Source organism: Bacillus rossius, chromosome 7, assembly GCF_032445375.1.
Source record: "Bacillus rossius redtenbacheri isolate Brsri chromosome 7, Brsri_v3, whole genome shotgun sequence".
Lineage (NCBI taxonomy): Eukaryota > Metazoa > Arthropoda > Insecta > Phasmatodea > Bacillidae > Bacillus > Bacillus rossius.
Genome location: NC_086335.1, coordinates 18,396,786 through 18,468,874, shown reverse-complemented (window position 1 = coordinate 18,468,874; position 72,089 = coordinate 18,396,786). Strand labels below are relative to the sequence as shown.

The 72,089-nt window shown below is 38.8% G+C and overlaps 1 long non-coding RNA gene across 1 annotated transcript; it reads left to right on the top strand.

Moving 5' to 3' along the window:
• The first annotated feature begins 22,313 nt into the window (after positions 1-22,313).
• Positions 22,314-31,501, top strand: LOC134534421 (uncharacterized). The gene is made up of 3 exons (XR_010075491.1): positions 22,314-22,465; positions 26,723-26,881; positions 31,398-31,501. It is a non-coding gene; the product is annotated as an uncharacterized LOC134534421 (long non-coding RNA).
• Positions 31,502-72,089: the final 40,588 nt, after the last annotated feature.

The window sequence follows — 72,089 nt, the reverse complement described above, 5'->3', positions numbered from 1 at the left end:
TTATGTAACAATCCACTTCCTCGTTGCTGCGAACCAATATGTGGAAACAGTTGCTTAATGATATCAAATTTCGCATGTGACGTGCTTTTATAGAGATTTGTTGCAGGATCATTCTTTTTAAAATAAGCATTTGTAAGCTCTAGTAGATTACCATATTGTTTAAGGGCCGATTCCGAGTACGTATGCGGCTCTCTGCGAAATAAAAGTTCAAATAAACCAGGAGCAGGTTGTATTAGTTCATCTTTAACGCGAATCATATTGTTATCGTGAAAAAATACTTCCGTGTCCCCTAAAAACCAGCGGTTATGTCGTTTAGATACACCATAGGTTCCATCACCAGAGCGAAGGTTGTAGCTCTGCAAATAAGACTACACTCCACCTAAAGAATCATCATATGGAACACCGTGATGTTTTAAAGGAATAGCGTTCGAGTCATCACTGTCGCTTGATTCTAAATATTGTTTCACAGTAGCTTCTTCCGCAGAATCCTGCTTCACAGTATCGATAGACTGTGCGAGCGATGTAGTAGGTCCAAGTTTATCCAAACGCGAATTAACAGACTTGAATATTTCTTCATTAATTGCATCCCTCTCCAAACGAGCTCGTTTGGCAAGTAGATACTTTGCATGAACATTTTCTATGTCGCGCTCCAACTTACTAGCCTCAAGAGACATGACTGCAGAGTTAGCGATAGCATATCACCCTTTTATATACAACTAGCATCAATACGTGAGTGATCTAGGCATGTCTAGAGCTTGATGGTTTTGGAGGTGCTGGTTTTGGAGGTGCTGGTTTTGGAGGTGCTGGTTTTGGAGGTGTTGGTTTTGGAGATGCTGGTTTTGAAGATGCTGTTTTTGCAGGTGCTGGTTTTGGAGGTGAAGGTTTCTTAGACAACACACCGCGAGAATATTCATCAGGAGTAATCGTCAAAACACCAACAGTGCGATTCATTTGTGAAAGCTGTTGTACAATTCCAGCATTAATTTTCAATACCATCTCAACCATGTTAGCATTTAGTGCATCATTTAGTTCCTCTATAAATGTTTGTGCGAATAAATCTAACCTGCTCTCCAACGAGGTGCACATATCACCCAACTTTGTCGACACAGCTGAAAGACTTTCATTTAATTGAGCAATTAAATGCTGTTCTTTAGCCTCCATATTGCGCAAGAACTCCATAATCCCCACTTGCACATCTCTTGTTACAGTAAGTGATCTGTTGATATCTGTAACTTGTCGTGTCATACCATCAGTCATCGAATGCAAAGCATGTGTAAAAGCCCCGCTTACTGCGTCAACATACTTCTTATTAGCAGCATCACCATCTTGTTTAGGATCACCAACTCTCTTCAAATGTTTCCAGCTTAAGTCGCAGTCCCCTTCACGAGTAAACGTCATGCATGAGTCGTGCGATCGTTTAAGTCCACCACCACCGAACTTTGACATCATGATTCATGAACCTATCACAATAAACTGATCAAAACCACATCTGTAACGCCCTTTATGTAGAGGAAAATCTTTAGCTATCACAATGAAACCATGCTCATTAGGACTGTTCCAACAGTGACCGCAAAGAGTTTTAAATCTCTCAAAGCTCATATCTGTACCGACATGGTCGGAAAACACATGTTTTAGATTAAGATCGTCCATTTTAAACAAAATTATTAGATTACAATTATCTCGCACTAATTGCTTTCGGGTTTGGGTATAAGTTTGTACCAAGTAGAAACAGTCGATCTTGTGGTGTCGCCCCATAGAATAATACTTTTGAACAATGCTTTGTTTATCACAAGCAACATCATCGAAGATTAGCACAGAGTTGGGGAGGGCTTGACTGGGGTCTAAAACATCAGCATTTTCTCGAAATTTAAAAAATTTCACTCCCCCGACATTTTCCAACACATGGGCTAAACGTTGATATTTTGGTTGTTCTAGGGACTTGCTATATAAATACACATTCTCAAAACGTATCCCATTGGGGTGTTCGAGAAGTGAAAGAATAAGACAAGTTTTGCCAGAATTCGAAGGACCTGACACTATACACCGTATGGTATTTGGTAACAGAGATCCATGACGTTCTTCAGTTTTACTAAACACATCATCATCAATTAGTGAAATTGGTAAAGCGAGCTGTTGTTGAACAACCTCCATTCTTAATACTAAACCTAAACACTATAAAACAGTCATCCTTATAGTGAAACCACTCAGTGTCTTGATATGTCTTGTATGAGACGGAAGAGAGGTTCAGGCTTAGTTAATTCTGTTATAAATAAGCTACCATTCGAGGCACATCTTCCGGGCTACAATTTCTGTGGACCTGGCACGAGACTAGCCGAGAGACTAGCAAGAGGTGATCGTGGTGTGAATGCACTAGACGAGGCGTGTCGTCTTCACGATATTGCGTATGCGGATAGTAATAACTTGGCTGAAAGACATAAAGCGGATAAAATATTAGCTGACACGGCCGAGAAGATTAGAAAGTCTCCCGAAACTAAATTTGGACAGAGAGTATCCGCGTGGACCGTTAACAAGATTATGAGAGTGAAACGTAAGCTTGGTGCAGGTTTAAGATTTTCATCATCAAAGAAGAGAAACCGTAAATCTGTCAGGAAAGCCCTGGGGAAGAAGGGTGGTCTATTACCATTTATATTTCCAGCACTCGCTGCATTAGGCAGCTTAATTGGTGGAGCTGCGGGTGTTGCTAAAACTGTTTCCGATGTCCGGAGTCAGGCACGTATGCAAGCGATAGCACGTGCAGCAAAAAACGGTTCAGGACTTTATCTACGCCCCTATCCACAGTCGGGTGGTGGGGGAAAGCGAAGAGGAAGAAGAAGAAAGAAAAATCGCGGGAGCAGGAAGCGATAATCAAAAACTTACCAAAGCGAGCTCTTACAAACCTCGAGTTAATGAAGGCGATAAAAGAATTGAAAATACCATACTTTAGACAAATATACATGCGCGATTCGCTACCTAAGAAACCATTGCGTAATGAAAGTGCTATTTTGAATCTAGACTCATCCAAAGGACCGGGAACGCATTGGACTGCTTATGTCAAGACCGGTCCTAACGTTGAATATTACGATAGCTTCGGAGACTTGCCTCCACCAGTGGAACTGATACGATATTTAAACAAGTGCAACATAACCTATAATTATGACAGGCAACAAAAGTTGCATTCATGGAATTGCGGTCACTTATGCTTAAGATTTTTAGTATCAATATATAAGAAGCATTAGTGTTATCATAAGCCACATATGCGACAGAGTGTTTATAGAGAGACCACACACAACGCGAGACGCAGTGTAAACTAGACAAAATGTCAATAACATTAATTTTAACTGGGAAGAGCTCGATTATGAGAACCTACTACTTCCCTCCCTTGCAATTGGATGGAGAGTGGACAATGGCATTGATCGATCTGACAACATATAACTCGATACCGAACATTGATGAAAATAATCAAGTTTTTCGATACATCGCAAACAATGAACATCATGAAATGAAATTACCAACAGGTGCATATGAAATAAGTGACATGGAAGCTTACATAAAACAGAACCTACCTGCAGATTCAACATTTCTATTACGAGGCAACCCCAACACCTTACAGTGCATAATGTTCAGCAACAATATACATGTGGATTTTAGTGGAAAAAATACATTAGGTGAAATGCTTGGATTTTCTTCTCAAGTATACAAAGCAGGTGAGCTGCATGAATCGACAAATCCTGTAAATATATTCCCCGTGAATGTTATACGAATTACAAGCAATGCTGTGGGACACACATACTTGAATGGTAAATTAAACAATACTATTCATGAATTTTCCCCCATAGTACCTCCGGGATATAAGATAAATGAACGACCTACCACGCTCATTTATGTCCCAGTTACCGTTCAATCGATATCGGAGCTCGACATTCAAATAGTCGATCAGGAAGGACGCTTAGTTAACCTAAGAAAGGAAGAAATAACTCTAAGACTGCATTTGAAAAAACAATGGGAGTGAAATATTTTTCTAAGCATAAATGGAGCGGTTCAGGTGTGTCCTTATCCAGTAGACGACGAGACATCAAGCGGCTAACATCTGTTAACGTGAGATTCCTTAAAAAACTTGGATTTAGAGTTTATCCTCATGGAGAACACCGTTCTTGAAGTAGAGCAAGCACCACAATTTGAGGATTCTATTTCAAAAACTGAACTGCATATTTACAAACCATACTTAAATGGACCCTATGCCCCCAACTCTGAAATCCGTATAGTGATTCAAAATCATGATGCATACACAAACATCTCAAAATCCTTTTTGCGTATACGTGGAAAACTCGTAAAGGCAGACGGACGGAAACCGGACCATGCAAAGATTATAAACAATGGTGTATTACATATGATCAATCGGATAGGATTTGAACTGAACGGCGTTCTTATAGACCAGACCAGATCACTAGGAGTGGTATCTACAGTGAAGAATTATCTTTCACGAACTCGTGATGAATACGCCATCAGCAAAATGGAGGGATGGTGTCTCGAGGAAAACTATAGCTTGCCTCTAACAGCCGATGGTGTTTTCGAAATCTGTGTTCCGCTAAGCCATCTCCTCGGCTTTGCTGAGGATTATCACCGTATACTTCTAAACTCCAAACAAGAGTTAATTATAGTTTTAGAAAATACGTACATTAACTCGATCGTAGATGCGAGTGCGCAGCCTCAAGCAGTTAATTTAACCATAAACTCTATCGATTGGGCCGTACCACACATCCAAGTGTCTCCAGCGGAACGCACGCGACTGCTTAAGCTTGTGGAGAAAGGCAGAAATATAGATATAGCATTTAGATCTTGGTCTGTTGAAACATATCCCAGCATGCCACAAGCACAAAATGTCAGCTGGTCAGTAAAGACAAGCTTCTCGATGGAAAAACCACGATACATAATAGTCGGCTTTCAATCGGCTAAACATAATGTAATGGCTGCCGATAAATCGAGGTTTGACCACTGCAACATAAAGAATATAAAACTATTCTTGAATTCAGAAAGTTATCCGTACACGGATTTGGACATAAACTTCGACAATGGATTTTACTTAATCGCATATGATATGTATTCAAATTTTCAAGAGTCTTACTATGGAAAGCAGAATGCACCTTTGCTTGACCCTCATCAGTTTAAGGAACTGGCTACGTTATTCATGTTTGATGTAAGCCGACAAGCTGAGAAAATACCTTCGAATATCATAGATTGCAAGTTGGAGATCACAAGCTCAGACAACCTACCGATCTTAACACAAGCATTTGCAATAATATTGCACGACAGACTTGTCTCCTATAATCCACGAGACAAAGCTGTTAAAATACTGAGTTAAGCATAGTAGAGGCTCAGTCGTGTCTCAGCCACCATGAAGTATGTTAATCTGCAAGGATTTTTTCTCTCAGTATGGCTTTATTACCAAGGAACTTAGCATTGCTGACTCTGAGGGGAACATAATTACGCGAACATTCAAACCGCCGTTTGAGTGGAGAGACATTAGTCGTAAATACCGGAGAAGTAATGCGTGGCTCACTAAAAATTTTCATAGTTTAAAATGGGAACACGGATTGTTTCCCTACAACAGTCTTTCCACCATCTTGACAACTCACTTGAGTGGAACTGTAATAGTTGCTGGAAGCGAACAGAAAAGATGGTTGGGTAAACACTGTCTCAAACACATGCACATAGTGGATGCACAAGAGGAATATGGCTGCCCGGCTTTCAAAAAATTAGACATAATGTATGCTCAAAATCGTGACAGCATAAGACCTGTATCGTCTCGCCGTAACGTCGCATTGCTTAGGGCTTGGATGCTAGAACACAGCGATCCTGGAATGTTGGATGACGCGCTCGAAATGGAATCAACAACAAGCGAAGCAACGGTAAACATGTCTGGACTGGAGGCGCTATAAATTGAGGTCATCGTCCCGGGGTACGACAGTCAGCGTACAGTTCGCGGTCGTGCGGGCGTAGACTCACTATATATTCAAGAAAAATGACATTCGATCCATCGGCACGCTACGCAGACGTGTCACCCGGCTTTCGTCGTGTGGCATACCTTACCGGAGATGGAGAGTTCCACCTCATAGTCTGCAACTTCAATCATCACTGGAGCACCGATTGCGATCTGGAGGCTCCGGACTTTATTGAGACGCCCTGCAATCAGGTAGATTGTGTTGTGCACTACTTGAGACCCGACAGTAAATTTCCTACTACCTTAGAAGAACTTAAGGCAGCAGCCGCTACTGAAACTATAACCTCAGAACCAGATTATTCTGCAGTAAGGTGTGATTTGAGACGCAGCACGAACCCAGAGACAGTTGTGCATTGGGAGGAGCAGTGTGACGGTTATGTTCACAACACAACTTATGAAAACAGTGTTTGCTACGAGACATGTAGTTTCCTTCAGTGTAAACTTTATCGATTCACCCCATTCGCTTAAGTTTGAGAGCTAAGACAATACCTATGTCAGTCATGTTATCACCGCGATTCCATGATATAACTCAAAGCCAAGAAGATGCCGTAATAGATGAATTGTGGGCACCGAGCATCTTAACATGGGATGAAGCGACAAGATATTTTAATTATCCTCCTGATCCGCGATCTAAAGAAATGAAGCCTTCGACTTTGTTTGACAATACCGAAAATAGATATCTTTACAAACGTGCAAGTCTGAACTGTGTTGAATTTCATGTAGAGTTCTATGAATTTGATATTGGATTGAGTAGTCTTCGATACGTTTATTTCGAACTTTGTCGCGAAAATACTCATTTCCGACTGAGGTGGCACGCTGATAGACCATACAAGTCCGTGACTCTCTTGACTGTTTTCGACTGTCAGCATAAAGACTGTGTAATAAATCTTAGTCATCCAATGGCAAAGTTTCCCTGTACTATTGATGAGCTCAAGACATCCCGTGACAGAGACTATGAAAGTACTTTCTCCGAATGGTGTACCGGAATTAAACACTATCGCCATAATCCCGCTACATGCATGTGGAACCCACCTCACGACACGCCTTTCAGTAATCATTTGTGTTCCTTGTCGAGAGGTCGTTTATTACGAGAAAACAAATTCTCGGTGTCGACGCATCTAAGCAAGCAACTATGGGGATATAGATAATGGACTGTTCTACGAGATGCTCTACTCTATGGAATTTCGTAATAAATTTATTCATTCAGATGGGCAATATATTTTTTAATAGGATCGCCGCTTCCTGGGTCGACAGTCGAGCTGAAACTGTGTCGGTGTGAGGATCTGTGCCAAGCAAGATGTCTAACTTTCATTCAAGCAAGAAATACGTGAGTGTAAATCCTGGTCTAGGCAGTGTTGATTACAGCGAGTGGAGTCAAGACAATTTAAAACACATATCGGAAAGCTGTGACGGCATGTTTCACTCGAAACAAATACTCGACCCAGGACCTCAAGACATACCATTTGAATTAATTAACTGCTCGGGTTATGGACAATGTATTGTTAACATGCTTCGACACGATACAGTGCTGCCTGCCACGAGTGAAGACGTCTACGCACACGCATTCAACCAGACAGCTACCCAATCGGTTCAGGTTATCCCTGAATGCATTCAAATCAGCCCTGATTCGCCAACATCCATCATACCTGTAGCTGAGCCAATCACCGAGGCGACACCGAAGTCCACCAGACGACAGCGAAAGCCTGCTGCCTCTCGCAAGAGTCGAACCAGAGATCTCAGTCATTTAGGACCGGTGAGTCAAGATGTCGGAGTTCAAACAGTCTAGTGCTTCCATACAAAGAACTGACGAGATGGCCCGGGTAGCAGTGCGCTCATTACTTCTAGAATTATTAAGCAAAGTATAATTGAATTTTTGTCACTTTGTGTATGTAAATGTTTCAGCTGAATACGTAAATATAATATTCTTTGTGTGTAAGGAAATGTTCAAGTTAGCATTCAAATCTTTTTTTTATCGTCACTTTAATACTCTTTGTATGTAAATGTTCAGGTTTGTATGCAAACATTATGTGTGATTTTCTTGTAATATTTCAGTTTTGCATAAAGTTTTAAAATAAATTGTTAAAAGCATAATGCATATTTTATTACCGAAACTGTTTGCAACTTAAGTAAAGAACGTATAGGTTACTGTATTTTTTATTAATACTCTTTTCAATTATATAATTTTCTGGTTTAGTATAATTTAAAAAAAAATGTATTCAAATTATCCATCAGTCTCTGCGCCCGCACGTTCACGAAATGTATGTTGACTACAATAAAACTAATGTGTAACCTCTGATTTATTGTTATGATTTAAGTATTCCTCTGATTTAAAATAAAAGCTAGCATTGAAACGTCCTGCCTTCCTGGGCTGACCAGCGGGTTGACGTGCGAGAGCCCGTGTATGAAGCTCTCTATTTTCAGAGAAAGGAATTAGTTTTTCCAGACAACTGTCGTCGCACCTAAGAGGTGTCTATATGCTGTCACAGGCTTGGTTGACAGTTTCTGCAATCGTTGTAATGCATTACAACGATTGCAGAAAAATGTTTTCAGTAAGCTATAATAAAAAAACATTAATTAAATTTTAATTCTGAAAAAAGTGAATGGTAGAAAATCTACTTTCTAAAACAAAAAACATATAGTTTAACTAGTTTTCCATGATCACCATATTATTAAATGATTTTACCAAATATAATCTACTCAACTTTCTTAAATTAATAATTTTCAGTTTATAACTGTCATCTAAAGCCGACACACAGAGTAGGCGATTCCGCGAGAATTCAGGTCATCGCCCGACGCAGATTTATATATATATACACCTGCCACAGAGGTCGGAAACCTCATTTGATCGCAGCCAGCCCTCGTCAGCCCTCGATACCTCCTCCGCAGAGAGACGTTCTTCTCCAGATAAGGTATGTGTTCTGTCAGTTCTGACTGACAACACGAGATGGAGTACATTCGTTTCGTTAAAACACGTTCGCGCACTGTGTTTACAGTTCTTATTTAACAATATGTCCACTATTTTAAATAAATAAACACGTTAAAACGGTCGAATTAAGCAATAACTAAATCCATGTATTTATATTACTTAAATTGTGTATTATCACGGAAAAATTACTAAACTCTATTTTTTTTGTTGCGATTATATTACTTTGAATATTATTCCTGTTTTCGCTTATTTATTAATGATTGAGAATCAACTTGTTTTCATAATTATTTTTACAACGGGATGCGTGTATTTAATATTTCTTTAATACATCTTTCATTCTGTTACTGAACGCTATGCGCGATTTATAAAAACAACAACCATTCAGAGCTCGTTCTTTGCTTGCAAACAGTTAAATAAATTCTGTCAAACTTTAAACAATATTAAGCGTGATATGAAGTTGATATACATTTGTTTTCAATACAGTATGTTCCATGTAAATAATAATTCTCTACATTCTCAGAATATACCGACATATAATTAATTTCTTGCACATTGTTTACATGTCTTAAACATTTTATATTTCTACATTATTTACAACTTGAAATACTTCACAAATAAATATTACAAGAAGTTTTCTCATGACATACAATTATTTCATATTTACACTTATTTTTTCAATACAAATTTTTACACATATTATGGAAAATAATAAGTGCTGATACAGCTGTTGGTTTCAGTATATTAGAGCAAGCATCTTTTATTTATTTTTCAGTTTCTAACTTGTTGAGCGTATCCTTCTTTATTTTTTTTAAATTCCTTTTATAATAATGTCTTCTCCATACTCTAATAAGCGTGCTAGATTTGAGGAAAGCGAGCCTTCGATGTCTGAGCTCGATGAATCATCTATTGATTCATTGATTTCATCTTCATCATCATTTGAGTCAGTGATTTTATCGTCGGCTGATGATTCATCCAACCTAGAGATCGAAGACACGCCACCTCCCTCTTTGCCTAGCCTGAAGCCCGTCGCTTTAGATTCCGCATTCCAGGGTCGACTTGTTGATTCCAGAATCGCGAATGATATTCCCCAGCCCGACCCCAACATTAATAGATTTCTCTCCAGGTGCAGGGAACCCTTTCTGGACGTAGTGGGTGGCGTTCTCCGCCCATTCAAAATTTATCTTACATTGGCCGCGGTATTTATTAAGGAGGATCCTGTGCAGGGGCCCATCAGTGAAAGCTTCCACTTCGCCTCCAAAAGTATCCCTGTTTTGTTAAGTGAGGACCTAGCAGAAATTTTCAGTTTCACATTAGTTTCTGTGCTTATGGAGCATGTAAGTGAGTTTGCTTTGCGCGGGTCTGGATGGATGTTGAGTCATGTAAAACATCTCGACATGCATGTCTCTGCATACCGACCATTTACGGTGGGGGCCGCGCATACAAAGTTGCCTGCATTTTTGTCTAACCGCAAAGCTTGTGTAAACATCGAGACTGACCGTGAGATGTGCTTTCTGTATGCCGTTATGGCAGGTGTGACGCCGGCGGCTGGGATGGTTACTCGTACTGGATCGTATCCTAATCCTCTCGAGGTTTTTGATACGACCGGTATGACGTTCCCCATGACACTGAATCAGGTTAAGATCTTTGAGAGTCTCAATAATATTTCCGTGAACATTTATTCTTGCGTGAGTGATCAGGGAACGATTATTGACGAGGATTTTAACAAACCCACTGATGCAAGTATCCAGCCGATTTGCATTACCTCTATGCGATGTGATCGCCATGTGAATATTTTGGCTATTCGTGCGTCTGGTGCTCCCGCTCATCTCCATTTCGTGACTATTAAGAATTTGTCCCGCTTGCTTTCTTCTCAACTCTCGCGTGATCAACATACAAAGTGGGTTTGCGACCGCTGTCTTCAGTATTTCCATACTGCGGACAAGTTGAACTCCCACACTGATTTGTGCAGCCAACACACGGCCGTTCGGTCAGTATTCCCGACTGAGGAGACCAAATGGCTCGAGTTCACAAATGTATCCAAGAAGGAACGTATGGGCTTTGTCGCTTATTGCGATACAGAGACCTACTTGAAACCGATGTCCACCTGTTTACCGGAGACCGATGCCTCCAGCACCACGACGGTGAACGAGCACGTGCCTTATGCATGTAGCATTTTATTAGTTTGTTCGTACGATGCTTCGCTTACCAGATATGCGCACTTTGAAGGGGAGAATTGTGTTGCCGACATGGTCTCTACCTTGATTGATATGACTAAGTGGGTGTGCGCGATTTATGCTAAAACCGTTCCCATGAAAGCCCAGACTCCTGCTGTTGCTGCGCGGTTGGCGAGTCAGACACATTGCCATATATGTAATAAGACACTAGGTGACAAGTCAGTGTTGGACCATGACCACCTGACCGGTGAGATTCGTGGCTATGCGCATTCTAAGTGTAATATTGCATTTAGACTGCAGAAGAACCAACTGGTGGCTATTTTCCACAATCTTCAGAATTATGATGCCCACTTTTTGATGAGACCATTAGTCTCACGTCATATTGCACAACCTGACGGTTCCTCCATTTTGGAGAACCCCGGGGAGGTCAGGGTTATAGGCACGTCTCTTGAAAGTTACAAGAGCATAACAAAGTACATACCGATTACCGGTAATGATGCGAGAGGAGGTACTCGAACAGTGCGTTTAAGATTCATTGACTCCCTTAACTTCCTAACTTCATCTCTGGATACTCTGGCAGGTAATCTCTCGCCTGCTCAGCTGAGCCTCACTCGTGTCCAGTTTCCAGAAGACACACAGTTTGATCTAGCTCGTAGGAAAGGGGTGTTCCCATACGATTTCGTCACTAGTATGGCAGAACTGCAGACGACCTCACTACCCCCTAGGGAAGCATTTCATAATGCTCTTAGTGGGACTGACGTGAGTGACGGGGACTATGCTCACGCTAGATCTGCGTGGAATGTTTTCCGCTGTAAGACTTTGAACGATTACGCGTTGCAGTATTTGAAGGTGGATACGTGTTTGTTGGCTGACGTGTTCGAGAATTTCCGTTCAGTTTGTTGCCAGTCCTATGGCTTAGATCCGGCGCACTACATTACGGCCCCATCACTTGCGTGGGACGGTTTGTTGAGCAAGTCTGAGGTGTGTCTGGAATTAGTCACCGATCCAGATATCTATCTTTTCTTGGAGAATGCTGTTCGGGGGGGATCACCAACGTTAGTCGGCGCTATGCGAAGGCTAACAATGTTTACATGAGCGATTATGACTCCAGCCTGCCATCTTCCTACATCTGTTATTTCGATGTAAATTCTCTCTATGGTCATACGATGCTTGGTAAGCTTCCGGTGGGCAACTTCCAGTGGGTGCAGGAACTCGAATATGCAAACTGGAACTTTAGCACCATGGACACCGATGGTGACTGCTCATGTTTTATAGAGGTGGATCTATCCTTTCCGCGTGAATGTCATGACCGGCTATCAGACCTGCCGCTTGCACCCGTGAATGGCGTACCGGTGAACGGCAATATGTCAAAGCTCTTATTGACACTTGAACCGCGAAAGAACTATGTTTTACATGCAAAAACACTGCAGCACTACCTTACGTATGGGGCCGTTCTTGACAATGTTCATCGTGTTTTGCGCTTTGAACAAAAATCCTGGATGGCGTCGTACGTAAGGTATAATCTGAATTGCCGTGCTCAGGCAGCGAACCCCTTTGAGAAATCCTTCTATAAATTAATGAATAATTCCGTTTTTGGCAAATCTTTGCAGTCGCCGCGTAGGGAGCGTGACATACGTGTGGTTTCGCGGTACGATACCATATATGGTGCGGCAGAGTTGATAGGTCGTCCGTCATTTAAGGCAAGGCGGATCGTCGATGAGAATCTGGTCATCATTGAGTTAGCCAAAGGTTCGGTAACCTTCAACAAACCCCTTTACACTGGTGTGGCCATCTTAGATTTATCCAAATTGCATCTCTATGATTTCCACTATAACTATATGCAGGTTAAGTTTCCCTTTCCATCTCTGCACCTGCTTTACTCAGATACCGATTCTCTTCTGTACCACATCGAGTGTCGCGATGTGTATTCTTCGATTCTCCCCGATTTGGCTTCTCGATTCGACACTTCGAATTATGCTCCAGATAATGTTCAAAGGTTTCCATCAGTCAACCACGGCATGACTGGTGTCATGAAGGATGAAGCCGCTGGACGCATCATTACTGAGTATGTTGGTCTTCGCCCCAAACTTTATGCATACAAGATGGACGATGGTGCTTTTACGCTTAAAGCCAAGGGTGTGAAGGCTAGTGTACTCAGCTCGCTACTTTTTGAGCAATATCTGGATTGCTTGCAAACAAATTCACAGGTTTGGGGGACTCAATATCATTTTCGTTCACGAAATCACATTGTTTGTACTGAACGCGTGACTAAGGTGGCGTTGTCATCAGGTGACGACAAGCGGAGCATTTCCGATGATGGAATTAGCACGCTTCCATGGGGACATTACCGTCTAGATCCCTGAACCTGAGTTCCCCCACATAATAAGAGATTCTAACTTTTTTTTTTATTTTATAATTTTCCAGTTTATTTTTTTTTGTACTATCCTCATACCTTGGTACGCTCAATAAGCATTGCTGCTCCGAGTCGAGTTGTAGGAAAACAACAGCGCTCCAAACTCCTCCTCCGCTCGGAGTGGGCAACTGGGTAGATGGCAAGCAACTGCGATTCATTGCCTCCCCCTTCACCCATAAAACATTAAGAATGTTGGACAGAACTCATGCACTACTGTACTGCGCATGTGGAGATAAAACCATCGGTATGTTTAACATGTAGAGATTGCACTCATCTTATTTACACGGTTCAGATAGTGAATCTGATAGTTTTCTTTAAATGCTAGTCTGTTTAATAATTTAAAGTAAATTTCAGTCTATCCTGATTTTAAATGCTAATGTGGTTAAACTTTGTTGCATGTCATCTTTCCGTCAAGACCAGGTCAACTATAGTCTTCATTCTGTCTCTGACAATTCCATAATGAACATGGCTGCTTTTGAGGAAACGCGCGATTGCATTGAATATGCGCTTCATGCTTGCATCGGCATGAATATAGATGCGATAGTACACCATCTAGAGGTCTCCGCGATCAATTTGTTCGCTGCATTTCCAGAGGAATACGAGTTTCTAACATACCTTTACAACGGTATTATAGCATGCTTTGAAGCTGTACTGGAGGCTCAAGAGCAAGTGGAGCCAGATGATGGAGTGGACAGCGGCTTGGGAGAGAGTGACGGTGAAGCATAATGCTTGCGCCCTTGTTAAACATGGAAAATAGGCCTCTCGGGGAAACTCGCCATGTATAAAAAAAAGGAGTTAACGCATCTAATGCTGTACCTCCTGAGACATAGTCTCTAAGGTGATGTGGAAAGCAGCATACCACTATAAATTCAAACACAAGTTTTTTTTTTTTCAGCTTACACTCCAGAGAATCTTCCGCCACGTCGAGATGAAGAGAATGAGACTACACATCATAGTTATAAATTCACTATCACTAAATAATAATAATGAGCTTACACTATTATTAAATGCATTACAGGAAAGCTAACACTAAAGTATGCCTATAAGAAAAAATTTCTTATGCCTGCTTCTGATGCATATAAAGGAACACATATCATGATCATTCAATATGGTGCACTCTGTGCATGTAAGGGAACAATCTTTTCGGTGCACTCTGTGCATGTATTGGTACGAGTCCTTGGGTGTATCATGTGCTTCCAAGATGGTGGGGCTGTTGAATCCAAGATGGCGGAGAATTGTTTAAAGGTTGTAATGTTTTTTTAAATTTAAATATCGCGCCCTCTGGTAGCAACACTTGTTACTAAAAATATCGATTAGCATTCGACATATCGAATGGTGCTGCGCCCTGGCAGCTGAAATATGAAATAAAAGTAAATATATCGATTAGCATTCGACCTATCGAATGGTGCTGTGCCCTGGCATCTGAAATATGAAATAAAGATGGCGACGGTGGCACACTCTGGTAGCCAACTTGAGAATCAAGATGGCGGCGCCTCTGGCAACTAATTTTTGAATTTGCCGCGCGATACTAGCGACATCTACCAGCCAACTTGAGAACCAAGATGGCGGCGCCTCTGACAACTAATTTTTGAATTTGGCGCGCGATACTAGCGACATCTACCAGCCAACTTGAGAACCAAGATGGCGGCGCCTCTGGCAACTAATTTTTGAATTTGGCGCCATCTGGTAGTCTGTGCTGGAATTAAAGATGGCGGCTGTATAATGATTTTTAATTTCAAATGTGGCGCCTTAGGTATGCATTAAGGAAGGCAAAAATACCCTCCCCCTTTTATCATAAACTTGACATCAGTACATAGCATATATAGATTATTTATTCCACCATATTCCAATTGGTCTCGTGGTCTAGTGGTTAAGGCGTCCGCCTCGTAACCACGACATCCTGGACGTTTTCACGTCCCATGGATCGAATCCCAGCCTCGGCACTGAAAATATTTTAGTTAAAATAAAATAATACCTGCTGCTACCTGGTGGCGACCAACAGAACTATATGACGTCACACAAGATGGCGGCCTCCAGCAGCCGAAACAAGATGGCGACCAGGAAAAATCAAGATGGCGGCCTCCAGCAGACGAAACAAGATGGCGGCCAGGAAAAATCAAGATGGCAGCCTCCAGCAGACGACACAGAATCATGACGTCACAATTCGAAGTTGGTGGAAATTTCTAGAAATACAAAATGGCGGATTTGCGAATTTGCGATTTGCGATTTGCGGATTTGCGGATTTGTGGATTTGCGGATTTGCGATTTGCGGATTTGCGGATTTGCGGATTTGCGGATTAGCGGATTAGCCACTGGATTAGCGGATTAGCCACTGTATTAGGGCATAAAAAACTGGATTTGCACATAAAAAACCATAAAAAATGCGTAAAAAATGGGATAATCCCCGGATTACCCCGCTCCCCCCTCGCCTATGTTCCAGAGTCGGCACGCTCTCCCTACTGATGTCATTAATGGGACACGATCGACAAAATACAATCCTATCAGTAGGGGAACTCGGGCAAATATGAGCAGTCGGGTAATATGAGCAACTTTATCCTCTTTGGCCACGACCGCAAGAGATTTTTTTTTACTATCAATGACTTGTGGTAACACTGCTTTGTAGTATGCTTTGGCTTTGTAAGTAACATGCAAGGCTCCAGCTATTCTTCAAATGAGTTTTATTGTCATTCAAAGGTATGTATGTTTTGTTACTTGATTATTTTTGGCTTATGTAGTTAAATGAAGTGTAAAGAAATGTTAAAAATATTTCTTACTCTTAAACACAACAAAATTCTACGGTATGTCCGTGAAACCATGGTATTTTCTCTCTCTTTTCATGTATGTGATTTGTAGTTTAATTTGTCGGTTGTCTGCTGAGGTCTGATAAAATAATAAGCAGTCAAAAATGTAATATGAGCAGGCCTAATCAGGGTAATATGGTCAGCTGTTTTTCACTATGGGTAATATGGCCAAGGTAATGAAATCATGGTAAATACTAAATACCAAAGTATTGATGTGTCAATTATAACTTTCTAACAGTAAAACTATCCTTTAATACTTTATGTAGTAATTTCTAGTCATAAAAAGAAACAATGACGACTTATAAAATACGTTAAAATATTGTCTTGTTCTGTGACAATAATGAGTTAACATTGAAATGTAGAGATAGCGCAGCGATGGTCAGTTATTAGTGGAGAGACAAGAAAGAAACCGTTAGCCAGCTTCATCCATTCGACGCCATGTCGGGGCCAGTCTAGGAAAATTTTGAGAAGAAACATTTTTTTCTTGAAAAATTGTGTTTTTTCAAGGAAGACACCTATGCAGATGAACTTAAAAATTAAAACTTATGTTTTACTACATTGCTGCATTGTATAGAATGTTCCTTAAACATGAATGTAGGCCTACACCTGGAATCGTTTAGAACACGACACCATCAAAGTGTTACTGCAAATTTACATAGTAGCCTATAAATCACAACATTGTTGAAAATAAATGTGCCTTAAATTAATTAACCCTAATTTATTTTTTGCTTTCAGATGGCTTATGACCTCAAAATAAATAGTGCTGCCCGCCAGAAGTGGTCTGCAGAATCTATGGAAAAAGCTGTTAATGCTGTTAGAACCGGAAATATATCTGAGAATCGTGCTGCTGCTGTTTACGATGTTCCACGCCAAACATTACGCAGGTATTTGAATTCCGTTACTGATGAAACTTGCGGACTTCAACCAAGAAAACTGGGTCGCAAGCCTGAATTAGGGGAGCGAGTTGAAGAAGTCCTTACTGAGCATGTAAAATACCTGTCTGAACATGGGTTTTCCCTTAACCGAATGCAGTTACGTGCACTAGCTTTTAATTTAGCAGAAAAATTTAAACTACAGCATAGGTTTAATAAGGAAACAGGTATGGCAGGTTGGGACTGACTGTGGAGCTTTCTCAAGCGTCATCCAGATCTCTCAATACGGAAAGAAGAAAATCTTTCAATTATTCGTGCTTTATCCATGACAAAATCGGAACTTGGAATATTCTTTGACCTTATCGAGGAAAAGATGCAAGAGTTTAACTTGATACATAGAGCTGCCAGAGTATTCAACATTGATGAGAGTGGGTTCCAACTTAACACTAGACCAACTACTGTTGTAGCACCCAAAGGATGTAGAGTCGTTCACGCGATTTCTCCAAAAGAGAAAGGTGAAACTACAACCTTGGTAGCCTGCTTCAATGCAGCAGGTAACTACCTTCCTCCCTGATCATCATGAAAGGAAAGCATACAGTGGTTGGTTTGAAGGAAAATTTGCCTCCTGGAAGCGAAGTTTTTCTAAATGAAAAGTCTGCATACATTAATGCACCAATTCTCTTTGTTGTAATTAAGAAGTTCGTAGATTATTTCCGCATAAACAAGGAGAATCCAGCCATTTTGATTGTGGATGGGCATGATTTGCATTGTTCTAACCCTGAACTGTTTTAATTTGCTGTGGAAAATGGTCTTTGTATGCTTTGCTTGCCACCACACACCACTAATTGGCTTCAACCTGCAGATAAAGGACTCTTCTCGCCACTGAAACGAGCTTATTACGATGCTTGCAGTCGTTTCGTCAGGCAGCATAGCAGAGCTTTCACCAAGGTTGAATTCGGAGACTTGGTAAAGGAAGCTTGTGAGAGAGTTGCAACAGTCGGTCTGGCAGCCAATTCGTTTCGTGCAACAGGTATGTGGCCTGTGAATCGAAATGTTATTCCTGATCATGCTTTCATTTCGGAAGTGATTCCAGGCACAGATCAAGAAACCAGAACATGTCAAACCATACAACAAGACATACCTACAGCGGGCAGTTCTGCAACATCACAACCACATACAAATACAGCTTCCCAGTTTCTCTCTACCTCCAAGCAGATAACGCCAACAAAGTGCAACCAAGACGCCCAAGAACCTGAAACTCCTAGAAGAACTGTTAAAGCACTTTTACCTCTTCCATCTCTTACTCGAACGAGGTCTTATAGAGGCAGGAAACGGGGTAGAGCAAGAGAACTCACATCAGCTCACGCGATTTCCAAAGTTAAATTGCGAAAATGAGGTCAGGGAAGTCTAAAACTTCTGTTTCTAGTGAAAAAAAAGGAAATTGACTGTTTCGGACTGCATGTGCCCTGTCTGTGGTGGTAATTTCACGGACGATCACCATGGTGAACAATGGGTCAGGTGTGAAATTGTAGCCAGTGGTACCATGATGTGTAAGTGATTTCGACTCGGAATGTTTTTCTTGTGAGAACTGCAAATGAATCGTAAATGCAGACAATCCCTTCTATCCGAAGTAGGAATATGTGAAAAATGGTGTACACCCTATAAAACATGTTTTATGATAGTTCATTCGTTTATTATTCTGTTACAATATAATTAAAAAGAGCATTTTATATATTTTTAGTACTTGGTAATGATATTACTGAAAATATTAAAATAATAATGCCTTGTGTCATATAGGTCTCTTTCAAGTTAAATATGCCTGCTCATATTTGCCTATCTACTTGCTCATATTACCCCTACAACTGGGTAATATGAGCAGGTTGTTATATTTGTAAAATTTATGTTGCTACTTCCACGTAGAATGTGTATGTCCAAAATACTATTGGTGTAAGAAAGTTAACAATTGTAAGAATTATTTGGTGTATTAATTTTGTTCTTTAACGGCTTTAAAATAAAGTTTTTTTCGGAGTGTTCCTTAATATGCTCATATTTGCCCGAGTTCCCCTAGTGATATAATCTCATTAAAGGGATACGATCACATCAAGGGGATGTGAATCTATCAGTAAGGATACGATCTAATTAAAGGAGTACGATTCTATCAAAGTAATACCATCCCATTAAAGATATACTTCCCAGCATTAGGACATGATCCTATCAAAGTGATACGATCTCATCAGTACGATACGATCTCACCAAAGTGATACATCCCATCAGTAGGAAATGATCGATAGGAAATATTACTTTATACTCCCATAAGTAGGATATTATCGGAAGATACGTTAAGTTACGGTATTACAGACTCGTCCATGCACATTTAACGAAAAAGCTTACATTTACACAAGCATTCAACTCGGTAGGATACTATCGTCAGTATACAGTAGGCTACAATGCCTCCAAATATCTTTGGCTCCAACTATCTTTGGCTCCAACCGTCTTTGACTCCATCTGCCCTAACGAAATTTTGCTACAAGTCTACAAAGCTAATTGGCTACCAAGCTACAAGTCTACGATCTTAAGGTCCACGAGACTAACGAGGCTACAAGTCTACAAGGCTCCAACTGGCTACAATTGTGCCATTCAGCAGCGAGAATTAATATATCTCATGCAAAAAAAATTTTGCAAGTACAGTGTAAACTCTTTATAACGACACTTAACGGACTGAGCATTTTTCGGCGTTATAGAGAGTGGTCGTTAAATGGAGAGAAATAAAAGATATCATTTTACTATTCTATAATAATATGTATTTACTAATATAGTACACATTTTACACATGAACATTAATATTCATACAAATAACAACACTATTTGCGTATAGTCTGTTATTTTTTCTTTGTTTTTCCATATTGTAGACTCGGTAGAGCGGCTAAATCCAAAGCGTTTTCCAACATCACTGATCTTTTCTCCCGCCTCTATTGAGCGTATTAATACACTTATTACGTCAATACAAAAAGATTTTCGTTTACTCACCATGTTTACTGTTCTAAAGTCTGTAAGCACTGCGAAAATGATAACGTGTAACAACGTGACAAAATTCTGATGACCGAGGAAAACATGTGCAAGTTCATTATACAAAAACAAAAGACAAAATTTCTTAGAATCTCCGGTACGTCAGTCTAAGTAAACACGAGCTAGATAATATAACAACAAAACAGCAAACAAAAGAACGTTCACAGCTTTAGTTCTTATCAACTTCGGCAACTTATAAAGTACTGCTTAGTAATTTATAATGCCGTATTGTTGTCGTTAAATAAAGTGAGCGTGACGCTATATAGAGTGTAGGTATAATTGTATAGAAAACAAGGTAAACGAACCAAAGGCAAGCAATTTTGACGTTTTAAGGAGTTTAACGTTAAATAGAGTGACGTTATAAAAAGTTTACACTGTATTTCCAAATCTTGCTATCAGTTTTCGCCACATACTTTGTTATACAGTCATTTTTTCATATGGAATGTAGGGTGCTTACTTACGATCGCAAAAGATAGACCTCGAGGTAAAGAGAAATCGTCTTGCATGATAGTGTTACTTAGCTCTCTCAAGACATACTAATTGACTAAGTAATGCATTATTTTTTTCCTTTGAAATCAACATGATTAAAATGTTGTATGTTTTGATTCAGTTACATGCATTCAGCAATGAAACGAAACTCTGAATCAATACTTCATATCTCATATAAAAAAATTATTGTAGGTAGATATTATTCTGTCATAAATAACCAGAAACACGTGTAGAAAAAAAAAAAACATTAGTCTTGAAATATATGGGTATAAAGCTTCATCAATAAAAAAATATTGGTGTACCCAGCAGATGAAATATTATTTATTGATATTAGGTTTGTAATCATATGTTACGAAAAACCTTTTTTTCGAATGGATTTAATTTATCAAAAATTTGAAATAAATAATGATGCACACTCACGAAGTAGTTTATTCTAGGAGTGATTGTGGTTTTCGGTATTAGTTGGTTAGTATATAATTTTGTGTGTGTGCGTGTGTATGTTAGGTACATAGAAATTAACTAAGCAATACGCATTTTTTTAACTCTATTTTGAAACGCAAAATATTGCTAGCAGCATGCACTCAATGTTTCCCTGAGTACGAAGAAGCTAATGTTGCCACGCAGCCTAGTCCTAGACTAACGGACATGACGGGGACGGACAGGCTTGTCTATTAGACGCTGGAGCGCGTGACACTAATGCACACGGCGCGTCGCCGTCGCTTCAAGTGCCCCAGCGAACGACAACCGATTTCCCGACACTTGGGAAAGCCATAATCGCGGAGCAGTGACAGCTATATGTGGGCTGCTTGGGGCAGGTTTATCGGCGAGGGGTTGAGCGCGTCACGATAACCAGCTGCCACGAAGTGTCAGTCTGAAGATAAGGCGCCCAGGGAAAAAATCACACAGACTTTCCAAGCTTAAAATAAAACTGGATTTCACGAATACGACTGTGGAAATCCACATTTAATGAAGTTTTCTCGATTTTTCAATTACAAAAAAAAAAAGCAGTAACTAACCCTCAACAGCTGTTCTACTACTTGCACGCGGTTTGGGCTGGGTGCCAGCGGATCTCCATTTGACCGCCTGAACTGACACTGGACAGCCCTGAAGAGTGAACGACGCACAATGTCAGTAGCCAATGAACAGGTGTCACACTGAGAAAAAGGATTGGTTCCATGAACAAAATATATTTGTTTGCATGATGGTTGTTTCATTCAAACAATATTTATTTAATTCTACCAATCGTTTATTTGACCGTACTAAACGTTAAATGTTCCAAACAAACTACACGTGTTCTCAAAACCAAATTATTTGTTTAAAAATAATTTGTTGCACCAAGCAGTTATTTGTTTGGTCCAACACTTCAAACAGATATTTGTTTCAGTCAAACAAATCATTATTATTTTTCTAAACAAACAGCATGTTTGCTTAAATTATAACATTTTAAACGAATATTTTGCAGCGCCAACAAAATATTTTGTTAGCGCAACTAAACCATTTGGTTGGCGACACTACTTTCCGGTTTTTATTTTGTTGGCTATGCCGTTTTATTGTTATTGAAGCAGCTCCGTGATGGTGCTGGAAATTGAATATTGTGGGCATCAGGTTATTTATTTCCTCGTTACCGTTTGTATGTGAGCAAGTGCTGATCTAAAAAATGGTTGATGAGTAAACCAAGATAATTTTGGAAGATTGGGGTGTTTGCAGTTAATTGGACTTGTTGCAGGTAAGTGAAATATTTTCCATGTAGGCTATGTTGTTTGTCTAGGCGCGGTTCTTGTATAAATATTATTTTCACCCCCTCTTCTATCTATATAGTTGCTGGTAACTATTTTGTGAAACTGTGGTGAGATTCTTTAAATAGTTAACCAGCAATTTACCGTTATAACGTGTGGTTGGAATATGTTTAATACGTTAAAATACTTCACAACTAGTTAACCAGCAATTTACCGTTTTAACGTGTGGTTATGTTTTATACAAAAATAACTGCAAATATGGGTGAATTCACATTTCCTTAGCAAAATTAAAACTATTAAATTTGTACATGATTGATTACGTTAATTTGGACATATTAAAATTACTATGTGAAGGTTTCGGTTGGCGTAGTTATAATATGTAATTAATAACCAACAATTCAGATAATTACCCAAGAATTTTAATGTAGCTAACCTGACCTAAATAACCATTCACATAATTTCACAGTATGAATGTAATTAACCTATCTTAACCATTCTCATTCACTCTTTGTAACGTACCTAACCTAAAAACTCAGTAAATTATTACTAAACTACGTGAAGCATTCCAATGCCTTTTCGCAGAATAGTTACTGATAAATGTCTAAGTAAAACAGTGAATACACTTTTCACATTTAAAACTAAAATTAGCATGAAGCCTCACTTGTCAGACATTTGCTTAAAATATTTTTAATAATTATTTTTCTCAGAGGTTATGTGCATTAAGTAACAAAATTGAAGCAATAATATTTAGATTTCACTGCAATGATTGGTTGGTTAGGATAGGTTAATTGATAATGCTTTTCAACCATTTGAATATTTAAAAAAAAATTTAAAGCAGCATAACTAATCAACCATCCACACTGTTTATAAGTATTTTAATGCTGCCGACACAAAAACCAACAACCATTATCATATCACTGTATTTGTAATACACAACTCTGACCTTACCACTCGCTTAAATGTCAAATATTGGTTTAAAAAAATAAACATTTAGTTTTTTCTTCAGAAAACTCTGTCCCCTTCAGAATTAAGCTTAAATCTTATATGATGTGGGCTGACGAAAGTCATAGAACTAAGTAGACAACTTTTAATGCATGTATATTGAAATATGTTTTAAAACTATTCATTCTCACATCTGTATGTGATCCTACTTGTAAGTTATACTTTCCTTAATTTTGCTAAGTATTATGAATCTTAACTGCTCTATGTAGGTAAAAGTTCCGAATTGCGTATCCAGGTGTTTTCAGATATACCTTTGATCCTGAGGCATGATCCTGCACATTTGATCCTGTAATTCATGATGCTTTTTTCAGCAGTGGGGAGGCATTTCGCGTGAAACCTGATGTAAAAAATAAATTACGAATAAGATAAATTACGTCAGGTAGGTGTTACGCGCCTCCACACTGCTAAAAAATAAGCATCATGTACCACAGGATCAGGTGTACAGGATCATGCCATCAGGGGCCTATTCCACCAATAAACTTTGCAACTTTTCACTTTTCACTTTTCACTTTTCTTTCTTACTTCCGTTCCACGAAAATTAGAATTCGCAAAGCAAAAATTGAAAAGTGCAAAGCGAAAAGTGCAAAGACTTTGCACTTTTGAACGTGTTTCTGTTCCACAATAATCTCTCTCTGCATAACTCATTCTAAAAATATTTGCAAAGTTTTCAGAGGTTTTGCAAATATCATTTTGCTTTTGCAGTTTAATTTTTATTGTGTGATCTTATTTAATTAATTTGTTTGAGGTGGTTAAAAGTGTTGTTTGTTATAAATTTACCATCTAAGTAATTATTTAATTTAATTTAATGTGGTTGAGAGAAATGAAAACATAGGTAGTAACATAAACACATAACCTACAAAAGTAAAAGAAGGAAAATGAGGAGGCGTATTTTATTGCATTCAAGTGATGAGGCTGATGAAGATGACAGAGTTCCAGTAAGGAAAGTGTACACATTAAGAATAAATTTCATGATTGACAATGATATTCATTGTGCTTTTAAAAGAACGTCAGTCCATTCCTTCTCCTTTTGTTTCTGTGTTACTGTACCTACTCGAGAAACTTGCAAATAATATATATATTTTTTTATAAGTTCTAATACTGCTAATTTTTTATGCACAACTTCTATTTTCTTACTCATCATGCACTCTATAACCTACAAACTAGGCAACAGTAATGTAAACAATGAATAAAATAATGCAAAGACTTTGCAGACTGGCTGTAGGAATGCAAAGAGGTTAAAAATTTTGGTGGAACACATTTACTTTGCACTTTTCAGTTATGTGCAAAGTGCAAATTGAAAAGTTGCAAAGTTTATTGGTGAAATAGGCCCCAGGATCATTGCATCAGGATCACAGGGTTAACTTGGATATGCAATACGAAACATTTACCTCTATTGTACATAACAATCAAACCATTGAAACTTTCAGCTACTTAATACTTGAAAAGTGCTATCCTCTAGATAAGAGAATATTTACCAGTAAATATTTTATCTTAAATCTGCATTTCTTGTATTAACAAAAATTTAAATTTATAAAAAAAAATATTTTTTAGTTCTCTGAATTATCTTTGATAGTTTCATAAAACAGCATTAGTGTATTTCATGTTGTTTTTAGATGTGCTAGTTTACGTATTAAGTGGTTGATTAGTTTAGCTCATTAGTTGTATAAAATATTGTAAAAGGAGAGCTACATTAATGTAAAAAATTTCACAATGCTAATTTTTTACTGCCTGTCCTTGCTTGCCAATCATTACTTAAGGGTGTCTTGGTTTACTTCAAGTAGTTTACCAGTAATTGGCCATTTTAAAGTATGGTTATATTAGGTATTCCAAATACTGTTACATTACGAATATGGCCAGTTAGGTTTGGTTAGCTACTTTAAAAATACTCTACAATAGTTCGAATGTTTTTTTTAGGTAAAGTGTTCTATGTTACTTTAATGTTTTATGTGTTTGACATGCAAACATATATGAAAATAGGTTTTAATATATATATATATAGTAATATGTATTATAAACTTGCATGGGTTTAGCTACTTAGATTATATATGAAAAAAAAATTGGGTTCAATTGAACTTCTCGATACCAGATTTCTTATTGGTTGAGAAAACCGGAGGGGAAAATAATGATGTCATATTAGTAGGACAAAGGTGTTAGTATAAAATGTGGGAGTTATAGAGTTGGTATAACTGGATGCACGTAATTGTTTTACTATATGCGTGTTTGTTGGTGATTTGTGATGTTAGGGGTAGTTTTGGAAGTTAAAGCAGGAGTGGTTTATTGTAGTAGTTTGAAATATGTGTATTTAATACTTAAAGTTACCAATGAAAAATTTGTAAATGTTGGTATCACTGTGAGCATTAAAATGTTGAAAGGTTGGTATCAATGTAGTTGTGAATGAAGACGGGTGGCAGTTAAATTGTCATGGTGTGTGGTATGTTATGGAGGGAAAATGTGAAAGAAAAAAGACAGGTGAGTGGAAATAAAAGTAGAAGAAAAGATTAGAGAATGTTGTTTGATGGTGATGGTAGATAGGGTAGAGAACGATAGTTGATAGGTGAAAGTGTGTGTTAAGAGTTGGAAATGATGTAGAATTAGAGTATTTGTTGAACAAGTGCATATTTTTTGTGTGGTATCGAGAATTACACTTAAATGTGTAGGCTTAATGTGACTTTCACGATACCGCGGAAATTATTTGTGTGGTATCGAGAAGTACAATTGAATTGGTAGGATTCAAGTGAACTTGGTGATACCGCAGAAATAATTTTTGCGGTATCGAGAAATACACTTGAATGGGTAGGATTCATATTAATTTCACGATACCGCAGAAATTATTTGTGTGGTATCGAGAAGTACAATTGAATAGGTAGGATTCAAGTTAACTTGGCGATACCGCGAAAATTGTAGTTACAGAGAACAAGTTCCCCGCCCAAAACCCCCATATTCCCGCGCTTGTTCTGTTAGAAAGTAGGGGTGGTAATGATGCAAGTGATGCCATCTTGTTGTCGTCATTAATTATAGGCTGGTATCGGGTCGTTAATTTGTCCCAAATTTTTTTTCCAATTTGTCACACAGACATGTTGTGTCCCACAGTAAACTAATGTGTATTTTTTTGAAAAAAAAAAAAGAATTAAAATTTAACAAGCCAGAGAGACATACCAAATATATATGTGGACAATTTGCATGACTAAAATGTGACTAATTTTAATCTGTTGTTTATTATATTTGTGGCTTTTACTGTTTTTCAGGGCAATCTCTGCACAGAGGAAGAAAGTTTAGTTTTTTTGTGGATGCAGAGATTTTCCTTTAAAAATCAAATATCATCACTGCTTTTTTCTGTAATGTTTTCCTGCTGCACCATATTCAATGCCCCAGTAACTGGCAGTCACACAGAAATTCATCCAGAAGTAAGTTGTCAAATTCAAGGTACCGTACCTAATATGTTTACAGTAATAAAATCACTTTGTACAACTAAATCTTGAATTACACATAATTTTGCTGAATTATAATAATTGCAACCAATTTAATATCCACAATTCCTTCACAACTTTGTTGATTTTTTCATTTTTTTCATTTGGATAGTGGCTGTTGTGTTTTTCAAACATGTACTTACTTAATTGCATCCAAAAAATATCAGGATAAATTTTTGGAACGATAATTTTTTTAGATTTCCAACATAAATCAAGATATAAAAAAGTTCTGAAAAAGAATGCTAATGTATCTGCCTTTGTCAAAATATATGTTTGAAGTGCTGGAACATAGTGTGAAATTACTTGTGATTTTCACTGAATCCAGGAAACTTTAAAGTTAGAAACATGTTTCAGTCAGAAGGTTGCATGGACTCGAGTCTTCTTTTTGTAACAAAGTCCATAATTACTACACTCACACTGTTATGATCCATACTCTGTGTTACCTAATCAAAACTTTAAACATTTTTATACTTGGTCTTTACTTGATACATAGTGAGACCTCAATATAGGTTAGCCTAGCTGCAAACTAATTGGACCCAGTATCACATGTGAAACCAATATTTTTATTGGGGAAGCTCTACCCAAGCATAAGCCAACATATAAAATATTAAGACTTAAATTTATTTATGTTAATTTATAAATGTTTGTATATTACCCAAGATCAGATTTGTAGAGAATTTCTTGTATGTATATGTGTGTACATATATGTATGTATTTGTATGTTTATATCCCAAGATGTTTTATGTTTCCAATGTGATTCTATGACACTTGAGATTTTACATATAACATTTCAAAACATTTATACAAGTTTATAGCTTATTGGTTTTCAATCCGAGGGTTACCTTTTTATTTCCTTTATGGTTGTACTTGTAGAAAATATCTTGTACAGCACATGAAAAGGCACTTAGGCCAATAGAAACAGAAAATATATTTTTGAAAACAAAAATTGACAGAAAATAAAATCATAAAATTTTGGCTCTAAATATTTTATCCTATATAATTTGTAAGCAAGAATATGCACTGTGAGTAACATGGAGACAAACAAGGATTAAAAGATTTATTCACGACCAGTGATGCAGTTATGAGTGAATTAACATAAATAACGTTACATAGTAATTAATAGTTTACCTTTTAGCATAAATTTTTAGTTTGCAGGCACCTACAATGGGGTCTCACAAGTGCATCAAGGAATGACCAAGTATAAAAAGTTTCAAGTTTTGGGTAGGTAACGAAGGGTATGGCTTCATAACAGTGTAAGTATAAAGCAATTATGGAGTAGGTTACAAAAAAAAGACTTCAGTCCATGCAACCTGGCTGAACCATGTTTCAGACATTCACTGAAAATAACAAAGAATTTCCAGCACTTGAACCTCATTATTTGGCAGTGGTAATTACACGTCCATTAGCTTTTTTTTTTTTATCTACATTTCCCACTACTTAAAATATAATGCTGGTTTGACGTGATAACATCTTATGAACAGTCTACATTTAGTTAAAATATACTCCCATAAAAATTTCTCTATGAGGATTAAAAAAAAAAACCACCCCATCTACATTTCCCACTACTTAAAATATAATGCTGGTATGACGTGATAACATCTTGCACACTTCATGTTCAAAAGAGGAAGTACATAACTGTCTACATATGATTTTCACAAAAGGAAGTTTATTGAATACCTGATACTTAAAAACACTACCCCTTCCCACTTTCACAACCCTTCAAGGAGAATGTTTCACTGCTTGATGAAATTTTTCATCTTGATGTTAAAAAAAATTACTCTTTAACGTAACCTTTTTCTATTTCACGTTACTATCCTTTAAAGTAGTTTTTTGTTTCTCCTTGGTAATTGTAATCAGTTGAGGTACATAAAAGAGTAATTCATCATCAACATATGATTGAAGAAAAGATGTTCGATGAAAACATGAGATTAAGGGAGAAAATATTTCTTTCCTACCCTTCAAAGAAATATTTTGTCCTGTTTAAAAGAATGTTGCACACTGGAAGTTAAAAAGAAAATCAATACTATCTACATCTGATTCAAACAAAAAATTAATTCAATACACACGATTTTGGTGCACTACTTTCCTCATTCTCTCATCCCCCTTACCCCTTCCTACCCCCTTCTCAACACCTACCACAGATCTTTCACATGTTTACATCACTCTTTCTACCCCTTGAATCCGAATTTGGGCAGCTCTTGATGAAATTTTGCATACTTGACATTAAAACTAAGAAGGCAGTTACTGTCTTCATACAATTTAAAAAAAGACCCTTCATTCTGTGTTCAGCCTGGGCAATGCTAATATTTTATACAAACAACCATTCTCGAGATAGATCGCATAGAGTATGGAGCGCTTGGACATATTTACAATAAAGCAAGATCAATTGTAGAATCCATTACGTAGTACAATATATAAAGTTAAATTACTCATTAAAAATATTATCATTAACAAACCTTAAATGAAACAGGTCTCAACAATGGAACATCTGCCTAACTTTTGATAAATAGGAAAGGTCAATACCTAATTGAAGTTATTAAAGTTTGTAACCCATGCACAACACTATCACATTTTGAAGTAGATTTATTGTATATAAAAACAAGTCATCCTTTACACTTAAAATTGAACGTCAATCATTGCAAAGATACATATGTAACTGAAGTATAGGCTTGTATACAGAGTGTGATGACTTGAAAACAAAGCCTGTCAATGTAATATCTGCCCCAACTTATGATAAAGGTTTGTTAGGGTCCCCTTGTTTTAGAGATAAACATGTTAATATGTGTATATTCAAATATTTAAACAGTTAAAAGAAACACTTACATTTTATTCTACTTAAAATATAATTATGATAAAAATTTAATTGGAACATATTTACGTTTTCAAATTTTATTATTATTATTTATCAGGAAATAAATATCTTATTTTTGTTAGTAATTCCCTTTATAAATTGTACTGAATACTGGATTCTGCAGATGAGCTTGCATTATCGTGCATGTGGCTAAGCTCTCTCGACTCTTCAAACCCTATCTCAAGAACGGTTAATTGTATAAAATATTGCCTGACACAGGAAACATAATATTTACAAAAAGAAAATTTTGTAACCTTTGACCTCAAATATCTTGATAACGTATCAAAAGGTCTTCTATAGCAAAATTAAGAATGGCGATATCTCCTAAAGTATTTGGAATTTCTTATCTCCGTCGGCTTAAATGAAAAGAGGAATTTAAAGAACATATAATAAAAGTAATTTCGGATTTTTAACATTTTTTTTGCAAATACCGCTCAACTACATATTTACCTAATTTACTGCATGAGTGTACGGTCACCACAGCTTCGTTCGCCATTGTAAACAACTTACTTTTTTTTTTGTGCCACATGCTATTGTACACCATACGGCCATGAACCAAACGTATGGTGACGTAAATGTGAAAATTAATAAGTTTTTTTCTTAGCGTTCCCCTTTAATATTAAATGTATTATGCATGAAAATATAGTTGAAAATTTGCGTTTTAAACACACAAAAGAGCGGATTACGGTTCCATTATTAAAATACGTTTTAAGCAACGTACGAGTTTCCTATACATATGGCATCTTCGTGCATATTCAGCGATATTCGTTTTACCACATTAAAAACATTCTGAAAAGTCAAATGGCTGCAATGAATATCCAAACAATGCAATGGCAATTTAACTTCTATTCCTCAACGTAAACAATTATTTTGATGGCGGTAGCGATCGTTTTATAGTATTATTTCTCAAAAAATCTGAAATTAATAAAACTTAAACACGTAATTAAATACAAAGTTCAAAAATCAATTGTGTTACAAAATTTCAGCAGACCAAGTGGCTATATCAAGATGCTTCAACATTCTCATTTCTTACACAAGAACAGCAAATTTCATGTTTAACTTGCGGCAATAATGAAGAACGGATATATTGGATATATTTATAATTTTAATTATGTGATATAGTGAAGTTATAGTTAATATATAAAAACGTAACCGTCTGACATATTATTTAATGTGGTGTATATTTTCTTATAGTTTCCCATATAGTGAGATGATAAAAAAATTTGAACATTTCCCTCATTTTGCATTTTCCCAGTTATTACATAATTTTTTTCCTGGTCCCTTGAAATATGTAAAAACGAGGTTCTACTGTATTATATTTCATTCAGAGGTTGGGTCATTATTTGACTGGTCAATGATTTTATATACTTAATTGTCGATCAAGTATTTTTACTTAAACTTTTTTAACCATGTACTTGCTATATACTATATAGAATTAGAAACCAAACAAAAATCATATACAGTCCATTACTGTATCAAAGATATTTAATTTTAAAATTTTATAACTTAATTGGGATATTCTTCTAAATGTCTTATTTTGTGTTTTGTCTTACATTTCAGCATAAAACTGTCTAATGATATGTATTTCTTTTTTCTTTTCAGGTGCATGTTGAAAATGAACCTACATTATGTCATTAAGTTTTATTTTTATAAATGGAACTTAATTCATAAATATTGAATTTATTTAATAAATTTTAAAAAAATAACTGGATTATTTATTTAATTTTAATTGTTAATTTATGTAATTAAATTGACAACATGCCCTCCAAAAGCCATGGGCTTTAAAAGGTCATTGCATGTGTGTGTGTGTACCCAACCCTCATCGGTACCGAGAGCAGCCAAACAACTACCTGGGGTAGGAACCCCAGCAGGTAGGCATCATCACAAGGCCTACATATAAAAGGTAAATAGCCACATAGCAGCAGCATCTGGATCATGGCAAAACAGTTGTACATATTTAAGAGAAATTCTAATTGCATCAATAATACCAATTACAGAGTTGACGTAGCTTGGATAAAATAAGAAAATATTTTATTATACCTTTTATTGATAACTTACATTTATTGCCAAGTTGAAAACTAAATTTTTTTCACTTTTATTAGCTTCACTTGTAGCTACGCATTGGCGTGTATTCAATAGACACTAGGTAAGCATTGCTTACCCTGTTATGTTGCTTGGCATAATGTAATATTTTTTGCTATGTGGTAATCTCATCTCATGTGCTAATGTAACAATATCCGTGCGCGTTATGGATTGAATTGAAACATCCTGCGTCCCTGCGAAGCGATGCGATCACCGTAGCGGGCGCGTCAGATAGCGTGCCACCCAGTTTTCATGGTAACGTGTAAACTGGAGGGGAAGGGTTCATGTATCTTCGTGAGACTACTTTGGTAAATATCGCGCAAGGTGCGCTGTTCTCACAGAAGCTGGCCCTAGCGCGCGTCGGCAGGCAGTTGCATTGTGTCGTTCAACAAACAATCAAACATAATACAAATATTATTCGTACAACGTACAATGCAAGTTTTCATTCCACAACACGTATTTAAAATAAACACACTATTATCTAAATTTAAAATGGTGTAAAAAATGATCTCGACTGATGTAAAAAATCTTGTCAAGTTAATTTTTGTGTACGCTTTAGTGAAAATTGAAAAAATAGAAAATGTTTCCTTAACGTTGTCTTCATTTTCTAATTTTAAAGTCGTTTATATAAAGTTTTTCCTTGACATATGTGAAAAAAACTGCTAGGTTTACCCCGCATATACATTCCAGCATTTCTCAATTTCCATCTCATTCCCCTAATTGGCTTTTAGGACTTGAAACTGAAGCGCCGGAGCTCTGCCTTAGGATAAGGCGGGCATACTGCGTATTATATTTTTGTGAGCGTATTTGTATGTTTTGTTACGTAATATACAACCCTATATTCATATTTCAGTATAACTTTAATAGTTTCTGTCTCAGAAAAGTTAATAATTTTGCTCCTGGTTGTAGCAGCTGAAGTTATTTGACAGGTACAAAAATTTATACTTAGAATAAAGTGCATCTTATACTTCTACCAGGAAAACTGCAAAAATAGCCCCATTTTGCACCTAGAAATTCAAATTATTTTAAGGTTGAGGATGGGTGAGACAGCTTACCCACACAATTATTCCACCACATTCCATTGTAACTACATAATAAAATCTTGAAAGTCAATATAACCTAATTCTAATTCTCATGTTGAACTAAAATTTTTAATTTATACTCAGATGATAATACAGTAATTTTATGACTGACCAGAAAAAAGGGAAGGACGAAGGGGGCATAAGAGCAAAGAAACCCTACATTTTTGTTATAAGCAATAACCATTTTTATTGTATATTCATGATTCCGGCTATGGTGGGAAATATGCCAAAAGTCGACTGGCCCTACAACTGTGGGGAGAGGGGTTCAAAACCACAAAATTTTGAAAAATTTAAAAAACTTATTCTTTTTTAATTTGGAGTGTTTCTGAGCCATTTGGGGTCTTATCACCCCCCCCCCCCCCCATTTTCATGGCTTGGGGAAAGGTTATATGCCTACAGTTTTTTGAAAGTAGGGAATAATTTAAAGTAGGCCTAAGTTGATTTTGATGTACATCAAAAGCCTTCGAACACCATGTTATCTTGGGCATTTGCCTTGGTAGGTGTTAAAACCCAAAAATTTTGAAAAACCATCAGCTGGATCTTATGTGTTACGTGTGAATTGACTAAATGTAATGTCATTTTGATAATTTTATGCTGTCGTCATTATGAACATTAAACAACAGCGCATCCCACGTTTTCAGTTATACAGAGTTTGGTGTAGGTATTATATAATTAATGGGCAAAATACGTAAATTTTTATTTATTGTTATTTCAAAGAATGATAAAAGTTTTTTTGTTTTTTATGTATAATTTTGATTTTTTTGTTAATTCCCACTGCTGAAGCTGTTGTTGGACATGTGACCATTAATTAATAAAGTCTAGCAGGAACAATGAGTTGCATAAACAAAACATTTGGTAATGATATAAGCAATATGGTTGGAATAATGAAACATTTGTTTGAACCAACAAAATATTTGGTAATGATAAGCCATTTGGTTGAACCAAACAAACATTTGGTTGAACCAACAAAATATTTGGTAATTATATAAGCAATATGGTTGGAATAATCAAACATTTGTTTGAACCAACAAAATATTTGGTAATGGTAATCAGCCATTTGGTTGTACCAAACAAACATTTGGTTTAACCAACAAAACATTTGGTAAATATATAAGCAATATGGTTGGACTAATCAAACATTTGTTTGAACCAACAAAATATTTGGTAATAACAAGTAATTTGGTTGAACCAATCAAACATTTGGTTGAACTAACAAAACATTTAGTAACAATATAAACAATATGGTTGTAATAATAAAACATTTATTTGAACCAACAAAATATTTGGTAATGGTAACAAGCCATTTGGTTGTACCAAACAAGCCATTTGGTTGAACCAACAAAACATTTGGTAATGATATAAGCAATATGGTTGGAATAATCAAACATTTGTTTGAACCAACAAAATATTTGGTAATGGTAACAATCCATTTGGTTGTACTAACCAAACATTTGGTTGAACCAACACAATATTTGGTAAGATGAGGATAGAGATTTGGTTGGGCCAACCAAACATGATTTGGTTGGGCCAACCAAACATGAAATGTTTGGAGCAAACAAATCTGCTCAACAAATTGATTTGGTCACAACAACAAAATATTTAATTGCTCATATATAAACAAATGATTTGGTTGTGCCAAACAAATATTGTTTACACCAACAAAATCTTTTTCTCAGTGCATTTCCACGAGTATTTAAAGGACTGTGGAGTCTATCCTAGATGTCAATGAATCCGCGAATTTTGCAGGTCTCTACGCACAAGGTACGAAAGGGTCAGCGGCATGGATGTGTGATACTCGGTTTCCGATAGATTTGCGATTCGAAAGAGACATGTCTGTACACACCTTGTCTAGGAGGCACAAAGCGATGCAGTATATTAAAAAAAAACATCATTAAGACATGTTTTCCTTTGGAGTAATAGTTGCTAATGAGTGGTGGTAAAAGTAATTACCGACGTTTCGCAATGTATTGAAGCAGGCATCTTCAGCATTTAGAATTGACTGTCGGTTCCCAACCCTGAATATGCCAGCTGCAATGAAGCAATTAGTACAACAGCGAGGCGGCTCAACTTCGGATAGCTCAACAGACAATGGCAGTGTAATCTAGTATTCAACTTAGCTTGTTTTGTAGTTCTGATTCTCAAAATCTTCAAAAAGCGCTGATTGGCGAGAAAATTCTTTTAAGAAATAACATATTTTCATTATTATAATTGTTAAAATTTGTATTTTTTTTCCTTACATTTTAAAATTTATGTTAAACAGTTTTTAACATCAACAAAAGTATTTTTACACAAAATTAATAAACTAATTAAATAAAACAATTGTATAAAAATATATGGATGCCCGAGTATTCTTTGGTAAGAAAACATATTTTTCAATTCAACATTTCAGTAAAATAAAGATTTCATAAATTTTAAAAATGAAGGTTTTGGTTATTCTATTAGACAGATTAAAAATTTATTTTCATAATAGAAAACGCAAGAGGTTAATGGGTGGCCAACTATCCCGAATAAAACATGGCCATCTATCCCGATTGTTCGGGTGAGAGGGCGAAGGAGCATAAAAATAATGGCGAATGATGCTTGGAACTTTCATTGATTACATATGTGCGGGAAGGTATAAAAAGACCCATAAACAAGTTTATCCCTGTTTTTTTTTACTTATTATCTTTAATTTTCAGGCCAAAATGGTGACTAGGAGAATTATTTTAGATTGAAAGTAAAAAGAAAAAGGCAAAAATACTCACAATTATAGCGCTTTTCCGATGCGTTAACAACACCTTCCACGTAACGCATCACCAACTCAACACACAGTGAATTGGGATGCATTCTAGCGCCCGGCTGCCGAACTATGACGATTGGCCATCTCTACCGTATGGCCATCTACCCCGGACTTACCCTACATATTCGTAAGTTGTAAATCACACGACTAGCGCTCTATAGACCGTGTGGCTAATGTCTTACTGTACACCTGGCTCCAGAGTGGCCAACCTACTATCCACTAATGCCGACTCTCACACCAAAATAATCTGCGAACATGCAGTTTCGATTAATTTTTATTGATGCAATAGTAAAAAGGTTAGAGTAGGTAATTTACATAAATAAAATACTTGCAAAAATACGTATTTTTTTTGGGAGGAGGGTAGATTTTTACATGTGATTAAAATAAAAATGAAAGTTTGGTAAGGTTCTGGCAGTGACATTAAAAATATGCATTAATCGTCAAAATGAATGCAATTTCGCGAGATGTTTTGTACCCATAACACATTTAGAACAAAGTGTATCTGTAGTTAGTGAGGGACCCAGGTGCGTCTCAGGCCGAAGCCTACGCACGTACAGCCGCGAGCGGTGAATGTCGGACATGTTCGGGGACAGACCAGGGGTCGGTGTTAGCGCATGCGCGGTGGGCGGAGCTGGCCGACACAGCGCACAATGGCGGCGGAAACAGCTCCGGACATGACCGCCCCCGGAGCGCGAGCCGTTTATCACCTGTCCCTGGCAAGTTTACGGCTGACACCCGCTGATTTACGGACGTGTGTCAAGTTGGCGACCACACATTGGAATTTCAAGGTCAAAATTTGTCACGAATTAGTGCTCAATTTGTGCTAATTTGTGCCGTAGAAATCAGAATTTGTGCTGCATTACGTAAAAAGTTATAGCATTTATTAAGGTGGTCGCCAACTTGACGTCAAGTTGGCGACCACCCAAAGAAAATATCAATTTTTTGAAATGAATTTTATGTCACGAATTAGTGCTCAATTTGTGCTGCCAGAAGCCAAAAATTCGAGCTTATCGCAACGTAAACTAAAAAGTTATAGCCCTTGATATGTTTGAAGCGAATTGACAGCTGGCGACCACACATTGGAATTTCAAGGTCAAAATTTGTCAAAAATTAGTGCTCCATTTGTGCTAATTTGTGCCGTAGAAATCAGAGTTTGTGCTGCATTACGTAAAAAGTTATAGCATATATTAAGGTGGTCGCCAACTTGACGTCAAGTTGGCGACCACTTAAGGAAAATATTAATATTTTGGAATGAATTTGATATCACGAATTAGTGCTCAATTTGTGCTGCCAGATGCCAAAATTTCGAGCTTATCGCAACGTAATTTAAAAAGTTATAGCCCTTGATATGTTTGAAGCGAATTGACAGCTGGCGACCACACATTGGAATTTCAAGGTCAAAATTTGTCACGAATTAGTGCTCCATTTGTGCTAATTTGTGCCGTAGAAATCAGAGTTTGTGCTGCATTACGTAAAAAGTTATAGCATATAGTAAGTTGGTCGCCAACTTGACGTCAAGTTGGCGACCATTTAAGGAAAATATTAATATTTTGGAATGAATTTGATATCACGAATTAGTGCTCAATTTGTGCTGCCAGATGCCAAAATTTCGAGCTTATCGCAACGTAATTTAAAAAGGTTATAGCCTTTGATATGTTTGAAGCGAATTGAGAGCTGGCGACCACACATTGGAATTTCAAGGTCAAAATTTGTCACGAATTAGTGCTCAATTTGTGCTAATTTGTGCCGTAAAAATCAGAGTTTGTGCTGCATTACGTAAAAAGTTATAGCATATAGTAAGTTGGTCGCCAACTTGACGTCAAGTTGGCGACCACTTAAGGAAAATATTCATTTGTTGGAATGAATTTTATATCACGAATTAGTGCTCAATTTGTGCTGCCAGAAGCCAAAATTTCGAGCTTATCGCAACGTAATTAAAAAAGTTATAGCCCTTGATATGTTTGAAGCGAATTGACAGCTGGCGACCACACATTGGAATTTCAAGGTCAAAATTTGTCACGAATTAGTGCTCAATTTGTGCTAATTTGTGCCGTAGAAATCAGAGTTTGTGCTGCATTACGTAAAAAGTTGTAGCATATAGTAAGTTGGTCGCCAACTTGACGTCAAGTTGGCGACCACTTAAGGAAAATATTAATTTTTTGGAATGAATTTTATATCACGAATTAGTGCTCAATTTGTGCTGCCAGAAGCCAAAATTTCGAACTTATCGCAACGTAATTTAAAAAGTTATAGCCCTTGATATGTTTGAAGCGAATTGACAGCTGGCGACCACACATTGGAATTTCAAGGTCAAAATTTGTCACGAATTAGTGCTCAATTTGTGCTAATTTGTGCCGTAGAAATCAGAGTTTGTGCTGCATTACGTAAAAAGTTGTAGCATATAGTAAGTTGGTCGCCAACTTGACGTCAAGTTGGCGACCACTTAAGGAAAATATTAATTTTTTGGAATGAATTTTATATCACGAATTAGTGCTCAATTTGTGCTGCGAGATGCCAAAATTTCGTGCTTATCGCAACGTAAACTAAAAAGTTATAGCACTTGATATGTTTGAAGCGAATTGACAGCTGGCGACCACACATTGGAATTTCAAGGTCAAAATTTGTCACGAATTAGTGCTCAATTTGTGCTAATTTGTGCCGTAGAAATCAGAGTTTGTGCTGCATTACGTAAAAAGTTATAGCATATAGTAAGTTGGTCGCCAACTTGACGTCAAGTTGGCGACCACCCAAGGAAAATATCAATTTTTTGGAATGAATTTTATATCACGAATTAGTGCTCAATTTGTGCTGCGAGATGCCAAAATTTCGTGCTTATCGCAACGTAAACTAAAAAGTTATAGCACTTGATATGTTTGAAGCGAATTGACAGCTGGCGACCACACATTGGAATTTCAAGGTCCAAATTTGTCACGAATTAGTGCTCAATTTGTGCTAATTTGTGCCGTAGAAATCAGAGTTTGTGCTGCATTACGTAAAAAGTTATAGCATATAGTAAGTTGGTCGCCAACTTGACGTCAAGTTGGCGACCACTTAAGGAAAATATTAATATTTTGGAATGAATTTGATATCACGAATTAGTGCTCAATTTGTGCTGCCAGAAGCCAAAATTTCGAGCTTATCGCAACGTAATTTAAAAAGTTATAGCCCTTGATATGTTTGAAGTGAATTGACAGCTGGCGACCACACATTGGAATTTCAAGGTCAAAATTTGTCACGAATTAGTGCTCCATTTGTGCTAATTTGTGCCGTAGAAATCAGAGTTTGTGCTTCATTACGTAAAAAGTTATAGCATATAGTAAGTTGGTCGCCAACTTGACGTCAAGTTGGCGACCACCCAAGGAAAATATCAATTTTTCGAAATGAATTTTTATCACGAATTAGTGCTCAATTTGTGCTGCGAGATGCCAAAATTTCGTGCTTATCGCAACGTAAACTAAGAAGTTATAGCACTTGATATGTTTGAAGCGAATTGACAGCTGGCGACCACACATTGGAATTTCAAGGTCAAAATTTGTCACGAATTAGTGCTCAATTTGTGCTAATTTGTGCCGTAGAAATCAGAGTTTGTGCTGCATTACGTAAAAAGTTATAGCATATAGTAAGTTGGTCGCCAACTTGACGTCAAGTTGGCGACCACTTAAGGAAAATATTAATATTTTGGAATGAATTTGATATCACGAATTAGTGCTCAATTTGTGCTGCCAGATGCCAAAATTTCGAGCTTATCGCAACGTAATTTAAAAAGTTATAGCCCTTGATATGTTTGAAGCGAATTGTTAGCTGGCGACCACACTTTGGAATTTCAAGGTCAAAATTTGTCACGAATTAGTGCTCAATTTGTGCTAATTTGTGCCGTAGAAATCAGAGTTTGTGCTGCATTACGTAAAAAGTTATAGCATATAGTAAGTTGGTCGCCAAATTGACGTCAAGTTGGCGACCACTTAAGGAAAATATTAATATTTTGGAATGAATTTGAAATCACGAATTAGTGCTCAATTTGTGCTGCCAGATGCCAAAATTTCGAGCTTATCGCAACGTAATTTAAAAAGTTATAGCCCTTGATATGTTTGAAGCAAATTGACAACTGGCGACCACACATTGGAATTTCAAGGTCAAAATTTGTCACGAATTAGTGCTCCATTTGTGCTAATTTGTGCCGTAGAAAAAAGAGTTTGTGCTGCATTACGTAAAAAGTTATAGCATATAGTATGTTGGTCGCCAACTTGACGTCAAGTTGGCGACCACCCAAAGAAAATATCAATTTTTTGAAATGAATTTTATGTCACGAATTAGTGCTCAATTTGTGCTGCCAGAAGCCAAAAATTCGAGCTTATCGCAACGTAAACTAAAAAGTTATAGCCCTTGATATGTTTGAAGCGAATTGACAGCTGGCGACCACACATTGGAATTTCAAGGTCAAAATTTGTCAAAAATTAGTGCTCCATTTGTGCTAATTTGTGCCGTAGAAATCAGAGTTTGTGCTGCATTACGTAAAAAGTTATAGCATATATTAAGGTGGTCGCCAACTTGACGTCAAGTTGGCGACCCACTTAAGGAAAATATTAATATTTTGGAATGAATTTGATATCACGAATTAGTGCTCAATTTGTGCTGCCAGATGCCAAAATTTCGAGCTTATCGCAACGTAATTTAAAAAGTTATAGCCTTGATATGTTTGAAGCGAATTGACAGCTGGCGACCACACATTGGAATTTCAAGGTCAAAATTTGTCACGAATTAGTGCTCCATTTGTGCTAATTTGTGCCGTAGAAATCAGAGTTTGTGCTGCATTACGTAAAAAGTTATAGCATATAGTAAGTTGGTCGCCAACTTGACGTCAAGTTGGCGACCATTTAAGGAAAATATTAATATTTTGGAATGAATTTGATATCACGAATTAGTGCTCAATTTGTGCTGCCAGATGCCAAAATTTCGAGCTTATCGCAACGTAATTTAAAAGGTTATAGCCTTTGATATGTTGAAGCGAATTGAGAGCTGGCGACCACACATTGGAATTTCAAGGTCAAAATTTGTCACGAATTAGTGCTCAATTTGTGCTAATTTGTGCCGTAAAAATCAGAGTTTGTGCTGCATTACGTAAAAAGTTATAGCATATAGTAAGTTGGTCGCCACTTGACGTCAAGTTGGCGACCCACTTAAGGAAAATATTCATTTGTTGGAATGAATTTTATATCACGAATTAGTGCTCAATTTGTGCTGCCAGAAGCCAAAATTTCGAGCTTATCGCAACGTAATTAAAAAAGTTATAGCCCTTGATATGTTTGAAGCGAATTGACAGCTGGCGACCACACATTGGAATTTCAAGGTCAAAATTTGTCACGAATTAGTGCTCAATTTGTGCTAATTTGTGCCGTAGAAATCAGAGTTTGTGCTGCATTACGTAAAAAGTTGTAGCATATAGTAAGTTGGTCGCCAACTTGACGTCAAGTTGGCGACCACTTAAGGAAAATATTAATTTTTTGGAATGAATTTTATATCACGAATTAGTGCTCAATTTGTGCTGCCTAGAAGCCAAAATTTCGAACTTATCGCAACGTAATTTAAAAAGTTATAGCCCTTGATATGTTTGAAGCGAATTGACAGCTGGCGACCACACATTGGAATTTCAAGGTCAAAATTTGTCACGAATTAGTGCTCAATTTGTGCTAATTTGTGCCGTAGAAATCAGAGTTTGTGCTGCATTACGTAAAAAGTTGTAGCATATAGTAAGTTGGTCGCCAACTTGACGTCAAGTTGGCGACCACTTAAGGAAAATATTAATTTTTTGGAATGAATTTTATATCACGAATTAGTGCTCAATTTGTGCTGCGAGATGCCAAAATTTCGTGCTTATCGCAACGTAAACTAAAAAGTTATAGCACTTGATATGTTTGAAGCGAATTGACAGCTGGCGACCACACATTGAATTTCAAGGTCAAAATTTGTCACGAATTAGTGCTCAATTTGTGCTAATTTGTGCCGTAGAAATCAGAGTTTGTGCTGCATTACGTAAAAAGTTATAGCATATAGTAAGTTGGTCGCCAACTTGACGTCAAGTTGGCGACCACCCAAGGAAAATATCAATTTTTTGGAATGAATTTTATATCACGAATTAGTGCTCAATTTGTGCTGCGAGATGCCAAAATTTCGTGCTTATCGCAACGTAAACTAAAAAGTTATAGCACTTGATATGTTTGAAGCGAATTGACAGCTGGCGACCACACATTGGAATTTCAAGGTCCAAATTTGTCACGAATTAGTGCTCAATTTGTGCTAATTTGTGCCGTAGAAATCAGAGTTTGTGCTGCATTACGTAAAAAGTTATAGCATATAGTAAGTTGGTCGCCAACTTGACGTCAAGTTGGCGTCCACTTAAGGAAAATATTAATATTTTGGAATGAATTTGATATCACGAATTAGTGCTCAATTTGTGCTGCCAGAAGCCAAAATTTCGAGCTTATCGCAACGTAATTTAAAAAGTTATAGCCCTTGATATGTTTGAAGTGAATTGACAGCTGGCGACCACACATTGGAATTTCAAGGTCAAAATTTGTCACGAATTAGTGCTCCATTTTGTGCTAATTTGTGCCGTAGAAAATCAGAGTTTGTGCTTCATTACGTAAAAAGTTATAGCATATAGTAAGTTGGTCGCCAACTTGACGTCAAGTTGGCGACCACCCAAGGAAAATATCAATTTTTCGAAATGAATTTTTATCACGAATTAGTGCTCAATTTTGTGCTGCGAGATGCCAAAATTTCGTGCTTATCGAACGTAAACTAAGAAGTTATAGCACTTGATATGTTTGAAGCGAATTGACAGCTGGCGACCACACATTGGAATTTCAAGGTCAAAATTTGTCACGAATTAGTGCTCAATTTGTGCTAATTTGTGCCGTAGAAATCAGAGTTTGTGCTGCATTACGTAAAAAGTTATAGCATATAGTAAGTTGGTCGCCAACTTGACGTCAAGTTGGCGACCACTTAAGGAAAATATTAATATTTTGGAATGAATTTGATATCACGAATTAGTGCTCAATTTGTGCTGCCAGATGCCAAAATTTCGAGCTTATCGCAACGTAATTTAAAAAGTTATAGCCCTTGATATGTTTGAAGCGAATTGTTAGCTGGCGACCACACTTTGGAATTTCAAGGTCAAAATTTGTCACGAATTAGTGCTCAATTTGTGCTAATTTGTGCCGTAGAAATCAGAGTTTGTGCTGCATTACGTAAAAAGTTATAGCATATAGTAAGTTGGTCGCCAAATTGACGTCAAGTTGGCGACCACTTAAGGAAAATATTAATATTTTGGAATGAATTTGAAATCACGAATTAGTGCTCAATTTGTGCTGCCAGATGCCAAAATTTCGAGCTTATCGCAACGTAATTTAAAAAGTTATAGCCCTTGATATGTTTGAAGCAAATTGACAACTGGCGACCACACATTGGAATTTCAAGGTCAAAATTTGTCACGAATTAGTGCTCCATTTGTGCTAATTTGTGCCGTAGAAAAAAGAGTTTGTGCTGCATTACGTAAAAAGTTATAGCATATAGTATGTTGGTCGCCAACTTGACGTCAAGTTGGCGACCACCCAAGGAAAATATCAATTTTTTGGAATGAATTTTTTATCACGAATTAGTGCTCAATTTGTGCTGCGAGATGCCAAAATTTCGTGCTTATCGCAACGTAAACTAAGAAGTTATAGCACTTGATATGTTTGAAGCGAATTGACAGCTGGCGACCACACATTGGAATTTCAAGGTCAAAATTTGTCACGAATTAGTGCTCAATTTGTGCTAATTTGTGCCGTAGAAATCAGAGTTTGTGCTGCATTACGTAAAAAGTTATAGCATATAGTAAGTTGGTCGCCAACTTGACGTCAAGTTGGCGACCACTTAAGGAAAATATTAATATTTTGGAATGAATTTGATATCACGAATTAGTGCTCAATTTGTGCTGCCAGATGCCAAAATTTCGAGCTTATCGCAACGTAATTTAAAAAGTTATAGCCCTTGATATGTTTGAAGCGAATTGACAGCTGGCGACCACACATTGGAATTTCAAGGTCAAAATTTGTCACGAATTAGTGCTCAATTTGTGCTAATTTGTGCCGTAGAAATCAGAGTTTGTGCTGCATTACGTAAAAAGTTATAGCATATAGTAAGTTGGTCGCCAACTTGACGTCAAGTTGGCGACCACTTAAGGAAAATATTAATATTTTGGAATGAATTTGATATCACGAATTAGTGCTCAATTTGTGCTGCCAGATGCCAAAATTTCGAGCTTATCGCAACGTAATATAAAAAGTTATAGCCCTTGATATGTTTGAAGCGAATTGACAGCTGGCGACCACACATTGGAATTTCAAGGTCAAAATTTGTCACGAATTAGTGCTCAATTTGTGCTAATTTGTGCCGTAGCAATCAGAGTTTGTGCTGCATTACGTAAAAAGTTATAGCATATAGTAAGTTGGTCGCCAACTTGACGTCAAGTTGGCGACCACTTAAGGAAAATATTAATATTTTGGAATGAATTTGATATCACGAATTAGTGCTCAATTTGTGCTGCCAGATGCCAAAATTTCGAGCTTATCGCAACGTAATTTAAAAAGTTATAGCCCTTGATATGTTTGAAGCGAATTGACAGCTGGCGACCACACATTGGAATTTCAAGGTCAAAATTTGTCACGAATTAGTGCTCAATTTGTGCTAATTTATGCCGTAGAAATCAGAGTTTGTGCTGCATTACGTAAAAAGTTATAGCATATAGTAAGTTGGTCGTCAACTTGACGTCAAGTTGGCGACCACTTAAGGAAAATATTAATATTTTGGAATGAATTTTATATCACGAATTAGTGCTCAATTTGTGCTGCCAGATGCCAAAATTTCGAGCTTATCGCAACGTAATTTAAAAAGTTATAGCCCTTGATATGTTTGAAGCGAATTGACAGCTGGCGACCACACATTGGAATTTCAAGGTCAAAATTTGTCACGAATTAGTGCTCAATTTGTGCTAATTTGTGCCGTAGAAATCAGAGTTTGTGCTGCATTACGTAAAAAGTTATAGCATATAGTAAGTTGGTCGCCAACTTGACGTCAAGTTGGCGACCACTTAAGGAAAATATTAATATTTTGGAATGAATTTGATATCACGAATTAGTGCTCAATTTGTGCTGCCAGATGCCAAAATTTCGAGCTTATCGCAACGTAATTTAAAAAGTTATAGCCCTTGATATGTTTGAAGCGAATTGACAGCTGGCGACCACACTTTGGAATTTCAAGGTCAAAATTTGTCACGAATTAGTGCTCAATTTGTGCTAATTTGTGCCGTAGAAATCAGAGTTTGTGCTGCATTATGTAAAAAGTTATAGCATATAGTAAGTTTATATCACCGTAAACTAAAAAGTTATAGCCCTTAATTCGTTTTGCACATGTGTCTAGTTGGCGACCACACATTGGAATTAAATGTTCAAAATTTGTCAAAAAATAGTGCTCAATTGTGTTAATTTGTGCTGTAATTAACAGAATTTGTGCAACACTACATAAAAAGTTATAGCATATAGTATGTAACTATCCAACTTAACTTCAATTTGGCGGCACTCTTAAAAATATCAATATTCTGAAATCAATTTTATATCTCGAATTAGTGCTCAATCGTTGCTGATAATAGCAAAAATTTCATAATTTCAGCTGCATTATTTAAAACGTTATAGTGTATAGTACGTTCGTCAATTTGGGACCACCCGTTAAAAATATCAATTATTTTGTAAAAATTCAATGTAACGAGTTAGTGCTCAATTAATGCTAATCACAGCCAAAATTAAACTTAACGTAAACTTTATATACAGCAAGATTATTATAAGTTTAATTATAATTATTGTGCAAAAACAATAAGCGTATATTTGATAAAGGCCATATTCCCATTATTTTCCCACGAGTAAAACAGCTGGGTATTATGTTTTCTATGTCGGTACGAGAAGAAGAAACAACTCTGTGCTGATAGGGGTATTTGAGCTTTAGCATTGAATATATGTAACGTATAGAAGTCGCGAGCCCAGGTTAATTTTTCTGCCCGGTTTCTCAGAAGAATTGTTGTAGTTCCAAGCTCCACCGCTGCGATCGCTTCAATCGCTGGGTATCGACAGCGCACGCCCCTAGCGGTCTTAGGGCGTACTAGGTTAACCAGCCATTCACCCTCCCATATACGGGAAGCTGGTATCAGCACAGTTCGGCGACCTTGACGATAAGTATTCCTTACCACTGTCTTTTAGTTATGGGCAGAACGGATCTTTTGACCGAATCGGTTCTTTTGGATCAGTTCCGTGAAATGATTCGTTCAGAACGATTCGTTCATCTCGGTCAATTCGTTCTTTTCTGTGTATGGGATCTGGCTCTTTTATCAGGTGTCGTAACTCGTTCATCCTTTAGAGTATTACGTACGTGTTTTTGTATTTGAATTTGAACATTGCTTTCCGTAGCCAGTGAATCACAGTTGCGTATATGAAACAAGATTATTTATATTTTATTACTTTTTAAGTTACAAATATTAATATATAGGCTATTTACACTCTAGTGACAGTAAAGTGTTTACATGTAGACCAACACATTTAGGGAAAAAAGATAAAAATTCAATACTACTACTGCGATTCAGTATGAAGAGAAACAAATGAAGTACATTAATTAACCCAAAAATGGTAAGTGTGATCATTTGTAGTTACTTTCCCTGTTATTTTTTAATTCATACGGTTTTTTTTAGTTTTTTATTTCCAAACTTGTGTATGTGAATATGAAAAAGCAATTTTAAACCACTACTTAACAGTTGACATTTTCAGGTATAGATACTTTTCATGTTACCCTGTTTTATTTTATCAGTTATCGTTTGCTCTTGTGAACATGCGCACGTTGTGATTACTAATTCTTCAGACTCTTGACGTCATGAATCATTTCACGAACGAATCAGACCGGGCGCGTGGCCGGTTCTCTAATCTCGTTCTCTCGTTCTCTCGTTCTCTCCGCGTTTTCTTTCTTCCGAATCTTTCAAGGTACCGGCTCTCAAAGAGCCGCACAGACTGGTATTTGAGCTAAAAAGCTGGCCAAAAATATTTTTTTGGGTTTTTGTGCCCAGGTGTTAATTACTCAATTAAAAACGATTTATATCAATAAAGTTATAGTTATATACATACATATAGCCCAGTTGTTTACTCAAGCGCAAACCATATAAATTATACTGGCTACAGTCTTGATTGGGTGTATAACAAAAATATATAATGAAATAATTTTTAAGTGCAAAACTAATATATATTAAATAGACACGGGTTAACAAAAGTTACAATACAACTTTATGTATATCAATAAACTCACGATAGTTATAGTTATATAGATACTCTTGGCTGATTACTCAAGCAAAACCCATATAAATTAAACTGCTTTCATGTTTGATTGGGTGTATACCAAAAAAATTAATGAAATAATTTTAAAGTACATAAATTAATAGATATTAAACAGACGCAGGTTATCAAAAGTAATAATACAACTTACAACATTTCATCATCATTATCACTATCATCAAAAGAACCGGCTGATGGTTGTAAAAAAACGAAGGCTTCCTTTTATATTGTCTGCCTTTTTCTTTTTAAGTTAGATCTAATCCCACTCAAAAATAGGTCCGAAGTTAACAAGAGCCTATTTAAAACGTCCTCATTACAATCTATTCTGGAAAATTTTCTGGAGAAGCTTTCTCTGTACTGGCGAAAATGTTTGTTCCTCGCAGCCTCTTCCGACAACTGACCAATTGGTAACAAAGCATGCGATATAATACTCGGAGCATGAGTTAATATCTTGTGGACTGTCATAGGTTGCCAGGCATAAAATTATACATAATGCTTTGCAGTATCCATTGTGTATGTACCAAATTTTTCGACATTTGTGTCGTAACCCGAAGATATCACCTCCGATATTATTTTAAATCGGAGAATCACTTCGAGATCTATCCCTGTAATGGCAGCTGCTACATTAACGTCACCGAAAAATCTACGGGATGTATTGCCGTCATTTGTATTGCCATAACCAACTTGAAGTACGTCAACCAGCAATCCCATTTTTTCCTTAAATTGTTTTTGGATTTATTCTTTGGCGACTTTTATTTTTTCTTTGTCATTTTTAGTTGTGACGTGACCTTTGTGTACTTCTGCTTTTATCTTACACGATAAATGTAAAAGGAATTCAAAGAATCGAATCTTAGCGTGCAAAATGGATAATCCGAATTTGAAAGTCTCCGGATCTTCCGTGCTTCTTATTGATAAATCATTAAAAGTTTTTGACGTGCTACCACATATATAGCAGTGTGAGTGGCTGCGTTGCACACTTTTCCGTCCACCATTGTGGGAAGTAACAAGAGTTTTATTTTTATTTTTTTGCTGATATTTGTTGCTATCAAATTTTTTGATTGATTTTCTATGTATTCAATCTCTTCGTTTGTGATGTCCTTGTTCTCTTTAATAAATCTAATTCTAATAGGCCTGCAGAATCTAGGTGACGATGGACACGGATTCTGCCAGATGACCTTTTTACCAGACATTAATCTTAAAGGCACAAGGGAACTGTCTTCATTATGTTTAATTTTTTGTTTGTATTGGCTTTGCTGAGATCCATCACATCCCCACTTAAAGACTAGCACAAAATCTTTAGTTACTTCATGACTTTAGGCATCTAATAATTGTTGTGTGATCCACCAAATCTTGCAATTTTACTTCAGCACACGTTTCACCGACAATCTTTTTTCGGGTAGCAATGTTGTTTTGCTTTTTGAACATATTTATAACAGGGGTACACATCTTTGTTAGCATGATGTGTAACTTCGTACTGACTCGTTGATAAGTTAGCTTCCACAAATATTGCCAAAGCCTCTTCCGGCGAGTGTTTTTTGGTAGTAGTACATTGACTACCAGCAGCGACTGCTTTACGAAACTTTGTTGCTCTGGTTGGAGACTTTGTTATGTGTTTAAGTACTTTAACCACATCTTTATTGCCTGCCGCACGATTACTCATTTGCGCTGCGTAAGTCAATTCATCTACAGGAACATTATTTCTAAGTTCTATTGTTTTTCGGCGCTTTGATCGATCACTTGATTCCCCGAATTATTTATTCGGTCGCCCTTTTAATAAAGGATCTGCGGCAGTAGGTAAATAAACTTCTTCATTTAACCAGTCTCGATCCTTTTCCAAGAAACGACTTTCTGTACTGTTACATGCAGTCCATTTTCGCCTGTAAACAATCTTAAAACTGTTAATGATGTTTGTCAATTCCGATAATTTCTCAGAAGGGCACTTTATAATTTCAGCTATTTTTTTTCTAATTATTTGAGCTTTGCATCAAAGAGCCTTTCTGCACTTCCTCTTATAAGCTCGTGTAGTTGTTTTCGAGTCATAGACATCACTGAAGCCTGAGAACCTGAAAATAATCAAAAAATAAAAATAAATGAATAACCGCAATCTTATCTATTAATGGTCATTATTATTTTTTGTGAAAATTGGGGACAACTTTGACTTCTCAATCTGAAAATAGACATTCTGAAGTATCATTAAGTATAACTTTGAAGTAGTATAAATGAGTACAACATGTTTAAAAACATTCACTTATGTAAAAATCACGAAACAAATTTACGTAATTTTTGTGAGGTTTGTAGAATGGCATGAACATTAAAAATAACAGTTTTAAATAAATAAAAAATGGTCAGTAAAAAGGTAAATACCTTACTCAAACACATCCATAGTAAATTATTTCACCAAAACCACTCATAACACGAAAACAACACAAAACAGTTTCGTTAGCATACTGTAATGCCGCGAACAAAGACAACCATGCCACGCGAGTGCTGGGTTCCAACTGCTTGTACAGAAGTCTGGTTAGTCCTACTGAGTTGGGGACACTGCCACATGATGTCATATTTATCTGCCTGTTTTGGGACCCAAGGCCAAAGCTAATCATTCAAGTTGACATTTTTGACTTTTGACCAGCTTTTCAGCTCAAATACCAGTCTGTGAGCCGGTTCTTTACATCGCGAACGAATCGCAAGATTTCGTTCTCTCAAAGATTCGTTCTTTTCGAACGAATCGTTCACGAACGACCCATCACTACTGGGATCACTGTATGGAGGGATTGTGTACCCTAGTAACATGAAAATTAGCTGCTAAGAACTTTGTATCAGGCCTACAGTCAGTGTTGAGTTTAAAATATTATTTAATTAAAAAGTTAAATACATACTTATTTTAACTTTATTTCGCATTGATAATTTTATAGTGCCAAACATTTTGACGGGTAAGAAATGTGCGTACACGGGCTGTCAGAATACGAGGATCAGTTCACGAGGCACATTAATGTTCCGTTTTCCAGTTAAGAATAAGGACAGGGAAGTTGTTAATTATAACTTGCCAATTTTGTTTTACATTATGTATCAGTTAGATACTGTGTAAAGAAAAAGTTGACGCGAGTATGCGAGGAAGGTCCTAATTATTTAATATGAATTAGTATAGATTTCTTTTCTTTTATATTTAAAATATCCACGTTTTAATTACTTAAAAAAACTAATTAGATTACAACAAACACATAATTTTAATTTCATCATTTTGACTAAAACCGAGTGAACGCTAGTTAATTTTCGATGTAAATTTCAATAAGCGCAAAGTTTTAGCCAAGTATTACACACGTCGTCTGTTTCACATAAAATGCATTTGTTTGGCAAGCGTTTCAAATAAAATTTTAAGATTGATTGCAAAATGTACTTAATAAATAACTAAACAATAATTATTTGTGAGTAGATAGACTGCAGCTGCATTAGTATTTTTTTGTTTATTACTTTACAATATTAAGATTATAGTAGCTTAATGATCGCTGTTAAAAAAGGTCAGGTGAAAAATTTTGCGTTTATTTACCACAGAACGTACTTTGTAAGTGGATTAGTGTAAGAAAAACATAAATTCGAACTTTAGTTTTATACAAAAATAAAAACAAAAACGTGGTAAAAATTGGTCGACACAACCACCATAGTACTTTTTTTAAGTAGCTAAAACTGTTTAAAATGCTTAATTCTACTGTTGTTACCTAAGTTATGAACAATTTAAATTCCAAAATATTTTATTATGTATACAGAAAAAAAATTAGCATGGAAGACACTAGCCCAGTCAAAGTAAATCATGTGCTCAAATTCAATCCGATGTTTATGATTTTGTGTTACAGTTGTTCAGTGGTCTGCACGGAATGTCACATCAACAGTCATGATAAATAGGAAATGATAATGTAATTGACATATTTTGGGCAAATAGATGAATCAGTACCACTTGTCGGCTATGACTGTGTAGTAAGAATCCACCATTAAGAACAAAGTCAGCGTTCTCCAAGTCCAAATTCTCCCTTGTCACATGAAACATGTACGGGGTTGCTTTCTTGGTTTTGCGTATCCCAGCTTCGTCAAAGAGAGCTAAATGAAATGGAGCCAACTCATACTGCATATACATGATCAAGTCATCCTATTTTTCTTAACTTATCGTTATCCTCTGGAAAACTAACAAATTATAAATAAATGAGCTATTACAATTGAAAGTAATAGTGTAGCTAATATTCGCCAGAGTGAGAGCTTGATCTTTTCGTGACAATACTTGATTAGAATTTTTCCAACATTACTCTGTATTGATTGCTTGCCAATTACTATAGCATTGAAAAAGGTAACTGTGGCATCCCCTACTAGTCCAGTTGCTATAGACATGATTTGTTGTGATCCAGGAAATGGTGGGTGATTATTTAGCTAAGCAGAGATCTTATATTGATCTGTGGCATCCCTACTTCTTCGAGATTGTCAGAAATCAAGTTGTTCAAAGATATAAAATGAATACCGCATAACTCTTCAATGATGAGCAGATGCAGTTGCAGTCATACCCAAGGTCCACTCGCTCAAGAAATTATCAGTGAATCCTCGTCCTCGTGTGAGGCTCCCAACAATTTTCATGTTACAAATTTAAGTCGGTTCTTTGGTCTGTCTGACCAAACACTATCAGTTCTTTTCTTTGAGAAAAGACCCTGATATGCAACAATTTTGAATTCTGGGGTCATCATGGACTCTAGCTTAAACATGTCTTATAAAGTCAAGTGACAGCATTTGGCATACGAGAGGCACGGTTCAGAAATAAATAGGTCAGTGGCTATAGGAAAAATGTTTGAGATAAAATTTAAAAAAAAAAAAAAAAATTAAGTGAGACCATTTCAAACAATTTTGGAGATATGAAAAAAGTGAAATAATCTTTTATAGGATTTTTAATGCTCTTTCATTTTTTATTAATAAAGTGTTCTTTTAAGGTTAATCATTTACGAGATATTTCTTTAAAAATAAAAAGAAATGCCTTTTTTCTATAATTCTTTCTAGTTTCTGACTCTACCTCACTTCCTATTCATCAGGACTTTTTGTTTTAATTCCCCTGGACACTACTAAATACGTGTAAAGTGTAACAAAAATATCAGATTTAATTCGACTACGAGCGAAATTTTAGCAAATTTTGACTGGGCTATTCCTTTATTATAACTATTGCTAGTTTGAAACTTTTAGTTCAAATTGTTTTAAGATATTGCATCGTACCCAAGAAATTTAAATATTAACATGGACGACTCGCCGCCGATCCATCACATTGCCATCCGGGGCAGTTAGTGTGTGCGAGACCAGAAACCGAAGTTTCTATAACTCGCTTAGTGCATTGTAAATCAGGTGCACCCCACACTTTTATAGAATCACTTGGATCAACGGGCGGGGCGCGTGTCTTGTCGGATAAGTTTGGCCACGGGCCTGTGTGTGCGCTGGTATGTTGTGTAATGCTAGAAAAGTTACGTGTACCTAATTCGGCGGGGGAGAGAAGCTCCCCATCAGCTAGATCGGATAGCTGGCGTGATGTAGTGTCGTGTTGGTGTGCAATAAGGCTTGTCTGTGTGCTGTAATTTCAAGTGACCTAGTTAAATTCGGGTGTGGCGTGTAGTGTAAAGCTGGGAACACAGAAACATGCTAGGGTAGTTAGCCCATTATTGCATGTAACAAGGTAGTTCAGGCCGTCACTCGCACAGGCATATCATCGTGTGGTCGTGTTGGTGATACGGTAAAAGAAAATACATAGATTAGTAAACAACTGGCCGCCTTAAGGACCGAACTATTGCGTTCCAATATAGTTCGGTCAAAGTTAGGCTAAACCAGTATTGCTGTAGCTAGCCCCCAGGCTGTTGTCTTCTATAACTGAAAAATAGAAAATGAAATTAATAAATGAATGTCGTCCTATTCTATTATTATTCGAGCAGAGAGATGCCCTCGTCCAGTATTTTTTGTTATTTATTTATGGACAACTCGAAGCTCTCCGGGGCTTAAATACCTTATCACCCGGTTCACCGCGCAAGCGCATTGATCAGGAGGGGGGAAGAAAGGAGAAGGGCGGCGAGAACCAAGGGAGGAGAAGGTAAGAGGGGGGGGGGGGGTAGGACGGCGGTGGTCGTGATGTGACGTCATACGCGAAGTAAACTTCAACATTTTGTTAGTTTTTGTGTAACGTATATTTTACGTGATGCCTAAAATACGTGAACAAGTATGAACTATAAATTTTCGCGCCAAAAAAAAATTGGTTGTCTGTAAAGTCGGTTTACGGACGATAGTTTAACGTGACAACGTTATAACAAAACATTGATGAAATGATTGATCCAGAAGAAAAGGAAATATATTCGGCCTGAGACTGAGCCGTAATAGGTTTTTGCAACCAAACCATTTAGGCATTAAAAATATTATATTCTTTGAGGAAGAATTTTTTTTAATTTTTCTATGTTTTGTATGATAAAATCTACCTATGCATACCTTTTATGAATAAAATTGAATCATTTTTATTCTATTATCACTATTTTGTATGGATACAAAGGAGTGAAATGAAATCTACAATTTAATTAATAAATTAACTTTTTTGCATTAATTAATTGAAATATATTTATTACTTTTGAAATGTTGCGTGCGCCGTATTTATTTTACAAGTACAAAAAAAAATTCGCAGCTGCCGGGATCCGAACCGACAATATTTGGATTGTAAATTAGCCATTCTAACCTCACGGCCACGAAGCCATGTTGAGATATCGATTACAGATAGTATAAATTTAAATCATTCCACGCACGATATTTGTTTGAATTTCTTTTAACTAGCATATTCTCTGTTGGACTCGAAATATTTACACGCTCGTGGGCTCATAACTATAATACGGTGTGTGATTTAGTTGATCAAATAATAACTCATGACAAATAATTACCAATGTCAAACTAAAGCGTGAAAAGTATCACACCAGCAATAAATATTTAGTTACACAGCTAAAACAATACTCATACAAAATTGTTTAAATATACTGATTTACACTAGTAATTAAAATAATACGTACTTGTAACAACGTCATTTCCTTGCGAATATACTCCCGAGGCGTGGTGTACAACAATAACCTTGGTTTGCCGCCACGTGCCGGCCGAGTTCTCTGTACCGTCCGCCACATACCAGAGAGATGCCACGCATGCGTACCTGCGCTGCGGAGGTGGACGGACGTGTCCCGGAGCAGCTCCTGCAGTCTCGCTTGTTTAGTTGTTGATAGCACTTCTCAGTGCTATCACAGCCGACAGCAGACAGTCTATAAAGGTGCCTGTGTGCCTAGTGCGCACAGGCGGTAACAGTTGTAGCTGTACAGGTAAAGGTATTGACGACCGACGAACTCAGCGACACACGGGGTGTTAGAACCCCTGTAGCCTAGCCACGAACACGGCTAACTAGCCCCGGGCAGTGGTCAGTGGGTGCAACTGAGCGATTAGGACTGAGTGACATCAGCGACATGGACGAAGGCCCTTCAGGCAGTGGCGAGCAGCCAGGCTGGACCACAGTGTCCAACAAGAGGGCAAAGCGTGCCCACGGCGATAGAAGTGCGGATAACAGCGACGAGGAGGGCCCCGCCCCTACTCCCGCCCCCCAAGCGCCTTCAGCGCCAGCGACCAAGGTTCCCAAAATGAAGCCATTATTTGTGTTCCTGGATGCCGGGCATCAATATCCGAGGGTCTATCACGCCCTGAAATCAGCCCTGGCAGAGAAGTTTGTCTGCCAGAACCGCGGCCGCGATGAGCTCATGGTCCATACGGCCAATATCACGGAGTACCACCGCGCCATTAAGGCCCTTCAGGTCATCGGCGCTCAGCACTCCGTCCTGCTCCAGCGGGAGGAGACGCCCCAGAAGTTCGTGTTGCGTGGCGTGCACCGCCACACGCCCAACGACTCCCTACAGCAGGAATTCGCTGCAGCCAACTTGCCGGTACAAAACTTCTGGTTTCTTGAAAACCGGCAGAAACGCGAAAAATGTGACGTGCTCGTAATAGAGGTGCCGCAGACGTACGACGCCGAGAAAATCCGCGCCCTGACAGAATTTGCTGGCATGCAGATCCGCGTCGACGACTACCACCGCCCCTCAGGCCCTAGTCAATGCAGTGTTTGCCAGCGATTCAACCACGTCGGCAAGGGCTGTAGAGCCGCCCCAGTCTGCAGGTGGTGCAGTGGCCCGCACCGCGCCCCCGACTGCCCTCTGGCCGGGCAACAGGAACACACTGCCAGCAGCAGCACTGCGCCAACTACAAGGGCTGCAGTGCCTACAAAGAGGAAAGCCGCAGGCACCTTCCCCCCCAGGTCCGCAAAGCGCGCGAACAGCAGTCTCGCCGCGACATCCGCGAGAACAGACGAGCCGCGACACAGCCCGCGCCCCAGCAACAACCCCCACCGGGCTTCTTCGGTCCCCCAGGCCCCCAACCATGGGGCCCCCCGAGGCACCACCCGCCTCCGGGCTTCACGCAGTTCACCAACAACAGGTTCGAGGCACTGACACACCACGGTGTACCCAGCTACAACGAGCTGGACTTCCCTGTCGTCGCCAACAATCCCTGGCAGCGCAGGCCGCGACAAAAGCAGCCAACGAAAAACTGGACGGACCACAAGAAGGGCAATGGCAAACAACAGCAAAAACAACAACACCAACAACCGACCCCAGCTGCCCCAGCTGCCCCAGCTGCCCCGGCCAAGGAAAAACCCGCCGCGGCCCCGCGACGAGTGACGCCACCAGCAGCTGCCCAGACCATGGTTGTTGACACAGCACCTGTGTCACCACCTCCCCCACCCTCACCCGCCACCGACACGCAGGTGCCACTCCTGGAGGATGTCCAATCCTTCCTCCTGAACAATAAGTCCTTAAGGGCCAACACTCAATTGCGCGGTGCCATCGGCCCACTTTGCCAACTGATGGCAATCTGGCTCGACCCAGCGAAATCCATGGCCGATAAAATCCGTGCAACCATGGATTGCGTGTGTGCGCTCGCCGACACCATCCATGGCGGCGATGAATAATGCGGCCCCGGTTCACAACACAAACTCGGCCAGTAATTTTAAGTTAAATTCCCTCCTATTCTGGAATGCACGTGGCATTAAAAATAAATTAACGGAATTAATAAACCACCTGTATACATATCAAATAAAAATAGCAGCGATAAGTGAAACGCACTTAAAACCGACTGATAGGCTAACCATTTTAAATTATGTCATCTACAGGCGCGACCGCGATGCCAGAGGCGGCGGAGTCGCCCTGGCAGTACACAACAGTATCAGGCACTCTGCCTGCCAGCTCCCCGATTTTCAAAATTTAGAAGCAATAGGTATTAATTTGACTATTAACCGCCAACAAATAAACCTCATTTCAATGTATGCGATCCCTGGTAGGTCCCTCAGCGTGGCGGATCTGGACGCTCTGTATGGTGCGGCCCCGAGCTTCCTCGCTGTAGGCGACATAAATGCTAAACACATAGAGTGGAGCTGCAGGCGCGCTACAGCGAACGGCAGATTACTCTACACTCACCAGCTTAGTAAAAACTATCATGTACATGCTCCCTCAGAGCCAACACATGACTCTGGCAGACTAAATAGCATACCCGATATATTAGATATCGCCCTAAATAAGCGTGTCAACACGGGATTCGAACTCGAGGTTGTACACGACATGTCATCAGATCATTTCCCTGTTCACTTAATCTTCGATGACGCAACTGTAGATAAAAATCCACCGCGCAAAGTTAGGGATTACAAGAACGCAGATTGCAACGATTTAAACATTACTTAATGATTAATCTCCCTGACGCGGCCGAAATTAATATTGAAAATTGTGAAAATCTAGACTCTGCGATAACTGAATTAACTGTAAAAATCCAGGAGGGTATCAGCCAGTGCATCCCTGAAAAGGAGGCTAGATTAGCGCATGACGAACTGCCAGAGTACAACCGCAGCTTGATCGCACAAAAGAATCGACTGCGGCGCGAATACACGCGGCGCCGTACACAACAGACGAAACGCCGAATCAATGAACTCAAAACAGTCATATCCGACGAAATCTCAGTCTGGCGCAGCAGCCAGTGGGAAACAAAAATATCAAAACTCAAGACCCAGGACGACAGTGCCTGGGCCCTGACTAAACGAATTCTAAACAAAACGGATAAAATCCCGCCCCTACAAACAAACAACGGCGTAGTTTTTCAGCCCCAACACAAGGCACAGGCCTTCGCCGACACACTGGAAACAGCTTTCCAGCCTAATATGCAGCCCTGCGACAGGCAATTCACCGCACAAATTTACCGCGAACTTCGTGTTAAATTGCGACAGCCCACAGTCTCTGAGCCCTTGCGAACACAAGCACAAGAAATAAAGCGAGCAATCTAATCAGAAAAATGAAGCCGCGCAAAGCTCCTGGAAACGATGGCATACAAGCTGTTGTTCTTAAACAACTCACAAACGAAACACTTGAATACTTAGCGGAATGCATAAATGCAATGTTTCGATTAAATATTTTCCCCTCTCAGTGGAAAGAAGCACAAGTTATAGTCTTCCACAAACCGGGTAAAGACAAAACACTACCACAAAACTACAGACCAATCAGCCTTTTAAGCACTGTGTCGAAAGTCGCAGAATGCATTATACTAAATCGTCTCAACAGATACATTTGCGATAACAACATACTGCCTAATGAACAGTTCGGCTTCCGCAGTACTCACTCAACAGTACACCAATTAGTGCGTCTCACAGAAGAGATAACAAGTGCATTTAACGCACACGATTATGTAGTCGCAACGTTTATAGATGTAGAATAAGCCTTCGACAGAGTTTTTCATGCGGGGCTGATTTGTAAACTCTATCAAACAGGATTTCCAGACTGCTACATCAAGCTAGTCGCGTCCTACCTAGCAGACAGAACATTCAGAGTATTCACAGAAGGAGCTCTATCAGACATCAAACAAATACGAGCAGGAGTACCAGAAGGTAGCATCCTAGGCCCTGTCTTATTTAACATATACGTAAGCGATATGCCACGCCCCACACACCGCCTCGTCAAACTAGGCTGCTACGCAGACGATACGGTGCTGTATAGCAGGTCTCACAACCTCCAGCTAGCCACAGACAGACTACAAGTCGCACTGACCGAGTTCCAACACTGGTGCACGACCTGGCGAATCAAAGTAAATACAACTAAGTCTGAAGCAATTGTGTTTACCCGCAAACGCATTACTCCTGTCGAAAACAGGCCACACATTAGTTTGTTTGACGAAAACATCCCTCACAAAGATGTAGTCAAATATTAAGGCGTATAAATGGACAGGAAACTGCTTTGGCGCAATCACAGACGCCAAACGAACGCAAGCGCAGGCTAGAATCAGTGCCCTATACCCAGTCATGAGTAGGCGACGCGGCAGCACAGTCAAAAATGGCTTGCTGCTTTACAAAGCCCTTATCCGCCCCATCATAACATATGCAGCCCCTGTCTGGGCAACCGCAGCTCGCACACACTTGCCGAAACTACAGCGAATTCAAAACAAATGTTTTCGAATCGCTACAGACGCCCCAGTGTATTGTCCTGTAGAAGCTTTGCATCGCGAAACGGAAACGGAAACTTTGCAAGACTTTTACATTCGTACAACACAAACATTTTACGATAAATGTTTTAACAGTTTAAATCCGCATGTTTCATCACTTGGGAATTATGATCCAGACATAACACAAAAATACAAACGGTCCGAAATCAATCCTCGCGCATCGCCCCCCGTAGCGATGCGCGATTGGCCGAGCAGCCGGCCAATCACTGCTGCCTGCGGCGGCCGAGGCCGGACCCCAACTACGTGGGTGCGGACTGGTGGGAAAATTTCGCACATACACTTGTATTGCTGGCTGTTCGTCATAGATAGATTTAGTTACTAGCTTTTATCACACTAAAAATTTCGCGTTAAACATGCGAAACTCCTCCCCTGCCCCCTGAACAACACACACAATCTAGATTATAGGTGTCAAAAAAAATTAGTTTTTTTGGCATCTAGCTTTAAGTACACAACATTTTGCGTTAAACATGCGAAATCAACACACCACAACACCACCAGCGATAAGGACACACAGTGCCAATTCAAAACAGTGCGAAGCACACAGGTGAATGGTTGACCCCCTGGGGTTCTCTACCTGTTGTGTTAGTGCTGACCCTCATGTCTGATGGCACAGCTCGCCTGGCAGACCTCACCTCCAGTGCCGGCTGTGTTCTGAAAGGCATGAGATTTTGAATTACAGCTTAAATTAATTAATTAACTTAAATTTTTCCTTCTTCGTAATTTTTGGGCTGGCTGGCAGCCTGGCGGGAAACGACTAAAGTCGCCCCCGAAACAACCAGCGCCACCCAAAACAATGCGGACAGCAATGTCCAAGCCCCCAACCCCCCCACATGGTAGACTCTTTTATACTCTGTCCAACTCATCTTCCAGATCCATCCTTCTGTTTTCCCGTAAGCCTCCTGCTTGATATTAATGCATGAAATTTTGCATCCCGCATGTCAGAGCCCAGGGTTTTCCCTGTGTCTATGCAGGTTTTACCTGGGCCCAACTTATCTAGTTTTAGCCTAGTATAGTCAGTGAGGGGAGTTAGCTATAGCGCCAATCGCTGCCATGGCTGGCCAATCCCCTCCTAGCACACGATGCATGCTACCCCTCCTGCATGGCTAATACCCTGCATGATTAGAGCGTATGGGCTTCGTCCTGAGACGCACTTTGTCTCCCTCCCTAACCCGGAACCCTCCCCAACACACTTAGATTTAATTTAGGTTAGGAAAAATAAAAAAAAATAAAAAATCGTGGGCGGGACATCCCACTTCCATCCTAGCTACCGAGTCGTGAGCATCGTCGGAGTGCGGCCCTGCCTCCTCTCTGCGCGTCGCTTCGCCTCGTTAGCTCCGCGGACACAAGAGTTACAGCCGGCCTGAAGAGGTTATAAATCCCAAAAGGTCACCTCGAGCCTAGCCCGTTTAGATCAGCGGCGAGTCCTCTTACACCGAGATAGCACTACAACATTTACTTCAGACTGCCCCTAGCAAACACCGAACACAGGACTCTCCCATGGCTTCCCACCCCTCCCACGACCGAGCCTCTGGACCGGCCCTGAGGGGGGTCAGCGGAATGAACGAGCAGGGACTCCCAGCTAGGTCCATGCCAGAACAAATACCGCCCGGTGCAGCCTATCCTGGCGGCAGTTTCCAGCCCGACAAGCTCAGCACATTGACTCTACTCGTTTCCTCCCAGGACAATACAGATACAACCATGGATACGGCAAACTACCCAGACTCAGACTGCGAATCTGTTGCATCTAGGTCTTCTAGGTCCTCTGTAAAATCCATCACAGTGTCAGCTGAATCGTACAGCGCATCTTTGCGGGATCGTGCAAGGTGGGAGAGGGAGCAACACGAGAAAACCCAAGACTGGCAACAGCAAACAAAAAGGCAGCGGAAACTTCCGCAGGCGACCACGGTCTCGAACTCGAACCGCTACGCGCCACTTGCTGACACAGCGCCCCCCCCCCCCCCCACGACAGGGTCAGTACTTGAGTCAGCGCCTCGCACACACAGCGCTATCACACGCGAGCCTGTGTCAGCTGCATCGACCACCCAGACAGTGACAACACAAAACACAGCAGCCTCCCCTGGCATACAGGGCGTTGCAGCACAGCCTGCCACCCCGCGCGCCAAGAAAATTAACAAACATGCTCTGAGGCTGGTCATCCCCGATACCATTCTCTACAACCAGCTCGTCACTCGCGTGCGAGCCTTGGCCCCTGGCGGCGCACAAATCGCTCTTGTGCGGGAGGGACTTCAGATCGCTTGCGAGCACGAGCAGGCCTACCAACTGATCAAACTATTTCTCGACTCTGCCCCCATTTCGTACTACACGTTCAGCACGGCATCAGAGCTGCCACAAAAAGTGGTAATAAAAATGGCCAAACAAACACCCACAGCTGCTATCAAAGAGGACCTCGAGGCGGGCGGGTACTCAGTCCTCGATGTATACCAGTTCAAGGCTCGAACCACACACCCTGTCGATCCCACTCACTCCTGGGAGGAGCCCCTTCCCCGCTTCTGTGTAACTGCAAGTAAAAATGACACACTGCCGCCACTCACGACACTATCTGTCATCAATATGACGAAAGTCGTTGTCACACAATACAAAAAACGAGTTTCTGATGTCGCCCAATGCAATAAATGCTGGCAGTTTTTGCACTTCTGCCGCCTGGCGACACGATGCAAACACTGCGCCGGGCCCCACACTCACGCCGCCTGCCTAAATATTGACAAAAACCCAAATTGCGCCAATTGCAAAGGGAAAGGAATACATGAGGGAAACTGTAAACTTTGCCCAGTGTACCTCAAACATGTCCAGGCCAGACAGGATTCCGCGAACTCGCGAGCTGAAAAACTTAAGCAGTGTCCCTCAGATCACGCCAGCCAGCTTCCCACTTTTCGCAACAGTACCACCTACAAAACCAGTTCGGCCCACAGTTTATTACGCACAGGTGGCTAACAATAGTACGAAAACTGGCGATCACACCGCCCCCCCCCCCCCCCAAACTCCCTGCCACTCCCCCGGGCCATCCTCTCTCGGCGACTGTGGTGGCATTCCGTCCGCACTCTCCGATCTCCAAGACCTGCTAAAATTCCTTCGCGAAACCAATTTTGCTTCCTTCATGGCACACCTAAAACCATTCATGCTCCTCGCCAATACTGTCGCTGATCCTTCCATGAAAACTCTCCTGCTGGTTCAGGCCCTGGCAACCTTCACGGGCTGCGAGTAAGGTCGTGAATTCCCTGAAATAACCGTAAATACCTACTCCTACGCCACGGGAATCCCGCACCGCGTATCAATCCACGGAAAACACCGCGGCCAGCCCGCAGAGCGGACTGAGCTGTGATTGGCTGGAGCCAAATACACACAGCCAATCAGAGCGAAGCACCGACTTCGACGAATTCTAGCCAGTTTTTTCAACTCAAAAACACGCGGTACTTCTCGCATACACAATATTAATACTTATAGTAATAAATACACAGGAATTAAAAATTTATTAAAAATCCGCACGCAGTTTAAATTAATGTTAAGTCAGAAAAACTGAGCAAATAATTGGCCAGAACCAATTCCCTTTCACACCTGACGAAGCACCGACTTCGACAAACGTCCGGCCATTAATAACTAATTAAATTCCACACAAATTAATTAATTCATATATTATTTAATTAAAAATTAACTACCAAATTTTATTATTATATAGGAGACATGGTCGTATTCCACGATCACAGACTAACTTGCAACAAATAATTTCGGCTAAATGCTTAAACTCACGTACGAAAGACCCACAATATTCCAAATTACGACTGTTTTAGGGAAAATGTGCAGGAGGGTAATCCTGCACTCTCCCTCATCCTCATTGTGCGGGGGGGGGGGGGGGGGGGGAGAAAAACAAAAAGTAACCCGGGGGAAAATTGCCAACACTTTTCTCCTGTTAGATAACTGCTGGGAGTGTGCTCGCTACCCAGAAAAACCACTGACTGACGAGAGGGGGAGGGGGAATATTCCTCTAACCCCTCACGCACTTGTAAGATGACTAAAAGGGAGGACAAGAGCCCCTCACAGGACTTGTACCTCCCCCGCGCTGAGGGGCTTCGCCCCAGTGATGACAAGCGGCGCGCGGCGGGAGGGACATCCGTAGTGGGACAATTTCGTGCGTGCAGCCAGCGTTCATCGATTTATTAGACGGTGTCACGTCAAAAAATTATATGTAACTCTATATATTATTGTTATCTTTATTAATCAAATTAATCAACGTTTCTATTATACGCCCATTTCCATCATTCGCTTTTAAATCCTATTTATTTAAGAAATGGAAAACTATTATTAAGAATTAGAAAAAAGATTAGCTTACAACTTTAGGCAGTATAATGTTATTGCTATTATCTTACTGTTCACTGAAGATAGTAGTAATCGCCAATGTAACGACACCGTCACGTCTTTGACAGTCGAACTATTTTTAGTTACATTTTATCTAGAGCATCAAATACCAACAGGAATATTTCACAATGCAGTAATTTCATAAAAGGATTTTTATAAAATACCTTATTTTCTTTATAAGGAAAATAAAAATAATCTCGTGCGTGACATGCATTAACTACAATTTATTCTAACTTATAACGGATATAAATAAGCAATTTTAAAAGAGATCGGTAACATCTGATATTTTTACAATTATCTTCAAAATGGTTTGCTTTTTCATGAAGTGTACGAAAAAAACCAAAGTAAAAAGGTTTTTGAGAAGTTACAGATTATTTTTCAATGTCATGTGTGGGACACTGAACACCCAATGTATGATTTAGAACATAAAGTGTTCTGAAATATGAAGTAAAAAATTTAAAATTCGCACTCCTAGCAAGGAAGTCAGCTATTTATTTCCTTAAAAAAAAGAACAACGATTTTCTTTTGATAACATTTTAAGCAACATTATTATTTCAAAAGATGTAACAGAAAAACTCTTTATACATTTTACTTTTTATAAGGAAACTGCTATTACTTTTTTAAAAATAAAATACTACATGTGTAGTGATGTGTTAATTTGTATAACTTTAACTAGCCCTTTTAAATAACACCGATGAAAACTTGGCTAACGATTTATTGTTAAGACTATCTTTCCTAGGTAGCCATCTCTATTTTCCTAAGAAATTTAAGTTTTTTGAATAGGCCTACACTTATGATCTCGCCATGCCTACATATTTATACTTCTAGTAAGTATGTAACTTACGAGGAAACTTAACACATTCCGCTAAAGTGAAGAATAATTAAAACTGAAATAAAACGTATATGATTCAATATTTCATACTATAAAATAGTATACCTCGAATACTTGGTAAAAGGCCATGGAAAGGTTTTACAACCTTTCTTGTTAAAAAGAAGCTTTATGAGTCAAGTTCTTTTCTTTAAAATAGTAGAACGTTTAATTATACTTGTTTTTCACGCTTCTTTTGCTTTGTTTTACAGACTTGAATTTATGTAACCATATATCATGTAAGGTATGAATAAAAGTGAATGTTTCAGAATTGAGTAAAAGTAAAAAAATTGTTTTAAAGAAACATTAATCATGTGTTGTTCAGAATTAATTTTTTTTATGTTTATGTATTTATTCATTTGAAAATAGGAAATATGAGCGTTGTACAATCATTTTAAGTGTTCATATTCATGTGATTTTTAATTTTATATGATATATAGGAATTTATAAATTTTAAGTTATCACTGTGCCACATCATTTTAATGAAGGCCACTTAAAAAAAATTAATGCCACTATGTAACTTGCTCCTATAGGTTATGAGTAGAGGCACACATATTTTGCAGAAAAATGTTTTATGCCAAGCTATTTTTCTCACCTTTATGTTTGGTACAGCAATTTTACTTCGGTTTATGTGGCGAATAATAGACGTTCGGTAGAGCATTGGCTTCATTATCATTGCTCCAGTGAAGCGTGAAAAAGCACATCTCACCAACCATAGCCAGAAATAAAAGAATCTCTACAAGTTTGATATATTTTCACAGTGCCAGAACAGTAGCAAAGTAACTTGATGCACAGGATTTTTTCTCTCCACTGAATAATGTTACTTTTTGCTAAGAGTGTGTAAAGTACAGATCCGGACAGGATGAGTAGATTATTTTAATGTATATATATTTATAAGTTAATATTTACACTTTTTATGTAATTACAATAGTTTTAATGTATGTCCAAAAAGTAATCACACTTTCTTAAGTCCACTATTTTTACTCTACCCACTCTACACTCAAACATATTAGGTAAACTATAGATATTTTTACAATGTGATACAATTGATTGTGCAAAACAAAGATGCCAATTTTTACATTAAAATAAAACCTCCATCAAACAGCATTGATTGGACCAATCGGTCAATTCACTGAGATATAAAAAAGTAAATAAACGAGCTTGTGTAACAAAATACAATCATGCAACGGTCTTAACAACGATCTCAGTTCACACACGTACACATTATATACATATATCACTTTAATGGTGTGAGTCTTCTTAGAGGCAGTCAAATTTTCCCGAAAGACAAAGTTCACCTGTGAATCACGTGTGTACCAGTACGAACGCTCCAAGAGACTACTATGCAACTGGATCAGCGACTGCCCGTCGCTGTCGGAACTGTGGGAGCTGTAGTCTCTCAGCGCGAACGCTCCGATTACAAGCGATGTACCTGCAGGACCGGACACTGGTGATGGCGCCGGTATGGGACACTAGTGATCCAGCGTGAAAGGGCTCTTAGCGCTGTCACTAGTTTAGACCTCAGATACGCAGGAGCGGTTACAGGGTTCACTTGTGGGAAGGGCACCGGAAATTTCAATACACCATCCCAATAAAATCTGGGAATGAGACTTCATATCTATATATCTTCGTAGTCTATGTAATTTACACAGACTATGTTATTAACAGCTAAGTTATACAAACGTGCATGCATTTTCACATAAAAAAAAATATCTCATCGCTCATTAGACTGCAATAAGGTATGCCTGCACTAGCGACTGTTTCAGGGGCGAATATTCTACATAAGCATTGTAAGCAGCGCTTACAGTTTGAAAATGTCCTACATATGTGGTAATGCATTCTGAAGTGGCATCTATCAATGATAAATGCTGGAATAGCTAAAACACAGTCTGTTATCATACCGCCTCATTGACGCCTCGCTGTTTGTAATTGTTAGACCGTGGACACCCCTCCCTAACCGCACGGCATCCCTACAGGCTGGCTGAAGCCGGCCGAGCTGCCTACTCGCCCTCACCCCTCTACAGCAGCGCGACACCCCTCTGTAAGCACTTCTCCTCTTGAATACAGGCAGCTGTGAGCTCTTATTGGCCAGACCGTCACCCCCTCCCTCGAATGTGCGTGCCAGAGGGAGGGCGGAGGTCCGCTCAGCTGGGCATCCCGTTACCATCCGCCTGTAAGTTGTCAACCCAGCCGTGCACGCTGTAAGCAGATAGCTTCCTGCTTGCAGCCACTATCAGCCGACTGGAAATTCAGACACCGCTTATCGAAGCGGGGAAAGGGGAAACTCTCCTCTACGACGATCTTAGCACCATGATTGTCCTGTCAACAGCTTTCTTGTTTTAATCATGTAACGTACAGCGATTGTCAATAATTGAAACGTGGTTAAAGTGCGAGATATTATAAACGCATCAGGAACAAGGTTTAGACATTTTTTTTTAATTTTATGTGGTGTTAAAAATGCATTGAAAGGGTAGAACAATTTCAGCAATATCTTGAGAAACTACGTGATAGTTTCGATGATTTCTGGTGCAAAATTGAGGATAATTTGGTAGCTTGACAGAAGATAGTCAGCCCAAAAAAAGAATAGATAGATGACATTTCGGATGACAAGAATACTTGTTACAGACGATTATATTTTGAAATCATAGACACAATTAAAGAAAAAATAAGTAAAGATTTGGTGATATTGGCAGTCTCTTCTTCATTGGTTTGCTCAATTTCATTGAGTTTTCTGTTTATTCACGATCATTTCCCGAAAAACTATTCCAGTCCTTAAAATTTTCTTATGGAAAATTCTTCGATTATGCCAGACTGAGAAGCGAACTTTCCGTGGTTTATTCTTCAAAAGAATTTCACAAGAACAGCGTGGCCGAGTTACATAAATATTTGTACTTGAATGATTTGCACGAAACTCTTCCCGATGCATAGAAACATTTGTTTGGTGTTGACGATTCCGACCACTATTTCATCTGCAGAAAGATCCTTCTGTCCTGAAGATAATAACATATACAGGTATTTCCGTAACTCTCAAGGGCAATCGAGGGTCTCAGCATTGTCTTTGTTATCAATTGAAAAAAAAAAGGTATTGTAAGACCTAACAAAAATAATACGTTTTACGACGATGTGATCAACATGTTTGCGAAGCAGGGCCGTCGAAATCAGCTTATATATAAGTAGTGACTGAACACTTGGGTTACGTTTGGTATTTTTAGAACTAAAAACATTAGTGCATAGCTTTCCTTTCATGACACAGAGAATGAAGTACATGAGCGTCGTCCATCTTGGCGGAGCGAGTCACCACCAGTACCAGGCTCATCAAATCTGAGGGTGAGTTTAATCTACTATGGCAGGGATTTACATCCACTCGTGATAAATTAGTAAATAAACATTATAAACATTTTACTAAAACAAAATTCTCTATTCCTTAGGCATGTTGGTTTTCTGAACTGTCTCCTAGTAGTAAGTTCGTAATGATTTAGTAATTTAAGTTAAAATGGTTTAATGCATTGCTTACACATTCAATCAACCCACATATCGCCACTGGACTGTTCCCTTGTAATATTGGTAGCCGCCTGCAAGCGAAGCAACTGCCTTATTAAGGGGCCCGCCTCGTCAGGGGTGTATGTGTGTTAGTGAGGCGGGATGATAAGCGCGACGCTCGCTGGTGCTTCCAGCGCGGTATAGCCTCTAAGCGCAAGGCTCTGAACTGGCGCGCATTCGTCTCGTCGTCACAGGATAACTATGAAATTTGAGCGGTGACCGTAACATTATATGGCGGAGAAATGAAGATAAAGGTGTTATGCAAGCCCCTTAAGTGCTTTCAAGAATTTGTACTGATTGTTTTATGCCTAAAAATTACTCTGAAAACACGCGTTTTAGGCATTTTAACGCTTCTAAAAATACAGTTTAAAAACTTAATCCGAACTTAAAAGTACTTTTCGGGCCTCAGCGAACTCTTAAATGCTATTCGTAAACAGGCCCCACTCGGATATCTTGAGTAGTTTTGAAATCGCGTTGTTTTTCCTGAAGCTCTGCACACCGTATGTGTGCCCAGGTAGGCGGGGCCCTTAAGGACTCGCCTCTACAGACACGAATATGATTCCACGTACTGAAGACTAACAGCCTCGCCTATCTCAGTACCAACAAGCGCGGAGATCCACTGAAATGCCTCCGTAAATATAATAAAGACAACTGATATGAATATTTATCTGATAATCATTTCCTTCTCGTAAAAGTATTTTGAATGTAGTTTCGTAATAAGTAAAATAAGTTCATGTGGCATAATAATTTTATAGATATATAATTCCAACCATTTTTGTTTCTCACGAACAACAGAATAATATTTTCTTCCGGCTAGAAGTCATTAACCTACGGCACAAGTCATAGAAGGTTTTTATGTTGATATAAGTGTATGTTGGCGGATGTTTATTGATGTGAGAAGGGTGTCGTTGCACATTTGAATGGCGCTGGAAAAATAATAGCTAAATATATTACGCACTTTGCATACATATATATGTATATAAGTAGTATATAATAGGGGCTCCTGCGCCAGGATTCAGGATGTGGATGGTGCGGATTGTGATTGTCGGTCCGCCATCTTGGATTGTGACGTCACGTCGGCCATCTTGGACGAGCGTAACGGGACACGGTGTAACGGGACACGGTGTAACGGGACATAACGTAACGGGACAAGTAGATCACGGCGGCCATTTTGGATCCGCCATCTTGGATCCGCCATCTTGGATGACGTCATTTTGTTTTCTCGAACTTTCCACCATTTTGTTTTCCGCCATCTTGGATTATGACGTCACCGTTGCAATTTCCGTTACGGCCGCCATCTTTAACTTTTTTATTTATTATCCGATTTTAATGGAAATTTTTTTAAATTTATAAAAAAAATTAAATTAATAAAATTTTAATAAAATATTTATAAATATTGAACTTTTTAGACACGGAGTTCGGAGTCCTCGGTTCGAACCCGACGAGGTCAAAAAATTAAAAATGGCGACCGATCCTTCCCCCTGTGGTGGCTGCTGACAGACTGCCCCCCACCACTTTTTTCAAAGCATATATATCGACAGTGAGCATGACGTCATGTCCGCCATCTTGTCTTCGATGTTGGAAACCATCATCATTGTATCGGCGGCGAGAGTGCGCTGACGCCTAGTTAGTTTGATTCTTACCCGCTAGAGTGCAGTAATCATTTATTACTGTGACACCCGCCATCTTGAAATTTGGCCGCCATCTTGAAAATCCGTAATTTTAATGCTAGAGATTCGGGAAAAAGTTCAAAATCCATTAAATAAATTTGTAATCTATATACTGATTGATTAGATCGACTAAGGTCCTTGGTTTGATCCCTGGCCGATACAAAACAACTTTAATTTAAAAAAATACTAAAAAAGTGACAGGATTGAGAAAATAAAAAACACCGCAAGTACTTTTAAAAACTTTTATTACATAAATTCAATACACTACTACAAGCACAAAAAATAATACACAGACATAGAACTAAAGTCTTGTGGATTTCTCGATGTCTGCATCTGCCACCCACGAATTAAAGCGAGGTGGAAAGCCCCACCACTTGACGTAGGACAGTCCGTTTCTTCGTTTTATAATCTTCTCCACCAAGTACATATCAGGATACAACGTAGGCTGAATCTCTTCGGCATAGAAGCCGCCACGGATAGGTTTGTGGTCCAAATCTTCGAGGTAGTAGGTCCTAGGCTCTGATTCACGAACATGTGTCACACGGAAAAGTTCGGGACTCCAGTTCGCAGTGAAACCTTTCTCGAAGATACCTTTCTGCTTGGAGATTCGCACAATGTCACCGACGTTAGCTTTACGCTTTCGTGGATCTTTCTTCTTCATGTTGGAAAACACTGTTCGAAGCAGGCGATTGTCCCTTACATCCTTTGGCTTCATTTTCGTGGTAGAATGCACCGCGGAATTATACTCGTTTATTAGTTTCGACAAGATGTCAAGCCACTTGTAATTCCCGTTAGCCGTGAACTGCCGCCACATCTTGGAACGCAAAGTTCTGTTAAACCTTTCGACAACGGAGGCTTTGACGTTACTAAATGTAGAGTAGTGTTTGATGCCATACTTCTTCATCAAAGCCTTGAAGGTTGCATTGTAGAATTCTTTCCCGAGGTCCGTTTGCAGGTGCGACGGTACACGTCCATCACACAAAATATTGTTCATGGCCTTGGATACTTCAGTTGCAGTCTTTGATTTGACAGGTCTAGCCCAAGCGAACTTGCTATAAACATCGATGACTGTCAACATGTACTTGAAACCTTTATTCATTCGGGAATACGGTATCATCTCAACAAGGTCCGCCTGGAATAAATCATCAATTCCACGAACTATGACTTTGCGACGAAGGTATTTTCGTCTAGCAGGAGCATGAAGTTCGTGAGCGATTCCGGTTCGACTCATTGTATGTAGCCGGCTTCCCTCAGTTCTTCAAGTATGGAGACTATTTCGTTGATGTGCGAATAGTTTCCTACGCTAAGCGAAGCATGTAGAATTCTAAGGCGATCAACTAATTCATTAGGATCGTCCCAATATACATAGTCAAATATCTGACCACTTTCTAGCTTTTTTAAACCTTCGCCATGTATTGTTAGTTCACTGAAGAGATTAGCGAGAATGTCGATTTTTTCATGATCTACGTCTTTATATACACCACTATCTGGATCGTTATCGCGAAAATGTGCATTGGTTAGCTCTAGCAGTTTTTTGTACTCTTGTAAGTCTTTGTGAGAATATCCTTTAGGCTCCCTGCGAAACAGCAATTCGTACAGACCAGGAGTCCCGCGCGTTTTGAACTCTTCTACGCGAACGATATTTCCTGGTAGAAAGTCTATTTCTTTAGCACCGAGGAACCACTTATTATGTTTTCTGTACACTCCGTAGGTCGTGTCATTATTCCGACTCGTAAACGATATCAGGTATGGTCGGACCATTGCATTCACTTGATGTCCCTTTTTCGGTATTTTTTTCTTGTGCATGGTCTCTGTACTTGTTAAGTCTTCTTCTTCTCGATCTGGTTCATACTTTCTCTTCTTTACAGTTGGCATTTCATCTTCAACTTCTGTCTTCACAATGATAGCTGGTTCTTCCATGTTTTTAAGTTCGTCGAGGCGACTAGTGATTGGTTTAAATATCTCCTCATTTTCCATCTCACGTGCAAGTCTGGTTCGTCTAGCAAGTAAATATTTTTCACGAACAGACTGTATAGCTCGATGAAGGTCACTGGCCAGGTCTGACATTGTACTGGCTGAAAACGTATTGCAAGTCCTCTTTATATACTTTTTTATTCATTCGCAGAAACTTCTTTCTTGTGTGTGGCAAAATCTTAATTAGTTGACAAGTGAGATAGTGATGCTTTCAGACTACTTTGAAAAGTCCTCAAATCGTCACGTCTTTGTGCATTCGATACTTCGATCATGTCGCGAATGCGAGAATCCGAGGCTTCCACACGCAGGTCGATGGCAACGAGATACTCTATTATTTCGTTTTTCACACTTTCTACTTTTTGAGACAGTAGTATAATGTATTTGCGGATATCAGAGTCGGGGCATACAGTATGTCTGCTGCTACGACCGAATTTCGAAATGCTATGACTCATGTTTGACGATAAACTGATCGAAACCTCGTCTGTACCTGCCCTTATATAGAGGCCAGTCCTTTACGATGACTATGAATCCGTGCTCGTCTTTCCAACACAAGGAACACATGTCTTTGAATTCCTGAAACGACATGTCGGTGTTTACGTGGTCGTCGTAGGCGTGACGTAAATTAAGTTCGTCCATGCGAAAAAGCACTATAACATTCGCATTATCTCGTAGGAGATGTTTTGGAATACGACTGTACGTCTGACACAGGTATACGCAGTCTACCTTGGCGTGTCTGCCCATGGAAAAGTACTCTTGTATAATACCCTGCTTCTCGCACATTACATCGTCGAAAACAAACACGGAATTGGCTTTTGCTTCGTCGGTAGACACCACATCGATATTATCGCTAAACGGAAAATACTCCAGTCCTTCCACCGAGCGTAGAAGAGTTGCTAGGCGCTGGTACTTTGGCTGT